General features: G+C 38.9%; 1 long non-coding RNA gene across 2 annotated transcripts; it reads right to left on the bottom strand.

The window, feature by feature from the left end:
• Positions 1 to 42,453: 42,453 nt before the first annotated feature.
• On the bottom strand, positions 42,454 to 52,335 carry LOC122992491. 2 transcript variants are annotated; one of them, XR_006406058.1, is made up of 3 exons: positions 52,262 to 52,335; positions 51,805 to 51,862; positions 42,454 to 43,101 (listed from the first exon to the last, which is right to left on the bottom strand). It is a non-coding gene; the product is annotated as an uncharacterized LOC122992491 (long non-coding RNA). The 2 variants fall into 2 exon arrangements; XR_006406059.1 differs by having other exon boundaries at positions 52,117 to 52,301.
• Positions 52,336 to 72,089: the final 19,754 nt, after the last annotated feature.

Below are 72,089 nucleotides of genomic sequence, written 5' to 3'. Positions count from 1 at the left end.
AAGAGAATTTTAGAGAGACTTTTATTGATGTTCCAGTTGAATAAACTCATTAAAATGTCACTGAGGAACTGTGTGGGAACGAACAATGAGCTAAGTGGGGAGGGGGTGCCGGGGGTGGGGGGGGGATCACATGTGATGGCTTTAAAAACAGTATTTCTTTATCGTACAGTGTGTCCCTGGCATGTGTGTCATGCTTTCAATGCTCTGTCCTTGCATTTGATTTTAACCAAGCGTAGGGGAAAGTCACCATTAATGACACACTTTTGGCCAGACAGCCTTAAGTGCACCGAGTCTTTCCGTCTGTCACAGTCTACCACAGTGTTTTTTGAAATTTGTAGCATCACAGGTCGGTGTACTTGCCTCCTAGTTAAATACATGATTTAGCAGACACCTTCTTTGATTTCATCTCTCTTCCTTTCAATGGATGTGAAAACACTGTGTTCTGTTATTTTTTTTCTTTTTCTTCTAATTAATGTGAAGGGAGACAGGACATGCTTCAAGCCGATGAAGACAAGACGAGGCTGAGATGAATATTTCGACGTGTTATGTATTCACCTGTGTGACCAAATTAGCTCAGAGGGTTTGAAATGAACTCAGTATTCTACAAGAAAAAATCTGGATATTCATAAAAATTAGCAGGAAAGTGTGATTTCCAAAAATGGCTCTTGGACTAGAGTAGTGTTCTTTTACCACATGTTTCAAATTGTTCTGTTTTTCTAATTTGCTCCTATTTTTGAACTCAACAATCCACAAAACTAAACAATAGGGTTGTAAATATGACTTTACAAAGGCCAAATTCTGCACAAAATTTGAAAAACATCGATACTAATCATCGCAAAGTCCCTTCTCTATGTCTCTCTTTGCACTGTGCCCATCACCTCTGTGTGTGTTGTTCCTTATACATTTCACAGTCAGACACCTGCTTCAAACCATCACCACCACATCCCCACACTGAAATAAATGCATGTAGTTACCTGTGCATTTGCACTCTTCAAAACGTGCATTAGTATCACACATGTTGCAGAATTTATGAAGCTGATGTGTGCGCTGACAGAAAAGTTACCGCAAGGAGCTTCAACACAAGGCGGGTGACACTAGCGTTAGCAGCTAATGCTACTTCCAACTGACCCCTAGCTCCTCCCGGCTGAAGAATTTACAGAGTGTTATTCAGAGGGATGACACTGACCCAGAAACCGAGGAATAGCACTGTAATACACAGTCAGAAGCATTTTAGTAAAAAACAAACTACCCTTTTTATCCAAAGTATCTGTCCATGCTTACTACTGTTAGTGTGGCAGAAGAGTATTTATGATTTAGTATTTGAAATAAGAAATAATTTATAGTTTATTTTAGTAAAAATCAAATCAAATCGTATTGAACCAGCTTTGTATTGCAGTGTATCATATCATTACAACTGTATCTGTATTGTTTTTGTATCGAATCGTTGACAAAATATATCTAGATATGTACCAAATCATCAGAGAAGGAGAGATATGCACCATTACAAAACGACAATACACACTCACCAAGTGTTTTATTAGGAACAGCTTTGCAATCTAAGACAATTCAACACAACAGCTCTGCCATAAATTCTACTTTTCAGAAGTTTATACATTTTCAGTTTTTGTTGACGTTGTCAGAAAGGTGATAATTCCACTTTATGATTGAGGTTGCAGTGAGTGGTGTTGATGTATGTTAATGGAGTGGACAAAACCACCAACACCAACTACGACCTTGGGAGGAAGAAGCACAATCTGACTACTATTGATTGTTTACGTAGCCTCCAGAGCTGGCAGAAGTCTGCCACAGGGCAGCTTCCTGAAGCTGACCAATCAGAACAGAGTGGGCTCATCGGGAGGCGGGTCTTAAAGGGACAGGAGCTAAAACGGCCTGTTTCAGACAGAGGCTGAACTGAGGGGCTGCATAAAGGGCCAGTATGAGATAAATAAGGAGTCTTTTGAACTATAAATCATACAAAGATATTCCAGTAGAGCCCCAGAATACAAATATGGATCTAGAAATGTGTGTTAAATCCTCTAAAGTTAAGAAACAATAGTGGTGGTTAATACAAGAAGTACTTGGTTGATGGTAAGGAAAGATCACGGTCATCAGTCAGAAACCATCCACCCACTCCAAGACATCGCTCTAGTTCCACTTTAGTCCTTGACATACAGGAATCCTGATTCACAAGACCACTAGAGGACCTTGTCAGAGAAACTTAAACACTGATTTCTTCAGGCATCTGAGCAAATGACAAATGTTGTTGTTTTAATTGCGTCTTTTCTTAGGGTACGAATCATAGTGTACATACTTTTTGATGAACGCACCATGGAGCTATTGTAAAACAGGTTTCACACAGGAAAGCTATCAAAACCACCATACGTTGTTTTGTCTTTTGCTGTCGGATAAAGAACAGCGATGACACATGTACAGATGTACAATAAAGTAAAAAGATCATGTTTAATGCCAGTCAAGAAGAAGTATTCACAAGGACACGCTGTGACACCTGCACAGTCATATGCAGAAGTACAGTAAAAGTACAGAAACGAAGCGGATATAATGACACAGAGTAAATACACAGCTTTGTACATAACATCTCATTGATGTGTGACTCCTCCGTCTGCATCTCCTGGGGGTGTGAAGGCAAACAGATATTTATCCCTGAGGTGGTAAATGTTGGCATCATGTCAAGCGGAAGTAAAGAGAAGAAAAGACTGCCTGCTGAATTATTGAAAGCACGGGGGACATTTCAAGAACAAAAGAGTCCCCTTAGATAAATGCCACCTCGACCTGCTTTCCTTGAGAGGATGTTTATCAGTCAGCCTTTCCCACAATGCACCTGGATGCACACATACAGATACACAGGGACTATTGAACACTTCAGTGTTCATACCCACTACTGGGCAAACATATCTGTGTTTCCATGTTCAGCAAATTTACTCTCCACTGTCCCTGTTCCACGTACAAATTGCTGTCTGTTTGTCTGTTTCTCAAATGTGGAAAAGCTGTGAAAAAGCATTTTGAATTGGCTGTAAAGACCAAGTAAATGTCAAAAATCCTGTTTTGCTGAATTCCTGTAGTTATTTTTGCCTCATAACCACGACTAAGAGTCAACAAGTAACGCTCACTGTAAAGAAAAACTAATAGATGGAGTAAGATGGATGAAAATTCAAGGTCAAAAGTTGTTTTGTGTCATTAGCAGTCGAGGTGAAGAAAATGGGTAAAGGTCTTTGGTAACCTGTATTATCATTGTTAGCATTATGATTGCATTGTTAGCATAAAATTTAAAATTAAAAATGTGTCTTGCAGTACTGTATAGTTGTTTTGTGTGAGGATGATGCAGGCAGACAGTACATTCATGTCAATATTTATGATGTAAGGATGTAAAATAAAATGTCTATATTTTAAAATTTAAAGTTATTTTACATTTCTTTTAAAAAAGTGACATGTTCACATTAAAATTTGAATGCTACATTATACAGTTGTGGTATAGTAAAAGTGTACATCAGTACATCACACTGCTACACTGCATACATACATTTCAATGGGACACAGCCACTGAAAAAAAGTAAAGAAAGCCATTTAAGCATTAATTATGCACAAAAAGGGAAAAGTCAAGGGATTACCAAAGTCATTAGAATCATATGAAATTTCATGGTTGACTGACTTACGACTGACAGAGCTTCTCTGTTAGCATAGCGAAAAAATACACCAGTTTGTCAAAAGAAAGAAGGAAATGGGAAATGCAAGAGGTGGAACGTATAATATGTCTAATATTTTCCTGTAAATCAATGCAGCCCCCTTATTATAGCCATGTAAAATGTACATTGACCATGCATTTGTGCTCCATACCATGTGATCATGGTCTTGAGTTTTAGTTTTAGAAAGTTTGCCTATAAACTGATTTGGACAAATTAATGTCCGCGATGAAGCAAGTTCATGATTCACAAGGATTTTCAAATTTAAAGCATTGCTCCTCTCACATTTCATGATTCAGATGTAGAGTTTTGCTGTTTGTCTCGTGCATAGTTTTAAATAAATTAAGAAACATGTGTGATTGAAGCCCATTGTCTTCCTTTTGAACAATTCTAATAGGATGCGGGTCAGTTTTCTCGTTCCTGCTGTGCAAAGAAAATAAATTGAAATGCTGTTTGCGTTTCAAGACAAGACGTGGTCAGTTCAGATTTCACACGCTTTCACGAGAAAACAAAACTTTCAAAGATGACAGCTTGAGAAAGAGAAACAAAGACATTTTATTCCGCCCGGAAATATGATGGTTTGGGTCCCTGAAACGCTCAAGTGCTGTGCACAGTAGGAGGGGATGACAGAGGGTAAACAGAGAGAAGGGGCAGAGTTGATTCTCATTTTCTCCCCTTCTTTCATCCCTCTTTCTCTAAATCCCCCCACCCGCCTCCATGTCTTGTTTTGGCTAATCTTCACAGGCCATGGTGGTGGCGAGGAACCAGTAGGGGTTCAATGAAGAGACCCCAGAAGGGCCCCGTGGCCTGAGTGCACCCCCCGTAGTCTAGTGCTTTGCCTTCCTTGAAGGATGGATCCGCCACTAACTTCCTGGCTGCTCCCAAAATACGTCCCCCAGCGAGCTTCCTGTGCATAATTGTCCCCAGCTGTAACACCGGGGATAAATAGGGCCGTGGGGACAACAGATTTGTAATTTCGGGGTGAGAGTGAAACGGATGAAAATTGGTAGCAGACCACAGAAATTAGCATTCTTTTGGCTTTAGAGGGCATTAAACATTAAATAGCTGCAAAGTCCCCTAAGTATTAGGTTCTTGGAGAGAGGGTGCAGGGGTGGAGAGATGAGAGAGGGTGCTGCTGGTGGTGGTGGTGGTGGTGGTAATGGTGGTGGTGTGGGGGGACGGAGATCAGAGCATCAGAGGGGTTTTTGTTTGGGCCCCAGATGCTTGGTTCCACTAGACTATGTACCTCCTGCAGTGTTTATCCCAGAAGATAGTGCAACTATGTATTATTGATGCTTGTTTAGGTGGTTTTTGCTCTGCTTCATTGGCTTTCACTTATCAGCTTTCATGTGTCTGTTTACACTGCAACTTGGTGAAAGGCTTCCACACAATGGTGAGCACAAAGGAAAAAGCACTTGTATAAAAATATAAACACACAAGATTCACTAAAAGCCTCCTTTCATTCAGGGAATATGTAGCTGTAATTTTACCATTGTCTATATATGTCAAACTGAAATGTGAGAAAACTACAACACATCATCATAGTTTCTACTTTGTGGTTCTGAATGCCGTTTAACAGCAATGTTACATTCATAAATAACTGAAGTCTTACCCAAATGTAGGAGTATTTTTAGTCCTATAGGTCGACTTTCAGGACAATTCTTAGGAGTGATTCTGAGATATTTGATGAATATGGGCCCAGAGCTTTTATTGTGTCCCCATAAATCATCACTGCCTTATATTAAAGTCCATTCTGCAGAAAATTGTGTTTTAATTGCAGGTTTAACATTTTTTTTTTACTGTATATGTGCTGCAGTGTGTGACATTAAAGCTAAATGTAGTCGCTCCTGAGTTCTAGCAGATGTTTAGAAGAGATTACATTTTATTTGAGCTGAAAGTTGAAGAATTGCAGGGATGTCAAAGCTGCAATGAAAAGGGTTCAATAATCAAGAGTGGATATAAATGTTTTTATGGCTGATGCATAGAACATTAACAAGAACACAAAGACATTGGCTAAAAATGACCAGACCCTGCTTTAAAATGTTTATACAGTTCTGTGGATTGGAAATAAGAAAGATTCAAACCTGCCAAGTTATTAGGAAAGAACGAGCATATTGCTGTCGGTGTCATGTGATATGATGAATGGATTCCTATATTTGCAGATTGAAATTTGCCTGTGACAGATTCTAATAAATTACAAGTTCCTCCCTGCAAAAAAAGTGAAATAATATTTTTACAGTCAGTGTGGTTAGGTTTGCTTGTTCTCTGCAGGTCGCTCGTGGTAAAAAAAAAAAAAAAAAAGTGAAAAATTAAACCTGGCTCCTGTTTCTGCAACCTGCTCAGCATGGTCCCACCTTTCATCTGCCTTTCGTAACCATCGTGCAAGGCTGCAAATGAAAGCAAGACGTGATACACTGCCTGTCATTTCTCTGCTCACTTGATGTGATTTAGTTAATTATGCTCTGCAAAGAGAAGTCAGAGAAAAGAACCCCCGAGAAACAAACTTTTTCTTGGTTGCTTGCTGGCTCTTGTCATATTGTCTCTCCTTTGAAGTGGCAACTGATTTGAAAGCAAGTGACCTCAGGTTTTCCTCCCACTTTCTGTTTTTTTTTTTTCGCCTTGCCCCCATCTGAGTGCTGACTTGCTCATCAAGGAGGGCTAAAATCAAATTAGCAGCCTCTTAGTCAATCACATGTGGATCTTTCGCTCATTACGTTTCTCCCACAGCTCACCTTCAGCAAACTCCTCGCACAGATCATATTGCATCTTGCTTTCATTTCACACTGTCAGCAAATGAGCACTGAGTGCATCCTAACTTGATTTTCCACTCTGTATTTACACCTCCCATCGCAAAGTGCTCCGACCTAGAAGGCCCTTGATTTCTCTCAAGCATTTCTAATGCAATAAGTCCTTTGTTTAGAACAAAAGAAATAAAAAAACTCAGTGGTTTCTATAAAAATATCTCAAAGAAGGTGTTCTAATATGTTGCCTAATGACCCAGTAAAAAGGGGAGCTTGCTGTACTGAATTGCTATTGGATGGTTTTGAAGTAGTTGTTGAAGAAATTCAGGTTTAAAAAGTGTTCATTTTTGTGGAATTGTGGAAGGTTAAATCTGGGACAATGCGGTGAGATGGTATGAAAAAGCTGAATAGAATTTTCTATCATCAGTTACAGGGTTCTTTCAAAGAAACATAGAAACGTTTGCATTATTGAAACTATTCTCACAACAATAAAAAAGCAGTATTAATTCTTCCTCCAGTGACCAGTGTTATTAATAACTCTTCTCTGTCAGGGGAAGGAGAGAAAGTAGAGCAACATTGATGTAGCGCTGCAAAACCATACCAGCTGTCGTTAAGTTCTTCTGACTATGACCATGACCTTTGTCTTACTTTAAAGTTGCACTTATTATTTCCTTTTATGAACAATGGGTTCAATGGCTATGTAGTGACAAACCAACAGAGAGTTATCACCTAACTCTGTTCTCCAGAGTTCTCCAGAGGGTTTTTAATGTTTCTCAGCTCATTGTTTTGGTTTTACTGCCTTCAAGTTTACTACTTTGGTTCAGCAATCATTTGTTCAATACACTGTTGGACTGTAATCACTTGAAAACAAAGCTAAGTATTAGTTTCCACACAAACAGACCGCCACTTATGTCAGTGGCAGACAATTTTCAGCAAACCTTTGGCAGTAGTTCAGAGTCACACAGAGGAAAGCTCTGTGTTATGGCTGCTAATGAGGTGTTAGTCCAGACTACCTTGTTTAAAACCTTGTTGGTGCCCTTTGAGTGAAATGAGTAAGCAAAGCAGCTTTTGTGGTGGCCCTTCTAGTCATGTAATGCATTTCATTAGACTCTTTATTACAAGGGTTTATTCCTTTTCTTCTTTCAGTGAGGGTTGCTTGATGTTTCAGCTGAGTTGTGACAAGCAATATGTTTTTGAACCTTTCCTTTCCCAGAATGCATCATGTAGAATAAATTGATCAGGTCTTACGGGGAAGACCCAGCCTGGGAACCAGACGAATCTGCCAAGCTCATGTTTTATTTGGTCTGGCAGATAAGTCTGGCCTCCTTCCCATTCAGACAGATTTCCACCATTGCCCCGTGATGGGCCAATCACAACCATTTATTGACATGTGCGAGGACGTACCGGAGTTGCCCACGTGGGGATACCGTGCTGTGATTGGTCAACATCGCTAAACACCAGTCTCACGAAACTCAAATCAAACTGCCAAACTAGGCAGCGCTGATAAATATGAATCAAGATTACAGTATTGCATTGCTTATTTTCCTGCCTCAAATGTTTTCAGAAACATATTTTAGTGTACTGTTATGAGAACCACCCAACTTGCATGTGCTCTGATTGGTTGTAGATCTATCCAATTGTGTCCAGAGGCATTTTAGTCTGCGCCCATTGATAACGCCCCTTGGAAATCGAAAATGAATGGAGAGGTTCCAGCCTAATACGCATTTGTGATGCTAATACGATGTGCGATGCTAGGCTAACAAATCACAAACCATTACCAAGCTACATTTTTTTGTCCCTGAACTTGTAATCTGGTAGGTAGGGGTTGTATAAAAGTGGAATTCCTGACACAACAATTATTTTCACCTCCATGGACATCTTTTGTTAGCTTCCTAGTCCACCACCAAGCTACTTCGTTCATTTCACTGCATCACTTCCTGGCGAATTTAGCCCATAATTAGCCAGAGTATGTAATAGAGCCAAGTGTCACCAGTAGCTTCTTCAGGAAGGATTTTTACCAGGAGGGTGTAACATGCATGCATTGAGGATCATGCTATCACCTCCAAATCCTAGCACTCCCAGGCCGACGAGTAGAAGTCAGGACAGCAGCAACAAGGACATGATGACACCCAGAAACACTGCCAGGTGGTCTGATTATGACAAGCCAGAGGTACCTCTGCTGGAAACCAAACTAGCTGTCTGAGGTGGTGATGGGCAATTGTTTTGCCCCTGCACCACTTTATGTGACTCACAATGCTGTTTGTCATTAGTAATACTTTGTACACACCTTAATGCTCAGTGCACACAGTGCAGTGCATCATGGCACCAATTAAAGCCTTGTGTTGTGAGTCACAACATATCACAAGAGCTGCTCAGGCACCTCACAGCCAGGGCTCAGTAGGCTTGGTGATTAATTGTCCGCTTATATTCTGATGTCTGTCTTTTTCTGAGTTATTTGTTTTTGGTCCAAAAATACAAACTAATGAGAAAACAAGTACTGTCCCTGATAAATTGCCTGTTAGAGGAAGGTCAGACGAACCATCTGGAAGAGCTGACAGATCCTGTTCCAGTGGGGGTGCTGTGTGTGTGTGAGTGTGTCCATGTATATGTGTGTGTGGATTCACTGGTATACTACTAATGATAATAAGGCTCCCCAATGTCCTGTTCAGCACCCTGGAAACTTTTTGCCCATAAGGCCTCACTGATGGCCTCATGTGCAATACAGTGCATTAAAGCCATAGAGTACAGAAAAGAGTAAGCAAGTAATTAGTATAACTGGGTGAATGAGAGTACAACAAACGCTGAGAGTGAGCTATTATGTCTGTATGAGTGTTCAGTGACAAGTAAAAGCAGAATATGTGATGTTGTATCCATGATAATGGCCACTATAACAAAAGTATGTAGTAATTGCAAATGATGATGTTGCTATTGTCCATAATAATGGTCTGATACTCTGGTATAATTAGGATTAAAAATGTATACAGGTAATTGCTGTTTGTAGAATAGCTGCACTAAATGTGTATAATAGAGTTGTACAATTTGATGGGCACTGTGACAAAAGAGGTCCAGCGGCATTCAGTGGTGTTATTCTGCAGAAGGTGTTATGATGCCTGGTCAATATGTGATGAAGGCAGGAGAGACATTGTCCATGATGCTCGGTAATTTGCGCAGGATCTGTAGCATTCTCCTCTGAGACATCTTCACCATAGAGTACATCTCTCAGCACCAAACCAGCCTTCCTGATCTGCTTGTTGATTCTGTTGGCGTCAGCTGCTTTCAACCTGCAGCCCCACCCCCATTTTACATTGTAAACAACAAATATAATGGCATGAGAGAGCTGTAAGTGCTTTCCTCCTTTGTTGCTCTTCCTTCCTTGCATCTTAGCTCTACAAAACAGCGATGCAAGATGAAGATGCAGGAGTTGGTAGAGAGCAAAAACAGAGAATATTGGACTTTCGTTCACCAGGTAGTAAACAACATGATTCCAAATGAATGATAATGTTGCTCCGTAACTGCTGGATGTCGACATACACAACTGCTTGCTAACAAGTTCAACAAATCAACGTATATGTCATGTTCACAACTTGTTTGCATGGCCAAAAAATCCGTTATTGCAGGTTTTCGTATTGCTGGGGGGGCATTAGAGACAGTAGAGGTGACAGGAAATGGGGAGAAAGAAAGGATTCCCAGATGGACCAGGTGCATCCACTATAAATAGTCAGCATTTTTAACCACTAGGCTACAAGGACACCCTGACTGTTTATTTCACCACAGTATGATGAGAATGTGAAATAACTACGTTTAGAAAAAACAAAAACGTGATGCTCATTCTATATGTCTGCTGCTCTTGTACCTATGAACCTATTAAAAGTGACACAGAGTCAACAAGAATGACACCAATTGCACATTAGAAATGATTACAGAAAGAACATAAAAGACACCAGATCATGTTCAATTAAATCAACTATAACACCTCGGAATGAAATGCATAAATGGTTTGCGGTTAGCTCTCGGTACAGTAGGTCTGTCTGATTCAGATAACATTTGGATCAGATGAAGAAAAGGACAGTTGGACATGGTTGAAAATGTGCATTTTCATTCAGATTATAATAATGTTTATTTTGCCAGGGTCCTGTTGTGTTGCTGTGGGTTTCAGATGTGTGTGTCAGTATGTCTAATACCAGAGTGGACTCGGTATTCACTGTGATTATGAGGAAAATGTCAAGTATTGCTGCTCTTTTTGACTGCACTGCTCATTAATTGGTGATGAATCATGTTGCTGCCAGCGTTGCTGCTCTTTCGTTATGCGGGTCTGTTCAGGTCGACAGCACTTTGGTATCAAGCTAATTATCCTCAGGTCTATTCTGAAATGGTCTGAATATCCTAAGGTTTTGCATTGGTTTTATTTTCATTTCATTTATTCATATTGGGGTTTGGGATTGGGATACATCTCCTTGCTCCAAATTCCTCTCACTCAAGACACATTTAATAATAATAATAATAATAATAATAATAAACAACTTTATTTATATAGCACCTTTCATAACATAAAATGCAGCTCAAAAATGTTTTACAGAAAAATGTACAAACAAACAAAAAATATTAAAAGAAAGGAGTAAAAAGAAATACAATAAACAATAAAAAAATACAGTAATTAAAAGAGGTAAGAAGATAAAAGAGACAAAATCATGAGATACGAAAGATATAACACGTAGTAAAAAAAACAGCAGATAACAGTAAAAGGCAAATAAAAGCTTGAGTTAATTAAAAGCAAGACCATAAAAATAAGTTTTGAGCTGCTTTTTGAAAATATCAACAGAGGATGCTTGTCTAATATGTGGTGGGATTTTGTTCCAGATCTTTGGTGCATAGCTGCAAAAAGCTGCCTCACCATAACTTTCTGCATTTTGTTTGTGGCACATTTAACAAGCCGGCGCTAAGCGACCTAAGCGAATGGTTTGGTACATATTCTGACAAGCAATCTGAGAGATATGAAGTTGCTAGACCTTTTTGGGCTTTAAAAACAAGTAAAAGAACTTTAAAAATCTATCCTCAATGTAAAGGGATTGAAACGTCCTTGATGATCACTGACCTCAGTTATTTCTGGTATAGGGCTTGAGGACAGAGGAGGGAGGACAGGACATTTACCTGAATATAAGGTGACCAGATGAGAATGGGATAAATTCAGGACAGGGGAGTTGGGGGTGGAGGTAGGCATGTTCCTTTGCTATTTGCACATATATAAATTAGATAATATGTGTACATTTGGCGCAAAATTGGCCCCTTTCTATGCAGAGCCTCACTTCAAAAACAGTTCAGTTCACAAAGACTAGGTCCAGCACTAGTAGCCACATGCAGTTAGAGTGAAATTGTTAACATTTTCACAGAGTTGGTGGTCTAATTTTCGGGACAAACAGGACAGGATTCAGCACAACTGCTCATAATTTGGGACGGTCCTGAATTTTTCAGGACGTCTGGTCACCCTACCTGAATGGCAGGTACCCTTTACAAGGCATAATATAAAGAGATACTGCAGAAAGTGCTGATGCTGCACAGACTATTATTTACTGTGAGAGCCACAGTTGCACCATCTGTTGTCAACAAAAATAGCAGCTTCTGTCCAAATGCACTGATGTGGAGCCATGTAGAGTCTCATCAGAATGCAGAACATACTTTCAGGGTTTCCAATATCATGGAAGTAAGATGCTGCTCTTCATCATCTTCTTCAGCAAATGGATCGGGCTCAGGTATCATCATTTGAACCAAGTGGGGAACTTTGGTAATGTGATCATGCACAGTAAGTCACATATCAGAATAAGACTGTGAGAAGCGATTGAAGGCAAAAAAAAGTTACTAAATTTACCATTTGAGTTTAGACCCAAAGGTTAAAGATTAAATTTCATGCTTAAAGTTACTATTGTCTTTAGTTTGATGTGTGAGATGTGTATATTAATGTGCAAACAAGTGAATGGCTTATACAACATCATCTATTTTATTTTTAATACTGAGATTAGATTAGATTAAATTACATTACATTTGATTATTTTGATTAGATTCCACTTCATTGTCATTGCACAAAGTGCTGAAACAATGGGATGCAGTTGGACATGTACAGAATACTGGGTGGTATAAACATATAAATGCAGGGAAGTAAAGTATCTAACTAAAAAAGTGTATCTGAATAGCTGTACGTATACAAAAGTATGCACATGGCAAAGTAATACAAATAAATAACAAATATTATGGGTTAGGATGGATATGTTGAATAGAATATATGCAGTGGGCTGATATGTACAGATTGAAGGTTTTATGTATAAGAATTATGAAGCAATTTACATTTATTAATTGTTTTTTTATTGCCAACAGGTTCTAATGGAACTTATGGAGGGCCAAGGGCTGACTGGGAGTGAGAAATACTTTGCAGAAACACGATGCAAAACACAACGCTAGAATTATTATGTATATATGAGAAATGTAAACAAGGAAAAAGACATCACCTGCAATAGTATTCACTGCTGCTGCTTGCACTATGAGCTAGCATGTGCAGCAGGTTGCTGACTGCAGCTCACTTAACAGCCACCGGTGTCACTAATGAGAGGGAATTTCTGATTCCTACATATAGAAGCTTTAAATAAGGGAACAAACAGGGATAGATTAGTGGTGATACATTTCTTAAGATTCACAGTCCATGGTTGGAGGTCAGCAGGGGAACAGCTGCTGTCCATTTTTATTTACACTGTAAAACCCATTCAGTCTTCCACTGATGGCTTCTCCACTGGAGCAGTTGGAGTTCAGCCTATAATGGCAGATTTAGCAGCATAATTGCATCTGATTGTTTTCCCGAGTTGCTTATTTGTATGACTTTGACCAAATGTCATTGTCTGTTGCGCTCTAAATTCACCGAAGGCATACTCAACAAGAACAAAATCTATCTGTGCAGAAACAATTATCTTCTTTCCTCAGGAGATTAGGTAATAACAACTGTCAAGCCCCAACAATTTAATCTTACTGGTGATCAACAGGGCCATGCCTCAGTGTCCTCTACCTTTATTAACACAAATGAGACTTTAGTGGAAGGTATAAACATACAGGAAAAATTCACTCCAAAACATTTCTAGCATGCATTTCTGGGTCTTGCTGGTGATGTATTTTCCCATTAACTGGACAAATGCAAAAAATATATTAAAACCATACTGCCATATTTCCACTGCAGCTCAATGGGAGTTAAAAACATTTCAGCTTGTCAAACACCTGACAAGTTTCGGTGTCAGCACCTAAAAAATAATGAAGCAAATGGCTTATTTCTTGACTCATATGGGACAAATTGGGAGAAATACATCTTATAAGAGTCAAAGGCAGCAATTTCTCCACCATCAGTGACTCCAACAGACAAGGATATGTCCATGAGACATGCTGCATTCAGGGACTTGTGCTGTAATGAAATATCTTTCTGCGATGTACACTTTATTTTTATCCATAATCCATTTACCCAACATAATTGTTAACATGAATGTTTGCAGATGTGTACAGAGACCTCATGTTCACATGCACTTTATAACTGTCTCTTTGCACTACTCTCTTTACTTTAAGCATTTCTGCATACATGCATACAGTACCAGTCAAATGTTTGGACACTTTCTCTCATTCAAGTGAATGGGAAGGAGTATCCAAACTTTTGACTGGTAATGTACATAACCATTTATGTACCTTCATACATATAGTTTTCTTATTTAGATTTATTATATTGTGTTTAGTGTTAGCTCTACCTAATTCCCCCCTTGGTGTTCAATAAAGTGTTATATTATGTTAGATAAACCCTTGTAAGTCCTTCATAAACTCCAAACTTTATAATTTAACATTTATTTTTTGTTCTCAGGTGATCCTGGGTGAAGAAACTGGTCTCTATTGTTTTTGGTGTTCTGCAGTGTTTAAAGTTGCCTTGAAAAGGACAGTCAAGTATAAGATATTAAAGTATTATAAGTATTTTTCTTGGTAGGTACTGGAGTTTAAAACTTTTGTCTGTGAGATGGTTTTGTTTCACTGTGTCTTATGTTGTCAGGGTAGACAGTAGCTGGCTTAGCTGTTAGGTAGAAATGTGTCTTTGTTTGACACCAGAGTTCACATGTTAGTTGTTTTGTGTATAAACTAGATTTTCCTTTTTGTTGTATGTGTCCTTGGGTGATATTGAGGCTAGTAAGCTGCTCTTGTGGAAACCTACTTGTGTGCTACTAGCGCTATTTGTTGTAAAGTACGTTTTTAGTTTTGGTAGCTGAGGTTTTGTAGAGAAATTCTGCTGCTTTATGTGTAGAGAAATGCTGAAAGTGAAATTGGAGGGACACTTTTGTGGTGTGTATTGGCACAGGTTAGATGTGTGTGTGTCTGTTTTTAAAGGAACTTGAGGTCTTTCAGGGTCTTCACTGAGACCATTGGAATTTTTTTTGTATCCTTCACAATGAAGTAGGCATGGCAGCATGCATGAACAACATTTTTGGTACATTTTTCAGGGGAGTTGCCTGAAATTATAAAATTCTGACATCTGCTTCTAGTTATGAAATTGATGTACATTAAGGAAGGAGTGATATTCTTTCTCAGGCATCAGCACTCCAGTTAGAGATTATGTAGATCGTTTTAAGGTGTCTTTACTTTACGTTTTCATTGGTGGCAGAGTACTGCTCACTAAAATTGTTTTGGCACTGTGTTTTATTGTGGCCTTTATCTCTCTCTCTTATCCAATCAGTGCCGGCTGATCAACCTATAAAAGGCTCCTCCTCCACCTCTTCACTCTCTCTCAGCCAGCAGACTCTACAGGGGACACTATGTTTGCTGTGTTTTCTTTTAATTTACTTAATTAATTTTAACTTGATGTATCAAACTTAGTTTCATCCATCATATTGCTTCCCCCGAGCCGGAGTTGTAACAAACAGACTCAATGTTCATGCAACATAAATTTAAGGATCATGTTTACTAAAACAGTCAAAACCGAATGCTCTTTGCTCTGATGGTGTACTGGCTGCTTCCGACGTTGTTCCAGCCTGTGATTGGCTGCTTGGTTCATGAAGCTGGCCATTTTCAAATTTCAGTAGGGCAACAGCATTTGTTTAGCTATGGCTATGCTCATGTGGTCACTCCAAACCTTGAACCACATTTGATTATTATGCCATTGTGTAAACAGTAGGGATGTACAGAGAGCCCAGTATTTGTATTTGTTGAGGCAGCAAAATTATTTGTATTTGTATTTGAATAAAAGTGGGAAGAGGCTTAAAAATCCTGTTTTTAATATGCTTTTAATTTTAGAAAATTAAAGTGTTACAATAAGTGTTCATGAATAAACTATCTTATGAAGGAGGTCCCCATATTGAGTCTCAAACTGGAGTCTCCCAGATCATAGACGACTGCGCTGACTACTGAGCTAAAACTCATTGAAGACAGACCTCTACTTATTTATACACCCATAACACAGAGACAGCACACTGTATAACGTTTGGGGAAGAACTTCAAAGGCGATTATTGCTTTGCACTTTTCATTTATTGCCTATTTTTTACAACCAAACTTTGGCGAAAGGAGAAGGGGAACAACAGATTATGGAGAGTCACTTGAGAGCACTTTGCGTGTGTCAGTAGCTCAGCTTTATCTGTGGGGAACACCCCCAACTCCAGGAGTGATGTCCAAATTAGGAAATGTGCGTCATGTAGCAGGTGGATGAGACTCCCCTCGTTGAGACCTGCTGATAGACATAACAACGGAGTAGAGGAAAGAGACTGAGATAGCGATGTATGTTTGTGTATTTGACATGTTTTTTTTCTTCTTCCCGAAAACAAACAACTTTTAAAAATATTTGTATGAAACAAATATTTGTAAAAAAAAACCCACTATTTGTGCTTTGCCGAATAACGTATTTGTATTCGGGGACACTCCTAGTATACAGTATACATTTGTATCAGTTAAGATGACAGATGGTGTTTGAAACACTACTACTACTATGCTACTCCAGAAATTTGGCATTACACTTCCATAACGTTGGTGGACTCACAAGAGACAGAGTAAAATATGACTAGTACAAAATCGAAGCATCAGAGATTCAAGATATCCTTGTATGAGTCAAAGAGCTTCTAAAACGCTGGATCCTACATTATACCTGCAAGACTCTCCATGTCTGGTACATTCTCATGTCTTTTTTTCACGTCTCCACCCACAGTGTTTGAACTCAGAGAAAGCACAGGATGAGAAAAACCCTGATGACTTCATCAGGGTTATTTTCTGAAACTCCCTCAAAGCTCCTCCAGAGCCAAAGAAGACATTATTCTGTTTGTTTGGTTTTTTTTTCACAAGCTGAGTAGTAATCCTTGTGACAAGCAAACTGAGAAATTACAACACGACATTAACTTCAAAAGTACTTTCTGGAATGCACTGAACACCCCCAGAATGAAGATGTATAACTGTGTAGGAGCATCTAAGTGTGGAATTTTCCTTTAAGGGAGACAGAAATATAGTTGTCACATCTGGACTTCTACAGGCTTCCTCCACATTCTTTGCACAGCCCCAGAGGAAAAGCCCTCACAGGCCTGTGGAGGCTGCACTGACTTGTTAACTCAGCCAGGGATAAGAGAAGAAGATTCCCTGCAACAGGACTTTGTGTGACTCACCATCTCACAGCCACAATATATAATGCCTCACCCCTAAATAAACAATCCATCAAGTCAGCCCTCATCCTGTGGTAGAATGTGTACATTTGTGGCTATGATAACACTTGTTTTTTTATATTTTTTTGTTGCTGTTATTGTTGAGGGGTACTTTCCAGGCTGAAGCAAAGTTTATGGAAAATGATTTTTTTGCACCAACAGCTATCACGAGGCTGCTGTTTGATGGGCTTGGGGGCTTTCCCAACATAGAAACCTGTAGCGTGAGAGTCAGGGGTAGGGTGGAGGTAGGGTGAAAATCCTCCAAATCAGCAGGAATAGCTGAGCTGGAGATAGTGTGCGACACTAAAAAGCAAGAAAAGACACACTGGCAATAACAAAAAATACTGAAAAATTGCAATCGCAGATGAGGATCCTGTTTTAACCCAAGTTTTAGCTCAAGTTCCTTGGTCAGAGTGTTGTGTCACAGTTGTTCCCAGGTCATACTTCCTAAGCAATCAGCAACAATAAACAGTGGAATGAAATATAAATGCTCTATCTTTGTTGGATGAAATAACCCTAAATCAACAAACGGAAATCTGAATATTAACATATGGAATCATTTTTATGTTAACATTGTGGCTTTGAATAAAATGTCTAAACAACTTTCAGATGGATTGCAAAGAAGTTTGGTCACACAGACACTCATGTTCCCCTCAGGATAGTTTGTAGTAACTTCAGTGATCTAGTGTCATCATCAGGTCAAATTTTTTTGGTTTTTGGATTCTTTGGTTTATGACCTGCAAAATTAATGACATTCTCATCAGTCTCAGTTTTATTCCATGTTAAGTGCTAATTAAGAAATGTTAGCATGCTAACACATAAAACTAAGACAGTGATATCAACAGTTTTTCACGGCATCACCTGCACTAGTATAAATAGGCACTTTTGGGCATTTGTGCTTGTACTTGCTCATATTTAAGCAAATATTAAATGTATTCTCTTCATTATTATAAAATGACTGTGTGTGTATGAGGAAACATTAGCCTTGCTTAGCATCACTGTGAGTGTGGAAGACAGATACAGAACATGTTTTAATTATATCGAAGATCTGCAAATGTTTTTAAAGACTGATACGGGAGCTGAACATGAAATAACAAACCAGTATTTTGTTTTGCTATGGACACATGAGAACCTACAGAAAAATGTACTGTATAGTCCAATGCAAAGATGCAAACACATGTCAGTTTTCGGTGCTAATTGCAAAAAGCATTTAGTGACAAATCACATGACATCGTCGGCAAATAGTGATTTAATTGAAGTTAGTACACACTGTTTAATAGGAAGTTAGCCCCAGTTAAAAGGGCAGTTCAAGTTTTAGCTAACATGTAGACCTTCCACTATTATGCATCAAGATCAATAAATTAAAATTCTTGTATACTTTTCAGTCATAGTTTTCTTTTACAGCATGCTAGAGACTGCTCTATAATCCAGTAATGTAGGTGTTTTATATCTAATAAATGTTTCATATGAACACATTTCTCTCCATTATTGGAAATATGTGTGTATTTACTCCACTGTGCTTGCTCTACCATATCTCTTATTTCACACACAATAGCGGCTCAATTGCTTTTCTTTGGGTGAGATGTGACAGGGAAGGCTCATTTGGCATGATGTGCTGTTACAAGGCTCATCTTTATCGTGTGAAGGTGGTTGGGATTGCCACGCAGATGCCTCATAATGGAGCTCCAGACTGCTGTAGCATTCATCTCTGTCAGGGCCAACAGGGGATCACACACTCATTCACAATAAACAGTCACAGAGATCATCTTGCTGTCAGGAATGGGGGATTATTTGTCTAAATATGCATATATTTTTCCCTTTGTGTCTGTAATTGGGTTGAAGATGAAGATGTGTAGCGGAGCGATTGTGCTGTTTATCTAAGGCAGGTTTTTCCTTTTATATGTGGCAGTATGTGGTGCAATATAACATCACAACGACAATGTTTTGAATGACTGATACTAATACTAATATACTGTAAAGCACTTTGTAACTTGGTTTCAGTAGAACTATTATGTCCATTTGAGCCAGGATCACTAAGTGACCTGTGCAGGTTACAGCTTGAGTTCACACTGCATTCAGACTTTTGCTACTGACATGCATTATTGTTATCATTATTATGATTATGATGGATCAACTACCATGGCTTGAGGCTGAAGCCAAAGCCAAAGTTACTAAAAGTGCAATGCCACCGACGGCTACTAGATGCTCCAACTCGCTCCCACTCAAAAAGCCTCAACTTCTGTCTAAAAATGTATTCTTGTATGTATGTATTTTTTTCAGTGACTCATTATGGTCACAATCAATCAATCACGTCAATAAGATTTGAAGACTTATTGTAGCTTTCATGTCTGCTGTATGGGCGTTGACTGACAGCTGTGATTGACAGCTGGCTCACCTGCTGCTCGCCGCGGCTCCAGAACTCACACTGAGTCAATATTTGTCAAAATCTGTTCTTCTTACTACTTCACACCACTTTTAGACAGACTCACAATTAGATGTCCAATCAAGACAAATTCTGATGACCAGGATCAAAATTTAGAAAAAAAAAAACATTTGACATACTGAAATGAGTCAAATATGTCCAAAAATGTTTTTAGAACCCTATGTAGATATCTTTAGACATCTGTAAAATATATAGAAGGCACTAAAAAAACAAACAAAACTTTCATTTAGAACCCAGTGAAGACAACTCTGTACCCTAGAAAGTATGTTTATATCACTTAATTGTCTTGCTAATCTGTTTTGTGTAAAATGTAATTGCTGCCATTATTTACAGGCCATTTTATCACCTGTCTCTTTAGGTCTCCTCCCAGAGCCAACTCTGTTCTGATTGGCCAGCGTCCAGAAGCCGCCCCTTAGCAGACTTAAGCTATGTAAACAAACAGCAGTAGTTGAATTTTGCTTCTTTTTTTCTCATTCTTTGCTCGAAATGGAAACTTCTAAAATACGTTTGTACGTGTTTGAGCCCGAATCCAAACCGAAATATGTGAGTGGACATAATGAATAACCCATAGCAACCACCTTAGCAACACAGTCTGAACAAACAATCTGTCGTCATCACAAGGAGGAAGTGTAGGTAACTTCTCAAATGGAGCGTCGGTGTAGACTGAAACCCTGGCTTTTGACTTTCAGGGAGCATTTTTACAGACGTTCACCCAAGATTTGGACCTTTGACAATGCTTAACATACACAATCATAACAGTATAAAAAAACCCCAGAAAATCACAAAAAGCATCCTCTTTAAATTTCAAGGATGTTTCTCCAGACGGGATTTACATTATGAGCGAGTTTACTGAAAAACAATTGCAGCTGTGACTTTAAAATCACCCCACCAACCCTCAAGAAACAAATCTCTCATGCAGTGGTGAGTTATGATGGATTTATATAAATAAATCTGTTGTAATTAAGGAAGATAAATGGGCAGGGACTGAGTAAGAGGCAAATATTTATGTGTATGCATCAATACATGTGATGATATGTTTGCATGTACTGTGTAAGCATCTATTTTCACTTATTTCCACCATGTTGGATGCTTCAATTTGTAGCTTTCTCAAGGAATCTGCATAGCCTGGACTTGATTTCTGGTGATTAAAGTGAAATATGTCTAGAATAAAAGCTCCTCATACCCCTCTACCCCCTCAAACACATGGACAGATTGCTCTCTGCAGCCCACAGTAAATGGATACAACATATCTCCGTAAAAATTTAGAGAATACATATCCTGCCTTCAACCCCTGAGCATTGCAGAGAGAAAAGTGAAGATTCAAATTAATGTCCATGCTATAAAAGGATGTATTTGTTTTTTGTCTCAGAGCCTTCTGTACTCATACGATTCCAACAAGACAAATCTCCGGACAAAACATTGAAAAGCTCAAAGCACATATCTCATTACAGGCTTTTGTTTATAGCTTTGACTCAGCATGATACCGCAAATGGATTCTCTCTTTTTTTTTTTCTCTTCTTTACAATGCTTCATCGTCATTTTTATATTGTCTCTGAATCCTTTTGTGCTTAACACGTTCTGTGAATTACTTGGATTTCATGGGAATTACTTAAAAAGCTACTTAAATGGAAAATCTTGAATTGGAAATACTGTGCCACCTGAGGAGCCAGGACAAGGCCAATACCAGCTTCTTAAATACTCACGAATAAGTGCTACTCTAAGGATGCAAGACAGAGTAGCACGATGTGAGTTTTACATTAAATTAGACAGAACTAATACATTACATTTAATTCATAAAATAAATACTGTTGCTTTCCATTAGAAAATCCTACCTGGCATTAAACTGCAACCTTGACCGGTTCTTTAATCTGTTTTAAAGTATTTTTTCTCACAATGTTGTTTTGATATCAGACTATTCAATAAACTTGGCAAGTAACGACGCCAATCCCTAATGTGTTCATAACTCAATCATATGGCAGTTTGAGGAAACTGCTAGTCCTTTATCACTCTGTTGTGTTTGGATAAAAAACCAGGAAATTGAATTGGTCTGTAATTGTGTTTCATGTGCTTGCAGTTTGCTGTAAATAGCAGATTAGCGAGTGCATATGAACGCTGCCGGGACTCAATTATTTTACAGTACAAACTCTCACTTTGGAATGAAGGTAATGGACCGATGTCGGTCATGTTTGTCATTTCATTACACAATTCTTCATTCATTTATTTGATTTGATTTACTGATTGGGAATGTGCAGTTTTTAAACATTAAAGATGCACTGCACCGGAGTTAGCTCAAAGCTAATTTGCATCCGCAGTCCTTCGCAATCAAAACATACAACAACAAACAGTACAAAGCAAAAAACCCACAGAACACACCATGCAAAATACAAAATACAAAGCACATCACATACACCCACAATGTCAATTAGAAAATTATGAACTATCAATGGCTGCTTTGCTTATTAAATGTTTGGTGGACCAACTTGTGAGTACACTGATAGATGCCAATTATTCCTCAACCTCTGAAGTGGAATCTAAGGCAAAGCATGGCAAAAGACAGATGCTTTAGTGTTCAAGAATGGGGCTTCTGCTCCACTAAAGTATAATATTGTGTAACTAATTTCATGTGAACAAAATATGTTTCAATCTAACAGTCTCGTGTGTACAAGGTCCAAAAGGAGAGGACATATTGCAGCTGTTTTAAAGTCCTTACATTGGTTGCCTGACAGTTGTTTTTTTTTTTAACGAACAGTACTTTAATTTTTATTGGTTTTTCAGATGTGAAACACAACAGCTGTCGAGGGTGACTCACATGTATACACGTTGTCTTTTCCAATTATTCCACATCCTAACAGTTAAGTTACTTGTTCAGCATCATGTTTCATGTAAATGATTCACTTTTCCCCAGTTCTTGTCAAAAATGTTTCCTTTAACTCTCAGCGGATCGGTCAACTTTTCCATCAAATTAATATCCTGGAAAATCTCAAACCATTCTTTCCCTGGAGGATAAGCTTTACACTATTTTCTTGCTGACTAGAAGCAACATTTTTATTCAGATACCTATCTATCTCTCCTTTGTACTGCCACCTCAGTGCTCCCTAGATACATCACAGCACAGTTGTTCAGGATGGTATATAATAATATCTTTAATAGTTGCATTTACATTATCCCAGAAAGGCTTTAGTTTAGTGCAGTTCTTGTTTTTTTAAAGCACTTCATGGTCTTGCAGCAGCCTACATGTCTGACATGCTTGCAGTAAATGGAATAGTGTGACCCGTCAGGTCCTCTGGAGTCCTTCAGTTGTTTCTAAGTGCAGGATAAAAACCTTTTGGTGAGACAGTTTTTAGTTTTTATTGAGCCTGACGTGGATCTGAGAGCAGCTCAAAGTGTTGATATCTTTAATTTCAAAACCTCCTCAGTCTGGCTTTTGATTAGAATGTTTAATGAACATTATTTATTTTATTTAATAACTTATTTTATTGTATTCACATGTTTTATTCCCTCTTATCAATTTTATTTCTCATTGCCTTGTATATGTTTTATGTAGTTCTTATTTTATTGGTTTTATTATATTTTAATATAATATATATAAAATATTTTTATTTCTTTTGTGCAAATTGTTTTAATGTTATATTATTAGTGCTTGCCGATCATCTGTAAAACACTTAAAATTGCAGTAACCTGTATGAAAGGTGCTACACAAACTGAAACACTTATACTGATATTGGACACTTCAGCGAAACCAACAATATGTTCCAAGGAAAATATTTTTCAAGTTCAATTCAGCAATTTATTATTTCACAGTCATATACTTAGGGGGTTTCACACAAGGCCGATGTTAAAAACAAAAAATCATTGGATCCTACACAAAATGCAAGTGATCGCATTTTTATTAGCCCCTCCATGCCCGGTTAATTTTCACGTCTTTCAAAGCCAAAACTTTATAATAATACATTGTAGTCTCAAGCTGAGTTATGACATTTCCAGGGTTCTTTACTCACACTTGACAAGACTTTATAAGATATTTTATAACTGCTTTTACAAGCTGAATAGTGCCGTCCATTATTAGTAAACTGATCTTCATGTGTAAAATCAATGGAGTGCCAAGAGCAAGATCTTTGTAGTTAATATAAGCAAATATTTATTGCTCGTCTGAGACAAAATGAAAGTTCTGGTGGGATGCAGTTCACGCTCGTCCACCACTTCAACAGAAGTGAAACAAAACAGTTTGAAATGAAACTTGAGATGAAAATAATTATGTTGAAACAACAGGACATGGCCAAAGAAAATCAGATTTGTTTTCCACAGCAGATGAGAGCATCATCAAACACGCAGGTGTTCTTGGTTATTAGTCCAGAGGGGCACAGCAGGATTAATATTGTTTCCCAGCACCTGAACATGCCGACCAGTCATTCAGCGTAAATGAAGACATCTTGTCATGTGGGTCTATTCCACCATTGCTTTATTTTTACATCCACACTAAAGAATTAAATTTTGAAATGGTTAATTTTGGAAACAATGTGCAACACTAGTGTTCCCTGCTCGTTTTCAGGTTTCCAGGTCATTTAAAGGTCTCTCAACACTGAAATGCCTAAAGCGGTTCCCATCCCAACTGTGCCGCAGACCAGTTAAGTATTTGCTACTGGGCCAGAGGAAACAATATGATTCGCCAAAAAAAAGCTGGATAAGTACATAACTTTATAGACTATTACAGACCATTTTTGCAGTTATGACCTTGAACTTGGACAGCCACCTGACCCCCGGTCCCTCATGAGATAGACATACCAGGAACAGTTGGGCCTGAACAACAGGGGAAAGTTTGGGACGACATCAAGTTGTCCTCTTCACGCTTTGAGATTTAACCACTGTGGAGACCATTTTAGAAAAGCTCTGTTTTTCTGAGTGAGGAAAAACCCACGCTCAGCACGGAAATGGAGACAAAAAATGTGTTTTTATAAATGTTGCCGTCTTAACGTGGATGTAATCTTTGTGTAAATGCCAAACTGAAATGCCAAACACCCTGAACTAAAGAATCCAATGCTTCAGCCTGAATAAGCTGTTTCAAACAATTTTAAAGTGCATCGTTCATTCTTGACCTTGCAAAACAGAAGATTCAAGATTCAAGATGTTTTTTTGTCATTCAGCAAAAAAGCAAAAAAGCAGAATGAAATTACGAGCTTAGGTCCTGTTAAAAACACAGAAAAATAAAAAGAAAACAGTATATAAAAAGATCTATATAAAAACAAAACAAAACTGAATGATAAATAATAAAAATTAAAAATAATTTCTGGACATTGCACGGGTGTGAGGTGTAAGGAATGTAAACATAAAAAGGAAGGGGGAGAGTTCTTGCACATATGATTGTGTTATATTGCACATAAATAAATAAATAATATTGCAAGTTGACATGATAATCTTTCCTTAAGGTCCATTTAAGGTAGTGGCTGATCTGGAGCTTTTGAACATATCACATGATCTTCATCAGCAGATGGACTTTGTTTAGTTATCATGGAACCATCCACCTATTATAATCTCATCATGCTGCTAAACAGAGCGGGTTGTGACTTAAAACAGAGAAATGTTTAGCAATATAACAGGATTAATACAGTTTTGCTCACTGTCATGAACATTATTTATTGCACCAGACAAGATCATCCAATTCTGAGTTGATCCAGCATCATTTTCTCTCTTCATTCATCTGTCTGTTTCTCTGCTGGTGAAGAGGTGTGTCATTTTGAAAAACTCAAACACCACTCAAATCAGCTCCTGTATTGTATCTCTCGCGGCGGTTTGTGTCGTCGCCATGGTCACAGAGAGCCACGGGGGCGAGTTGGAACAGTTGAACCATCTTAAACTCCGATGGCAGCGGTGGCTACAGTCGGGCACATTCATGAGAGCAGCAGCCCTCCAGACCTCAGCGGCACCGTCGTGTTTACTGCTTGCTGTTATGAAAGCACCTTAAAAAAAAATAGGGCTGAAAATTCTTGACCTCGGTAACAGCAGATGTCGAAACAACCATGCCTCAAATTTAAACCTGGATGTGAAGTCCAAATAAAATAGAATTAAATTTGACCTTCTACAACTCCATGACATCTGGGTTCTGAGGAAGAACATACATCAGAATATGATCAAGAGCAAAACAGCTGCTACTAAATGGACCTTGAGGTGAAACTGTTTTGTCAACAGCTCCAAGTAAACTTTTTGTCATGTCCTTAAATTACAGACCTGGTTCTCCAAAATGGTCACTAATCAAAAGTAATTGCCATTTTTATCATCCTTTGGCATCAGTAACAGCTAGGGATGTGCAGAGAGTCCAATATTTTGTATTTGTATCTGTATTTGTTAAGGCAGCAAAATTATTTGTATTTGTATTCGAATAAAAGTGGAAAGAGGCTTAAAAGTTAAATTAAATTTGACCTTCTACAACTCTATGACACCTGGGACAATTCCATCTGCTGAGGAAGAACATGTGAGTATGATCAAGAGCACCACAGCTGCTACTAAATGGACCTTGAGGTGAAATTGTTTTGTCAACGTCTCCAAGTAAACTTTTTGTCATGTCCTTAAATTACAGACCTGGTTCCAAAATGGTCACTAATCAAAAGTAATTGCCATTTTTATCATCCTTTGGCATCAGTAACAGGCAGCAAAATTATTTGTATTTCTATTTATATTCGAATAAAAGTGGAAAGAGGCTTAAAAATCCTGTTTTTGCTTTTATTATGCTTTTAATTTTAAAACAAACAAACAAAACAAACAGACTCAATGTTCATGCAACATAAATTTAAGGGTCATGTTTTGCTCTGATGGTGTACTGGCTGCTTCCGACATTGTTCCAGCCTGTGATTGGCTGCTTGGTTCATGAAGCTGCCCATTTTCAAATTTCAGTGGGACAACAGTAATTGGTTAGTTCATTTTTAAACTATGCTCATGTGGTCACTCCAGATCTTGAACCACACTTGATTATTATGCCATTGTGTAAACAGTAGGGATGTGCAGAGAGCCCAGTATTTGTATTTGTATCTGTATTTGTTGAGGCAGCAAAATTATTTGTATTTGTATTTGAATAAAAGTGGAAAGAGGCTTAAAAATCCTGTTTTTATCATGCTTTTAATTTTAGAAAATTAAAGTGTTACAATAAGTGTTCATTAATAAACCACCTTACGAAAGAGGTCCCCAAACTGGGTCTCGAACTGGAATCTCCCAGATCATAGACGACTGTGCCGACTACTGAGCGTGCAAAGTGTACAAAAGAGAAACGTTTTAATTCAGATTGAGGAATATGTTAATCACTGCTACTGTAAATGTGAAACAATAAGCCTCACAAGCAGCGACTTTTTCTGTGCTCACGTTCCTCACACTAGATCTACCCCTGTTGTGTGTGTCTCTCTCTCTCTGGAGCTTTCCTCCTCTTCTGTAATTGTAAATTCACTTTTTTGGAGGGGATCACTGAATTGTTTATAGAGACAAAAGAATCCATATAATCAATCTTTAACGATGTGGGAATAACTTTGGTTTTGTGTCTGGGACAGCAAATGTAAACTTGTTCCTTGAAAAAAGAAAAAAAAAGGAGCTGAAATGTTGGATATGGATAAAGGCGAGTAGCCAAAATGCAGCAGCACAGACGATCACATCGAGTCTGACAGGGAGTGGTAACTGATGAATGAATATCACAATGCTTCTGTCTTCATGGGATTGATCTCAGTTGACTTTTTCTTGATGAGTGGGCAGTTCAAAAGTGTATTATTCCGTTGTTCCCTACCCTAAACACAGGCCACCGCCGCTACATAAAACCTTGCAGTTTTCCTTACAAAGAAGGGAAAAAACAGGCCGAGGCAAAAGGAAAACAAACATCAGTTTCAGAGATGATTATTTTTATTGTTCTTCAAATGATAATGCACATGTGCTTTTCATTATTTACCTCAAAGAAATGAGTGGGTGGATACGGAGACAAAGAGTCAGCGAGGATAAAAAGGAATGGAAGGGGAAAAGGGTGCAAACAGACAAAAAAAAAAAAAAAAAAACGGGGTTAATGATATTCTCCAGCTTTGCTTTTTTAACCTACAGTATTTTTAAAGGTTTACAATGAAAGAAAAAAAATGACATTTAAATCCGGTGGCGATAAGGTGTCACTCCGCCACCCTGCGAGACTCATATGAATGCATATGAGTGTGCATGAAAACAACACACACACCCATCCCATCCCATGCGTACATCATAGGCACAGCAGAACATGGTCGCCGGGAGGGCTGACATAATTGTATTAATTGTTAACATAATGATGCATTTATGTTTAATGCCTACCTTCTGGTAATTACCAAGGAGGCACCTTAAGGCCTGGAACTTGGGCCTCCTTCTCTGTCTCTCTCTCTTTTTCTCCCCTTGACTCTTTCATGAATATCATTCCCTTTGTTATTACTCCGGCTGCTGCCTTTGCAGCTTCAAAGACTTTCATCATTTTTTTTTTTTCTCTCTTGTAGCCAGTTTCTCATCTCTCCCTCTCTCCTCTCTCTCTCTCTCAGGTGCACCACAGAAACGTATCATTAAGTCATCATAGCTTAATTTGTCTGGTCTAGCTCAATGGCATCCTGTGAAGTCCTTTTGACAAATGGAATAGTAAATGTACGCCTTGTATTAGACTTTGAAAAGACAAAAAAAAAAAAAAAAAGAAGAAGAAGAAGAAGGGACAGGAATCTTCCTCAAAGCCCATATTTGCTTTAAGTTGTATCCCGCTGTTTTAATAAAAGCTGAAAGCAATAGAGCATTTTGTGAAATATGCACATTTGGATGAAACAAAGTGACATCTCAAAGTGCATATCTTGTCACTCTTTCTTCAAAGAGTGAAATGATAAAATGATGAATTTTAGATGTGTGCTTTCAGTACGGAGGTGGAATCAGGACATGACTCGCCTCACTTAGCATAAAGACTAGAAGCAGAGCAGCTAGCTAACAGCTCGATGGAGCTTAGCGTAAATTCAGGCAGGAAGACTATCTTTAACCATTCATTCATTTCCCTCTCGTCTCTCTCTCCCCTGTCCCTCCTGCTTTCGCATCAGCTGTTTAGGGGCGTCACTCCTATTTATCAAATCAGATTCCTCCACGATTTCTAACCGCCAATCACGGCTCAGCTGTCAAACTTTAAAATTTGTCGCTGTCAGCTGTCATTCTAGAGCTCGCTCTTCATCCCAGATCACCATCTCGCCATCTCCACTCCGTTGCTTTGGCACCAGGCCTGAGTTCACCAGAAGCTGCTACCTACACCACCAAGATCTACACCTCTTCTTCATCACCACCAGTGTCTAGACTCCATCGGGGGGGGGTTATCCTATTCTACTCTTGCATTCACCTCCCCCTTTCATATCCGGTGACATCACGATGGGGTCTAATCGCCAAAGACTTTTTCATCTATCATGCTTGTTCAATAAATATAATTTGCTTCATAAAGAAACTGAGTCTCTGCTGATTGAAATGGCTTTCTTCAAAGTTTAAAAATACACCTAACAACAGTGTGTCTCGATTCCTTGACCTATAGGAAGAGAAATGTAACAAGACTATGGTCCCATTTACACCTGGTATTCACATGTAATCTGTATTTGGATAATGACATTTGGTCCACAGTCCTTTGCATTTACACCTGGTATTAATAAGTGCTCCTGTTATCCTGATTTGACCACATTGTGATCGGATATCTATATGCAAATTAGCTAGGTGGGAAAGCCGTGGACAGGTGTCATTCATTTTTTATCGTTACTACTTGTAGCTTTTGCCAGACTTGCTTAAGATAACAGGAAAGGTGACCTTTCAAGTTGGTCTGCCATTTTCTTCATAAGAATCCAATTACAACGCCAGGTAGACCTTCAATCAGCCAGTGGTCTGGTTGATTAGACTGCATTCTTATCACAATGCATTCTGAGTGCATTTACACCTTCTGTTAACATGCATTTTTCTTTATCCAGAAAGGACATCCAGGTACAGACTGGATGTTAATGCAAGATGTAAATGGGGTCTAAGAGTCTACAAGTGGCTCTGTGAGGCTGCGATGCTTATTGTAAAGAAAACTAAACTGACAAGTTAAGGGATCACAAAGCTCACAAAGACCAAGAATGTCCATCAAATTGAATGGTAATCTACTCAACAGTTGTTTTGACATTTCACTCCGAACCACAAATGTCAACCTGCTGGTGGTGCCAGAGGAAAGAGCAATGAAACATCACCAAAATCCTGAAAATCCATCATTTTGGGACCATGGATGTCTGTACAAAATTGGCGCCAGTTCATCTAATGGATTCCGAGAAATGTTGCTTACTTGCTGGTGGTGCTACATGAAAACTCTGAGGACTGAGTGATTAAGATTCATCCTCTGGGCATCTGCACCAAATGTCAATCCATCCAATAGTTGCTGAGACATTTCCCTTAAAAAACATCAAACTAATCAGGAAGGACCAGGAGACCACCAAAGTCTGTAAGACTCACCATCTGAGGATCTAAGTGGTGGACTGACCAACCAACCCCAGAGCCACACAGTTGCTTTAGCAATGCTAAAACAACAATTGGTGACATGTTAGAACTGTTTCCTGATAAACAACAGTTTATTCATGAACCCAGTACTTCTGGGCATCTTCTCTGGCAGACCAGACCACCACAGGCAAGATACAGTTGATGGGCACAAGTTTTTGGTCTCTGTACAGGCACAGTGCTACCAAACCTGGCAGCCTCACTGTGACGAGAGGCGAAGACTGAGGGATGTTGCGCACAGTCGTTGCACCCAACTGGCATTTGCCAAGACACGGTTCCAGCACCTAACTCCCCCTAAAACCACTAATCCATATTTCTACATTTCTGTTTATGTACGGGTTACAGAATGAGATACAACAAATTAATTAGTCATCTTTAGAGTTTATAGTAGGTGTATTTATGAGCTTTGGACTGAGCAGGGCTAGCTGTGTCCCCCTGCTTCCTGGCTTTATAGCAAGCTAAAGGCCAATTCTTCATACTCAGCATACAGACATGAGATTCTTTAATCAGTCTTTTCATCTCATTCAGATACAGAAAGAATAAGCATTTTCCAATTTCCAATAATGAATTGATTTTCTTTTCTTCCTCTTTTAACAGAAAATTACAGCTGATATTGCTGGGAGTATAATTGTTTTAGTAGTTGTTGATCTGATTCTTTACGCATATCACCACAAGGTTCAGCATTACTGTTTAATTAGCCCGTTTTCATCCTCAAAGCATATTTATGGCAGATTTTTTTTTAGATTTATAGATCCCAACGTCGTGCCACATATTGACTCGATTCCCTTTTCGCTCGGGAGATGTCATGGAGTCAAGAAATAAAGGCTAGCCGCAGCATGTTAGACGTTATTACTGTTATTGATGACTCATCAATCTTGCACAGACCACAGAGTGTCCAGGGACTGCAAGGATCAAGGCCCTAAATCATGACTTCCCTGGCAGAGAAGCTGCTATAGGAGATAAGAGAGTATAGTGTACATGTATGTATGTGTGTTTGTTAGCATGTCTCTGCTTGTATGTATTTCTGTGTGTGTGGATATTGGTCCTGTGTGTCCATGTGTAGAGTTTTGTTGCTATGAGGATGTTGCTAAATTCATCAGTTTGTGATATATTTCACATTTCATCACTGGATTATCATTATCTTTTTTTTGCTTAAGCATGAAAAATCTATTCTTTCAAGGGTAAACAGAAATATTCATGTCAGCATCGGGTCTCTGCATCGGCATATCATGTGACGTGTGTTTGGGTGGCAGCATATTGCACATGATAGATTTTCAAACGATATTGATTTGTGATGGAGACTTCTCCACGGATGAATGCGCTATTGATGTACTGCTGCCAGCCGACGGTGGAACAATGCTTGAAAGATGAGAAGACGGGTCAAGTCCAGGACTTGCCCTTGTAGTGAATGCATGAATCTAGACAAGGGCAAGATAATTAGATTTCTCTCGGTGCCATCAGAAGTTTGTCACCTGGCAGTCACTGTTACTGTCCGTCTGCGGGTGTGTGTGTGTGTGACGAACAGAGAGCGAGCGAGAGCTGCTGTCCAGCCTCAGCTTGATTGATATGTCCGCTGATAACAGTCATTTCTTTGTGTGCAATCTATTGTCTCCATGAACCTGTGGTTGCACTACAAACACCCTTAGGCTTTTGGTCCTGGTTTTGACTGCAACTGTTGGTTTTGACATCTGAATTCAACCATTTACATAAAGGAATTTTGTGCAATACAATAGATTATTTGTCCTAGTAATTGAAAGAGTTTCACAACTGGACACAAGTATGTCTTCTGCCCCTCAAGGCTGTTGTCCACAAGATCATAACACAGAACAAAATATAACTTTATTGTCCAACCAGAGCTGGATGGAAGACAAATAGACACACAGACATGATTAGATTTGATTCACTTGATTTGTCATGGGGGTAAAAGACCATTTACAGAGGTCATTTTTGGTTACTGGTGCTCTTAGATGTCACTCAGTGGGAAGCAAATCTAATTCTAGGGTGGAGAAATGACTCATAACGCTGCAACATAAGGCACAAACATGAGACAACTGTACAAAAACTTAACAGTTTGGCTAAAAATGAGTGTAGCCCTTTGCTATTTAAAAGATTTATGTCTTCAGTACAATAGGTACACATGTGTATGGGCCTAAGAGAACATACATTATATTCTCCAGTCAAAGGCAGTGTCAGTCTCGTTAACATCAACGATTCTTCCTGCTTTGCATCATGCAGCCGCAACAGCTTACAATGCAACCACTACATTAACCTTCCTGCCAGCCAATCGATGCAGTGTCACTGTTAATCCTCATTGCACATATGTGACCTTTTACAAACTTCACTGCCCTTGCTCCCAGGTGATTAATCCTAGTCGGGGTAATTGGATGTTAATTGGAGAGACTATTGACCAAAGTCTTGGAAAAATAGTGAGCGAGCGATTTGATGATCCATCTTGTATTGATAAGCAGACATGTAGGAAGAAGGAGACAATCGCCATTAGAACGAATCCATTCATCATCATTATTATTGGTCATTTGTGAAAGGAGAAGGGTCCTGTCCTCCTGGGTAAACATCCCTCTATGATTCGCCTTGGGAATACGATCCATTTGTATGTTTTTCATCAGTTCGGAAGCATGCACGTAGTTATTTTTAGTTTGCATTTATGTGAAAGGCAGTAAGTAATATAACTGATCAAAAATGTTTTTTCAACATTGTATCATCTCCAGTAAGGATCAGCTAAATGTTTTTTTTTTAGTTTTGGTTTGTTTGTTTTCTAAAGAGGATTTCCAGGTACAGCACTTATATTATATTTGTAAGATTAAGCTGTTTTATCAGGGCTGCTGCACAGATTCTCTATTTATTGATGGCCCTTGAATAAAAACACAATTATCCTCATTCTAAAGCTGACCTTTAGGATTTTCTAAATATTTAGTTTGAAAAATTATCTATTCTGCGTTCTGTATCCAACACTGACATTAGTTTAACTTGAGCAGATGTAACAGAACAAATAATTAGAGGACACTGTTTTTCTGAATATAAGACTAAAAGCTTCCTGTTGTTGAATTGTACGTAGATCAGATCAGATAGAACATTGATTGTCATATGAATCTCTGTGATTCTTCTTGCAATCAAGCTGGAACAAATGTGAAACCGGTATCTGACCAATCAATAGAGTCTTGGCTCAATCCTAATAACTGTGAGCAGAATGTTTGTTTTGTATTTAAATAAGAAGACTGAGAGTCTACAACCACACTGGCAGCTCTATGAGGCTGTATGTAGACACAGAGATGCTTTGAGGTGAATGCTAACATGCTAATGATTAGAGGATATGTACTGTATATAAACCAAAGTATAGGCTAAAGGAAAAGTCCAGGTGTCACCATAATCATTAGGATTCATCTTCTAGGGCCTGCAGACATCTGTGCAAAATTTCATAGCAATCCATTCTGAGGTTGAAATATTTCAGTCTGGATCAAGCAGAGCAGACTGACCTACACAATGACACTGCCATCCCCAGAGCCATGCAGCTAGCATGGATAAAAATGCCCAGCAACAAGAGCTCTGGCTCCAATAACAGAGAGATAGTCTTGGCAGGCTAACCTGGGCAGGAGATCTGTGCCTTCCTTTGCTTTGTCTTAAATCAATCATCAGTTGATTGATGACTGGATAAAGGGAAAGTGTAAACAAATTTAATCTGATGCAAAAGAAACTGGCAAGTAAGATGCTCATGTCTAGCCTGACAGGAGGAGTTGAAGAGTAAAGAAAACTTAGGGAGAAAAAATACAAAATTTGATCTCTTTTATCAAATAACATCAGAGACAAGATCTTGCGTCAGTTGTATATGTGGCATTAAAGCCTTTAAGGCAGTAAAAAACAGTATATAATGAATGAATCTATTTTATTCATGTTTGTTTTTGTATAGCCTTGTCAAACCCTCTCTGTTACTGCAAGCTATTTGGATAATACTAATTAATTATTTAAAAAAACAGGGGTTGAAAGTAACTAACTACATTTTCTCAAGTACTTTACTTAAGTACAGTTTTGAGGTACTTGTACTTTACTTGAGTATTTCCATTTTACTACTATTACTGTTTACTTCCACTACATTTTGGAGGGACATACAGTATACAACACTACATCTGTTTAACAGCTTTAGTTACTTTTCAGATGAAGATTTGACACGGTGGATAATATAACAAGCTTTTAAAATACAACACATTGTTAAAGATGAAACCAGTGGTTTCCAACCTTTTTAGCTTTTGTTGTCGGGGTCACATTTCAGAGTTGTTGAACTGGAGAGTTGTTGTTCAGAGTTGTTAACAGCTCTACCAAATAGTGATTTTTCCCCCTGAACTTCTCACATGCTTTCATTTCAATAAATGTTCAAATGATCCAATATTTCACCAAAAGTCAAAAGTTAGAGAAAAAGTCCAAAAACTGAAAACAGATTTGTGAATCAGAACTTTTCGTTTTTTCTTCTTTCCTCTCCCATTAATCATCTCACGACCCCTCAGATTTATCTGCTGACCCTTTGGATGGTTGGGAACCAGTGGACTAAACTAGCTAACTGTATATAAAGTAGTGTAAACTAGCTCCACCTCCAGCAGCTACAACAGTAACATGCTGCTCTAACACTGATGCTTCACTATTAATAATCTAATGATGTCATATATAATAATATATCAGTCAGAGGGACCAAACCACTACTTTTACTGCAATACTTTAACTACATCAAGCTCATAATACTTATGTACTTTTACTGCAGTACTTTAACTACATCAAGCTCATAATACTTATGTACTTTTACTGTGGTAGGATTTTTCATGCAGGACCTTTACTTGTAATGACGTATTTTTAAATTGTTGTATTGGTACTTTTACTTAAGTAAAGGATCTGAGTACTTCTTCCACCACTGAAAATAACATTGCCAGCTCTCTCTGCAATAGAAAGCAAAAGTCATGATGTCACTTCCTGTCTAGCCTCTATTCCACCAGCTCCTGTAACACAGTACAATCTCTCTTTAAATATTTTGATCATCAGTCTTTCTGAAAGAGTGAGGCCTGTCGCTGTGGTTTACGTTCCATATTAGACACGAGACACACACAGGAGCTCGATCACCTCCAGTGGGGCCGCCTCAGATGAGGGTGTATAGTGTTTAAAGGCGTGAAACACCTGATGACACTGAGGTACATTACTGATAATGTGTTCTCAGACCAAAACGTAAAGGCAGACTAGCAACAATATCAACGCCAAGTCCCGGGAAGCCGTTTAAAACCAGTCACCTGTGGTTGGAAAGGAGGAAACCCAGTGGAGTATTGATAACAATTCCATAATAATGTGAGCTGATATTATGCTTATCAATATTAATGGACATATATGTGTATTGTGGGCTGTGGATCAAGGGACAAAGGAGAAAACCAAGTTTTTATGCAAATTTACTTTTATTTAATTTTTTTTAAATGGCACTCTATCGTCCTTCTGCTGTATTGAAGCTTTTACTTCTCCATAAGTCACTTTGTAATTTTGTTTTGAAAGGTTCCATACAAATTGCCAGTTTGTTATGTTTTTATAACCTCCAACAAACTCATTTACCGGCTCCCACATTTCTCTTTATTGAGCAGAACTGTTATAAATAATTGATTTCCAATTTTTTTCAGTCACCAATAAAACCTGTGATTAAGGACAATAACAAAGACAGGTGACATTTAAATGAATCTTCTTTAATCCTTTACGTCGGTTGTAAATCCTGCCCTTCGTTTCTCCGCAGCATTGTCATGTAAAAAAAAACAAAACAAAAAAAAAAAGCTTTAATCTGGGACATGAAAATGAGTTCCATCATGGAGGCATGAGGTTATTGCATCTCTATTTAATAGCTATCACTATGCCAAGGACCTTGTAATGTCCAACCTTGCCCTGAGCTGTTCACAGACGGCTCAGGAAAGAAAAAAACAAAAAAAAAAAACGCCTCACTCACATCATTTTCAAGATAAACAGAAATACAGTTGAGCACGTTTCAAATGTCTCCACTATAAACACCTGGTCACTGAATTCTCATTCATGCATGAAGAAAGTTCTTGGCAGGAATCAGTGCACGGAGCCAAAACCATGAGGTCACTGGTCACCTGCCGTACAAATCAGTCTTTGTCTTCCATTGACCTTTTTTTTATTGGGAAACAATATCGCTATAGAAGCAATAAAAAAAAATTAAAAAAAAGAAAGCCTCTGGTGTTTTTTGTGGAGAGAGGCCATGTTGTGATCGGAGAGACAGGAAACTGATGGTGACACGGCTCAAGTAGCACACCTGCGACGACGCTCGCACCACCTGCCACGCCGATGTGCCCCGTTTACGTCCTCCTCACACACACACACACACACACACAACAAAAGCAGTTTTTCTTGTTTTTTAATGCCACTCATTAAAAGTAAGCAGTAAGGCTAATTACACTGTGAAGCCACACGTTCCACTTCCTTAACTTACAACCACGTCATGTTTCTTACACAGTACACCTGGAGAGCTGCTGCTCGTTAGTCATGATTAGCTCAGGAAAATAAAGAAAAGGGCTGACTGGTAGGCAGTGATGAGGAAAGTTACCTAAAATCATTGTTTATTGAAAAAATAATTACGTACTCAGCAACAGTTACATTAGTCGTTACTTCCTGACACTCAGCTCTGCAAAAGTGACAAACCCACGTTAAATCATCTGTATTTATATTTTTCTTCAATAATGTTAGTCTCTCTCTCTCTCAATAATTTCTCACTTCTCTAATATTTATCATTTTCTGCCACTGGTGAGTATTTTTGCCAGCAGGAGGGTGAATGTGGAATCGACTCTGACTGGACCACAGTGTTCATAGTAATTAAGGAACACATCACCCAGTGTAATTATGTGGCTCATTGATATGTTTTTAATCATTTTTTTGGACAATTAAAGATCATTTTTACTACAGACGTGACATTAAAAATGGCTCTTTTAGCCAAAACAGTGTGACAGTGTGCGAGCAACGGGACCCTGAAACGGAAGCAGCTAATTGGAATTCAGTCACCATTAATTTTATTATTTACACCTGTGCTTTTCTTACTGTGACAAGACTGTTCAGGTCTTTAGCACAGAGGAATAAGTTATACCAGGCTTTGGCTACACAGACATGACAGTATAGAATATCAACAGACATCCTGTAACACACTGTTACGTCCCCAGTCCAGAGGAAACCTGGACATAACATGTTTAGAGCCTCCGCTCTTCCCAATCCCAAGAATGGTCAGCCCAACAACCATCAAAGTTGACTTCGGAGTTGAGCAATGCCCAAAACAACAAACAAAAGTAAACTAAACCCCCACCCAAAACTTCCCACAGTATAACCTAACTCCTAATCAAGAAAAACTAACTCCTACTAACTATGACCGCTACCCAAATTGGTGCAACTATTTACAATGTACAAGGAACTACCATCTAGTGGAAAAGAACATGCCTAGCAGACCTTACTGACATCTTAAATCTGCACCACACACACACTAAGGTTAGCGGGATGGGCCTCCATTGTTGGAAATAGGTGAGAGAGAGAGAGAGGCGGGAGCCGCCATCAGCTGGTGTTTAAATCCTCAGCCCTAGCCAATCAGCCATCAGCTGACCCGGCACCCGGGCCAATCAGGGAGCACCACGTGCAAGCAAAAACAGAATGCACACACTGGAGGAGGGGGGAAGCAGAATCCGAGATGACCAGCAGGAACAAATACACATAAATAATGACCAAGCATCATAACACTGAGGGTCATAACACACACATAGAAATAGAAAGTAAATGAAAACATGTTGTAGTTTACTGACCATCAGCAGCTAGTTTAGCTGTGTATCAGAACTTTGGCAGCTAAGATGACACATTATGTAAATAAGACACGGCTGCTGGAAGGCATATTCCCACTGTTTTGGCATCCCCTACCTCCAGGCCTTAAGACAAGTTAACACAGGTCTCAGACAAAACTAATAACCCTCTTTCTCACTTCCTGGTAGGAGCAGTGAAAGCCTCCTTTTAACCGAAGGTTCAGGTACTTTGGAACCAGAAGAACTAATCTCAGGAGCTAAACTTGGAGCTTTAAGTCCCTGCTGTGCAGTCCTGTTTACGTTTCCACTGCATCTGAAGAACCAGGTAGATCATGCAAATTAGACCCATGAGGAATAATAAAAAAAAAAAAAAAAAAATGATGGCGGCACTTGAAACATAGCGTTCACACATGAGGAAAAAAACACAGATTTGTCCTGCTGTTCTTTGTACTTACTGCTGCATGAGTTGGATGTAATGAATGTGTGCAGAGCAGAATAAGGCAAATATCTACTCATGATTAACATTCAAAAGAGAGCACTCAAATTTTTTAATCATCTTAAATCCAGCTCCCCCCGGACACCCTTTTTTATTCCAAAACCCTCCAAACTCAAGAGCTGAAGCCCAGAAAAAAAAGAATCAGTTGGTGATGAGACTAACTTCCCCTTCTCAGACACAGTCTGACCAGTCTCACACCTACACTGCTTCACAAACACCGATCAGAGTAAACCAAATTATAAAGCAAAGAAACCTATTTGGAACACTGGAAAGATGAAACTAAAAGCCAAAGTAGATTAGAGTGTTTGAATTGGTGGAATATTTCTCTACTGTCAGAGATAGAAAGCAGAGACAGATCCTAACCAAGCACAGGCTCAGTGACCGCAAACTGGCAATCGCAAGAGGACGACACAGAAAACCATAGCAACCAAAAGAAAACAGAAGGGCTGAGGTCGAGACAGACGCACTTCCTCCTACAATATAAAACATTCAAGGAAATTTCAGAGAGATTTCAAAGAGCTTAATGACCTCTAAAATTAAAAAAAATACTAGAGACAGGGCATATCCTGCTGCCCAATATGTATCAACATGCTACTATCTGAGGAACAGTGATGCATGCATTCACACACACACATATGACAAATATACAGTATGTATATCATCAGATCAGCAATTTATACAGCATTTTAATGAATGTGGGATCTTTTATTTTACAGTCCATATACCGTATGCAAGCATAATTGCCGTATTTTAGGATTAATGGAAAGTTTATGCTCATTACGCAATGATCAGCTTACTATGAATGTTCGTGACTATCAACTGGAACCAATTAGTCCTGTTGAATTGATAAGAAATACAGAATTTTGCATATATATACTCCTCCCATGACTAACATAATGCATAATATCAGGGAAAGCAGGCGCTGCGTACATGCATGTGATATACTGTATATATAACGAATATATGACAATCTTAATAATTAATATATATTAATGCTGTGTTAACGTTCATATTACTGTTATTTTGTTCTGTCCAAATGTTTGGACAAATTGCATTTTTATGCTTTGGAAAAATCCTTCTCAAAACTTTCATGCCAATAAAGAATGAACTGACTTGAATTAAATTTAACTGAATTGAAAAAATGGACTTGAATGAAAAGGCAGATGGAAGAAAATTTAACAGAAACTAAAAGCGTCTGTCTCCACAGTAAACCATCAGCTGAATGTTTGATAGTTTTTATTTCTGCTTTAACACGTAACTGCCGTGAAACAATCAGAAAATAACGTTTTATTTCTCTCATTCACCGGCTTTGTTTTTTCACCTCTCTCTCTCTCTCTCTATCTCATTTGTTCGTGTTCTCAGCTCGCTCTCTCTCTCTCTTTTATAAAATGAGTCAGGAAGCTGACTACAACTAATCTAACTTTACTTTTAATGTTAACAAACAAAGAGAAATGTTCTCCCCTCGTCCTAAACTCTTTGTTTCATGAATGAAACGGTACAAACTTTGAAGCAGCCGCACTGTCTGTGTTTGGTCATCCCTGCAAACCCCGCCCTTAAAGTTCCTGTATTTTTGGACAGTACTACCCCCCCGAGCAGGGACTTTTTTGGGGATAAAACAATCTCTCTGGAACTTAATTTAGTCCCTGATCCCTCCAGTCGACACCCCAAAATATTGAACAGTGTGACTGTGATTGATGACTGTAATGTGAAGACAGAATTTGAAATTGTTATCCTTTTTGCAAGGTTTATAACGTTTCTACAACCAAACACTGCTGGTAGGTTGCTTTTTCATTCACCCAGCCTAATTTTTCATTGCTAGTTATTTGTTATTAGCACTCCTATCCTCCTTTTCCACTATTGTATTGTAGACTTCTAACTGGCTTATTTGTATCTGGATTTTGGTAGGACAATAAAAACAACCTGATATTGTGTTTCTGATGGATGTAAACAAAGACAGCTATTATGTCCCAATTGCCAGGTGTTGAACGTGACGTGCCACAATAATTCAAAGTATCCAACAGTTCTAGATGCAACTCTCTCACCGGGGGGAGAATGACAGAGAACCTCTTTAGGGACTACGTGCTGACCGACAAGGACTCTGCTCTCCAAACATGCATGGAGCAAGAGGACAGATTGAGTTTTTGGCAGGGTTTCAGTACGGGGAAACAGGGAGATATGAAAGATGGAAGGAAAATAAGCAGCTTGGGGCAACCTGCTGCGTCAAGCCAGAGCCAGAAGATGATGAGGTGACAGGAAAAGAGGAAAGAGCGCATCTGAAGAGAGCGTCTGACATGTGGGGAGGGGAGGTGGAGGGGGTGGGTGGGGGGGGCGGGGGGGTGCAGTCATCATGCATCCACTGGCTAGCTCAAGGTTGTGCAATTAAAGGAAAAACTGTAATACGGAAACATAACAGATGATCATTTGTTAAAAGTCAGAATACATTTGCATTTACACGCACACACAGATACACACACAACAAACATACAGTATATCATCAGCAATTTACAGCTTAACTCATATTAAAATGCAAAAAAACAGGTTACACAACTGTTTAATGAATGTGGGATCTTTTATTTTGGAAACATAATTGTCATATTTTAGGAGTGATTGAAAGTTTGCGCTCATTATACAACGATCAGTTTACTATGAATGTTCATGACTATTAGCTGAAACCAATTAGTCCTGTTTGATTGATAAGTAGTACAGAATTTTCCAAATATATATTCCTCTCATGACTAACATGCATAATATCAGGGAAAACAGGCACTGTTGAACAATATCATGTTGAACGGATTGTTGTGCTACAAAATGCAACAACTGCAGCAATTTTGACCACAGCAACTAAAACTGTGGTCAAAATTGGGTTAAGAAACAGACATGTTGACATTACTGACAAAATTATCATGAGACAGAAATGTGTCATTTTCTTGAAACAGTAATTTAAATGTGCATTAATATCAAAACAGGTAAAATAAAAGGCAGAAACCATCACTCTGGCTGACATCTTCAATTGTAAATGTACGTTTTGATGAACAGACATTTTGGTAATTTAGTTTCTTATCCCACATATTATATAAAGCAGTGGATAAATCCAATCATGATAGAAAAAAACAAAACAAAACAGTTGCAGTAGTCCTGTAAAAGGTAAACTATCCTAGTTTAGCAGAGAAGCGCTAATTGCCCTTTTAGCTTCTTACTCAGGTGGAAGTCATGTGATTTGTGTGCTTAAGCTGTTTTTAAACCGTATATTTAAACTTATTAAATTGTAGATTAATTTATTATAATGAGTTATATTACAAATATCACAAATGTTTACCAGATGTGTTCATATAGCAAAACAGAAATGCAGTGAACTCTTTATAAGTTATCGATTATAGATGATAGATTTATAGATTATGAACACATGGCGAAATACTTTGACTGTTCGTTTATTAAGCCTCAAATTACCACAACTTAAGTACACATTCTAAGTTTTCTATTTTCGCTTTATTTTATCTTATTTTTATTATTATTAGTAAGTAGTGCTGAGGTCAGTGGTTGGTAGGTTTGAGAAAAAAGAGAAAAAGTGGTGTGTGTTTTTAATCCCCACAGCGCCACTAAAGGTGTTTTGGGTTTTTTGGGGTTTTTTCCCGGGACAGCTTCGGGTAGCACCCAACACAGATGAGGCCCAGTGTGAGGTTAAACCTGTGGGGATGTTTTGGGGTAAACTGAAAGGGGCTTATGTCAGTTAATCTAGACTGGTGGTGAGTCTTTGTCCGTTGGGAAACTGCTGTTATGCTCTTGGCTTCAGAGACCAAGGCGCAAATACTCTGAGTTTTTCACTTGTTAAGTCTCATATTACCACCACAGAAGTACGCATTCTGTGTATCGTATTTTTATTTTATGTTGATTAATATTATACATTAAAGATTTACATGTTTTTATGTCGATGTTTTCTCTTTTTTGATGTGAAGCACTTGTTGCATCTAATTTCTTTTGTTGTAAAGCACTTTGAGCTGCATTTTTCTGTATGAAAGGTGCTTTACAAATAAAGTTATTATAATCAAAATAAAGTTTTACTGTCTTTAAAAAATCGCATCAAATGGACAAAAAGAGCTGAAAAACACCTTCTGTTTGTAGGTAGTCATGTATGATCTATGGTAATATTCCTCACTCTCTCTAGTGATATCACAGTCTCTGATGTCCATAAAGGAAGACGAACATCCATAAATCTGCTCAGAATTCAAATACATCAGTATAGAAAAAAAATCTGGCTCATAATCATCAAATTCAAATTCAAGTTTTCTTCAGTATAAATATTATCCAGGTGATTGTTGTCTGTGCAAACAAGTGTTGCTAATAGCTAATGCAGCATAATTTGTTGTCTGAAAACATGGATTATGTGTAGCCTGCAGCTAACTGACTCCATGGCAACATTATATACACTGCCTGTTAATATCACCCAAAGAATGATGGGAAATGTCGTAGCAAAAAACTAAACCAAAAAAATAGGAGAGAAAAAATCCATTAAAATTAGCTTTTATTTGTTTTAGTACTCGACTTTATCCGCTTCACTGTCACTGCAAGAATATGAGATTAACACAATTTATTTAGAAAGTTTGAGTGCAGACCCAGACGGACTGCATGATACTGGTGCAGATGCTCTGCATGAGGGTGTTGAGGACCTCTGAACCCTCTGATGGTAGGTGGGGTCGGATGTCACTGGATGTCTCTGAAATGAGCAAGACAGATAATGAGGAATAGGGACATTTATGAATGAGAAGAAGTGTAATAGAGGGTCTGAACGTATGCAGTGATTGGATTGATGAGATGAAGCGGAAAGTAGAGGAGTGGAGAAGAGAGGCTGAACCAGAATGAATGGATGTGCAAATGAACTTGGCTCATCGTTGAACTACGGTACCTCAGACAGGCAGATTGTGTATAGTAACATTTACAGGAAAGACTGTTAGTTGTTCAAAAAGACCATTGACTTTTACAACCCAATACGTGTTTTCATCGACAGTCGTTGAAATTGTTTAACCTTTTTCCTGATTCAAATGCTACTTCATTTCTACAGAGATGACATTCAGCTAAGAAAAAAAAATGACTCTTTTGACCTCTTTCACACAAGCTTTTAATCTGTCAAGCTTAACTTGTCAATTGATGGCACCGTTTTGATGAAGAAACAACAAAGAAAAATATCCTGGCAGGAAGTCTAAAGGGGGAATATAATTGCTGCTGTAGTGTGCTGAATAGGCTATTCAAATGCCATTCTGCACACAGTGATTGGCTTTCCTCTCCTCCTCCCATTTGCCCTCTCTCAATGCTTTCCCTGTCATTCAAAACATGAGGAGGCCTTTTCAGAAGCTTGGAATAGTTTGCATGGCAGAATAACAAGCTAATTAGAGCTTCTCCAGTGATGGATGGCTGTGAGAGGGTACGAGATGTGGGCACGAGGGCAGCACGGCACCCCGATAGCGTCACAACCATCTGCCCCACTTTGACGGCTTAATTGGAAGAGCGATGGGGGATATTTGGGATTCAGCCTAATGGCTGAGCTGACCCTGTGTAGATGGGTAATGCCATTTTGTCCCTATTTGTAGCCATACGTTTGGCTCTCAGCCCCCCTTTGTTTTGTTTCCCAGGGTGTGATTGGATTGTTAAGGTCAATAGGGGTCAATAAGTTGCCTAAAGCAGCCATCTTAGTGTCAAATTCAGAATGAAGGATGAGGAGGGGTGAAAGTGTTAGCTTCTAAATTTACCACTTAAACCCAATCTGGAAAATCTCAAGTAGTTAGTGTTTTGGGGAGAATTTAGTCAAATGAGCAACTCTCCCCTTCATGCTTATTTAAGAAGACCTTTGGATCCAACATTTTCTTCTAGAATTTAAGTTTATATACACCACTAAATGTTTTCTCCTAACACAAATGAAGGGAATGTAAGTGCTGCATGGATAACTTTTCCTTTTTCAATATTAAACCAAGATGATAATATTCCCCAATCCATAAACCCGCATTCATTTATCTTTTTGGCCATATAGCAAATGTGTCATACATGGTTTTAAAGGGGTAGCTGCTACAATCTGATCGGCCACCCCAAAATTTCTGCCATGTCATCAGCTTCCACCTTGCCGTGGTGCATGTTTGACCAGCACATTTGTTCCTACTGAGACACTGTGCCTGTATGATTGACAGAGGCATGAGGGGGCCCCCATTAACTGTGGTACCATTGCAGCAACAACCGGTACAAGGAAACCCCCCCTAATGGGCCCCGTCTAATTGGTGTCTCTGTGACCAGCGTTACATCCAGGTAACTATTTGTATTGACTAATGTTACGCAAAATAGAGAGGAGTTATTCACCCGAGAAGGAAAAAAGAAAGCAGGACAGTGGTAAGGGGAGCAGATGATGACAAATGATGATAAATGATGATTGATGATAGTAAACTGTAAGCATAAAGCGTTAGCAAAGATACATGATGTCATGTAACATGTAGCCTGGCTAACGTTTTAGGAGTTGGTATTTGTAAATTTTATTGTGAAATTCAATAAAGATCTTTAAAAATGGAAGAACTTGACTAATGCTATCTAGCAAGTTAACAATTTATCTTGCTAGATATTTACCTTGAGATTATATGAGACTGATTAAAATCTAATGTAAACTAAATAAATTATTTTAACTTTGGTAAAGAAAATATTCTGAATATACTTTGTGAATATGTTATAGCTGCTCAGTATTATAGAGGCTTATCTGTATCTTATCTCTCTGCAGGAACACTGGTGAAGTTCCTATCAACAAAAAATTGGAATCCTTTTTCTTTAATAAACAATAAGATAAATAACTGTTTTTATAGTTACTAAGGATTTTACTACATTTGTTTTTGCTGTTAATATAAATGTGTCAAAATAAAACTGTTTAGATTCTATAAATGCTCTTTGATTAATATCTAATCATTTAATTGGTATTCTGGGGAACGTGATGGCAATGAAAGTTGGTCAACGGGGTCCTGTGAGATTTTCTGCCTGAGGCTCCATCAGAATCTAGAATTACCTCTGAATGTTCTCCAAGTCCAGACCCCCTTCCTCTCACAGTCTGCAAAATCTGGATTATGATTATTACAGGTTCTTCTGATGTGAACATGTCACTTGTGTAATCCAGATAAGAGATAAATACAAATACTGTACAATATCTGCTCTTGTTAATCGATGCATATTATTTCCACACTAAGTGCTGTTTGTGATATCGTCGACATCGCACTGTTCTCTCATCTATGTTTCTGTAATCTCTGATTGCACATCAACAAGACATCAGTTTGGTACTGCATCAGTCAAAGGTCTTGATGTCATCTTCAAATAATAACATATATATATATCACAATAATCATAATTATTTTTGCTGCTCTTATTTAATCAATGAACAATAATATGTAGCACACGTGTCTTGCAAGCTTATTTCATTATAGCTTTCATGAAGTCAGTTTATTATTATTATTATTTCAAAGTAGCCCAGCCTTCAGTAAAAGGCCTCATCAGCTCTTTGAACGGCTTCTTATAGATTCATGACTACAAATACTTGCATAGGTTTAGTTACAGGTCAGAGCATTATTTATCATAATAAAGGAACCTGAAGATGGTATCCAGTCACTTCATGTTAGTCTCCTCAGATTAAAACAAGCCTGTAAACTGTTGTTGTGTTGGTGTATCATGGCAGGGATTACCTAACACCCTGCAGTTTGTCCTGCAGAACAAACTCTGTGACTTTAACAGCTTTAAATATGGTCAGAACCTGTTTTTTATTCTTCATCCAAAAACATCCAGGCTAATTGTCTTATATTAGTATATGCTATAATGTAAAATATATAATATAATTCAGATTTAGTCATTTTGAATTCATTTAGAGGAAGACAGAACCGGAGGTTTGCATAATTCATTTTTGTTTGGTGGTTTGCTTAAAGCATTTGACTACTTAATAGTCTTAACTTTTGTAAATGAGCTCAGAAAAAGGTTCTATTTATTTGTCATTGTATATGTTAACCTACTGAACTATAAAGGTTCTGCAAACTTACCATCAACAGTTATGTGTATGCATGTAGTCTATTCATTTATGTTTTAGCTGATTATTAGTAGAATATTAATGCATATAAAAACTTCTGTGCACTGTGGATGCACATTAGCAACACATTGTGGTCACCTCTAGACATCCCTAGAACATGTTAGCAAACAATCACTTAATACACATCAAGCAGACAAATGCTCCACTTTGTTCACCTGTTAGTTGCTAACAGTGTTTGTTACATACATTCATTGTTAATTTAAAAGTATTAATTAGAGCAGAAACCAAGCGCTTTGAGTTGATTAAACATAACAATAAAAATGTTTAACTTTAATTGTCATGAAACAAATGAAATATGTTGTCTGTGAACATTTTGCAGATCTGTTCTTTAAAACATTTCCTTGACTAAAGTGCATTTGAGGATGGCATAATGTTTCTTTTAATACATATTTGCTGTTTCCATTTAGAAGTATAATACTGCACAAACATTTTAAGCACTTCAGATGTTTTGATTCTTCTCCATAATACAAAACCATCAGGGAGGCATCTGATCAGTCCCAAATGTATTCTCCAGACACAAAGATCTTCAGCAACAAGAAGAACAAGGAGTCCTGCAACAGATGGCATGACCCCCCCAACATCATGGAGTCAGTCTTGGATTACATGAAGAGACAGAAAAGCAGCTGAGACGTCTAAATCCACTGAAGAACTGTTGCAACTTCTCCAAGATGCAGGAACAACCGACCTGCCGAGTACCTGAAACACTGAGGAGAACTGCTGCTGTTTTAAAGTTAAAGCTTCTCACGCCAAATATTGATTTCATTTAGGTTTCTTCTGTTTACTGAACTTTGTATGAAGTTAACTGATAAATAAAAACTTCACTTTTAGTGCCTGAAACTTTGGCACAGCACTGCATACGAGGAGTATTTTTAGGGAAGAAGGTTGCTGAATCCCTCAATGTATGTCGGATTGAAAGAAAAAAAAAAAAAGAAAGAAATGAAAATGGTGAAGAATAGTGATTCATGAGGCTGTTCCCTCCTCAACATTACTTCTGAACTAATGCAAGTTCTACACTTTTTGCCCAAGTTTTGCTTTTTTTTTCCATTTTTTCAAGATGGATCTAATTTTGCTGAGCCATAAGTCTTCCCCGCCATCATTCCTCACTAAGACCTCTTAAAAGCTATTTGTCTGGCCTCTCTTCCTTTGCCCATTTAGAGTACACAGGCTTGCCCTGAGAGGTGAGATGCTGATGAGGCGAATATATTATTAAAAACGCATTAGACATCACTGCAAGAGAGATAATTTGTCCTGCAGCAGGCTCTGCATCAGATATAGGGTTACAACTGCGGGATCCATCACTGTGCTCTAGGAACCAACAAGGCTTGGGTGCACTGAGTTTGTATAGACTCGCAGACACAGGTCTGACCCGGGTTATGTCCGTTATTACCCTCCCTGTCAGTTTCATCCATTCTAAAGCAATTTTCATACTGCTGTGGTTGAACGGCATGAGTTTGATGGGAAGCTGGATCATGAGATGAGACTCCAGGCCCGTGACTTTTGACTCTCGTTCTATAACTACCTCTCTGGCCCTTTATTCATGTCGACATTCGTGCTAGTGATGCTAGCAGTGCCAAAGCTCCAATATCATTGGTTGTGGAAACATTCCTAAACCTCCCAACCCATCCTTTCTCTCATTCCTGCACTTGAAAAAAAAAAAAAATCTCTGAAAAGAAGCAGATGTCAAATATCAGGTTTGGTTGATATTGTATAACACATAACAAATTACTATGGATCACCATACCATGATTTTCAAAAGCCGCTGGATCAGTGGTGCTGTAATGTTAGATGCTGCTAATTCTCGACATCACTTCCTGATTGCATCACCGCTCCTCGAAGCCGTGCTGCACAAACAATAGGGTCGACACACACACGTGGCATTGAATGATCCTGTCACCCCCTCGCGCTGCCCAACCTCAAATTATTCACCATGGAACCACGTTGACCATTGAATGGAAAAGTAAGAAAAAAAAAGAAAAAAGTGGCCCAGCCAGGTCAGGCTATTTCTGTCAGGTATTGTGAGCCTGATTTACAATGTCACATTTAAAGAGGAAAGGGAGACCAGCCTAGCCTGGTCCTCATTAGAGCGTGTTTGGCTTCAGGTTAGAGTCAGACCCAGACCTATTGTCACACTGGATCAGATGGCCAGTATAAACACCTTTAATCAAAGTAGGGTGTCTGCTCAGCGCTCCTCAGAAACGCAAAGTGGCAGCTCAGCTCGGTTTTACAGTAACCATAGACCCGATGTAACATTCCCTCCTAATGTGGCCGTCATACTCGCTCGCCTCGAGATCTGCCGGGCAACCCCACGCCGCAGGAGCAGCGTATGAAAGCATCTGCATATTTCCCCTTCAGTTTTTTCCCCCCCCTCTCCTCCTCTCCTCTCCTCTAATCCAGAGGGTTGTTAGTTTTCCTCATTAAGCTTGAGGTCAGTTTAAACATGGCAGACCACCCATGGAGATCAAATTGCCTGCGCCATCCTCCATCAGTCCCTCCTCCACCTACAGACTTCTGAATTCATCACCAGACATTCGCCACACATCTCAAAAATAACTAAGCTGCCCTATAGGAGATGAAACGGGGGAGTGAAACATTTGTTCCTTTGTCACACGGCTGCTATCATGGGAGGTTTCGTCAGACAACATACATGGAAACCAAAAAAAAAAAAAAAAAAGACGGAAAAGTACTTGATGCAGAGGATGAAAGGCATTGTGGGGGATTGGAACAGATTAGTGCAGGGAAGCAGTTATTTAGAGTGCACCGTGGTAGTTTTCGGGTGATAAGTGAACAGAGGGCTGTGGGGGCGTGGTGTGTCTGTATGTGGATTGATGAGTTGGCGAATTGGGCCTGCTAAAACAGTGAGGGGAGACAGAACCCTGCCATTATCTGGGAAATGAGTTACACATCCTCCCCTGCGACCCGGGCCCCCGTCACACACCCCTGACTGAGTGATAAGAGCTGTCCAGACGCAACACCGGGGGACGTTAACACACACAAGTGGACATAAATATAAGATATTTTTTGCGGGGGCGGGTTACGAGAGTGATTTATTGGATTTTCATCGACATTTGTTCTAAAACTTATTTCAGAGAAAAATGGCCCCGGCTCAGATACTTGTTCGATGTTCAGTCAAGACTATTATAACCAAAGTGATGAAAATTCTGATGATAATGGCTTTTTAACAGAAAGATTGTCCCGAATATTATGTCAGTTTCATTCATCATTAAATGCAACAAGGTGCTCCAAAAAGTTATGTATGTAGTCTATGTTAAAGGGGTCATATCATGCACATTTCCAGGTCGTTATTTTTCATCTGGGGCCCTACTGGAATATCTCAGCATGATTTACAGTTGGAAACACCCTTTATACAGCCCCTCAGTTCAGCCTCCGTCTGAAACAGGCTGTTATATCTCCTGTCTCTTTAAGCCCCCCCCCCCCCCCCCCCCCCCCCCCCCTTCCCGATGAGCCCACTCTGTTCTGATTGGTTAGCTTCCAGAAGCTGTGTCATGGCTGACTTCCAGTGGCTCAGGAGACTGTCAACAAACTATGAAACAAAATATAGTAGTAGGATTTTACTACTTTTTCTCATTCTGTACTCGAAATGTCAACCTCTCAAATACTTCTGTACACGTTCAAGACAAAATCCGATCCAAAGTGGACACATGGAAAAACTTAAGCAACCAAGGCTATGGAATGGACGGCCTTTTTTGGGCATGCAAGGTGACATCAGCTCGTCGGCAAGATAGAAAAAATGGTCACAAATGAAGCGTTCAGAGAAGGTTGAAGCCCTGGAGCATTTCTACATAAATTATCCTCAAGTTTGGGAACTTTGACCATGTTTGACATTAGATATCTGACATCATAACAGTACATAAATAACAGAAAAACAGAAAATAAAAGAATAATATGTCTAAATATCCAATTAAACGTATTTAACTTTTGCTTTATTCATCAAAGATATGTGTACATATGTTTCTTTTTCTTCTGACAGACATCCTCATCTCAGCAGTGCCGTGAAGTGGAGTCAGTGCATCAGTAATAGATAAACTTTAAACTGCTCTCATGATCAATAAGAAGCACTCCAGAGTTGTATTCCTGTAAATTGCAATTTCCACCTCAATTATTAACATAATGATAAATAATGAATCGTAAACAGTCCCAGAATTACTTTTGGTAATGTAGGGTGGAATTATTTATTTTGTATCTGCAATTTCTTTATCTAAATGGGAGAAGATTTAACATGCTACTTTAATCCTAACCCTAAGAAACACCAGCTGGGAGATATGATTGTTTTTTTTTTAGGATCTTCAGGGTGGCAGCCGTCGGTCGTTCACTGGGGAAGTGTTCAGAGAGCCACCCTGGAGGCGACTATTGTAATGTAGCTCCTATCTGAGGCCCTGTATCCTGGCTGTTGCTCCAGTCGTAGGCATGCCATTCTCTATTTCTAGTTCCACAACAAACAGCACTGTTTGCTTTACCAATGTATATATATAGAGAGAGAGGCAGGAAGTTTTTTTTCGCCTGCTTTTTATCAATAGAAAGTGGAATGACAAAATGAGTTGCCTACGTCTGAACTTGCCCCTAAAGGTTTAGTTTAAAAGCCGAGAGCAGACTATTTTAGAGTTTTTAGCTTATTTATCCATGAGGTCCTAGTATGAGATGTGGTTTCACCGTTTAGTTGCTATAAAATATTTCAGTTATTTACTCAGCTGCTCCATAACCACTTCTTGCTGAAACCTTCCCAGAGGTTAAAGTCTAGGTAGAAGGTTGAAGTCTCCATCTTACCCAGAAATCAGCACATTCTTTGCTGTAGGTTTAACCTCGAGCCTGGTATTCAGGCGCTGGTCAGCTCTGCATCTGGCCCGCTGGATCGTCTAAATAGAGCTGCCAATGTGTTGGTACAGATATGAAACTACTCCCTATTTGTCTGATAGATTTGGGACTGTATTCAAGAGAACACCTACCGCTGATAAGACTGCTGGACAATAAGAGGAATTGTTTTTTGTTTTCTTTAACAAAACCTTGGTGTTAAAGAGGCGGTTTGATAGATCGGTATTTGGGCAGGTTTGGGTTTCTCACAAAGAAAAAACATAGCCATCAGTGTAAGACATGTGCCTTATCTCTGCAACAGCGCTGAAGAAAATATGCCTGACTCAAACACATTTAACCTCTCATGGTTTGTGACTCATCGGACCATCCATCCCATACTCCATCTGCGCTCGCACAGACGGCAACAAAAGGACATTTTGTTTTATCAGCAAGTGTTTCTTTCTAATTGCCTCTCAAACCCTGTGGAGCAAATTAAAAAGTTTGGCGCATTTTGCTTACTTGCTTTTCACTTTGTCTCACAGCAGCACACGCTCCAAATTGCTGTTCACCTTGAGCCCTTGTTGTGGATAAAGAAGTATTACAGTCAGAGGAAATGTGTCTCTACTGCCCCACTATACTGTGTATGAACCTGTGCCCATATGCTTGTGTGTGTGTTTCTGTGATTAAATAAGAGCAACTGTGCCACCTATATTCTGTCCTAATGCTTTTTTGGACACTTGGGAGCAGTGGCACAATCTGAACAATCTGTGTTAGCTAACACATTACATTTACATCACAACATTAGCATTTATTGGAGTTTTTTCTACCCACCTGATGGATTGAAGCCAAATATTCAATCCTCTTTTAGCTCAGTTTAACTTTCCACCAATTTTTGAGAAGATCTCTGACTCTTTAGCTGCTAAATGCTCTAATATGTTGACCAGCTAGTCGCTAACTAGCTAACTGGCTAACTCACCTGGTGATGAGTACGTGGTGTCTTTGTTTTTGTCAGCTACCTGCTGCAGCTGGAAATGAGGTCAATGAAAGTGAAGTTTGAGAGCCAGAAAACAAAAGTAATGAGGTAAAAAAAAAAAAAAAAGAACTGAGGGGAACTGCAGAGCTGATAATTAAGTGATAATTTCCTGTGGGTTCTTCGCCATGAGGAACACATTACACATCAATCAATTAATAATTAAAATAAAAATGTTGATAAGTGCAGCTGAAAATATCCAACAACAAATACCGGGGGGAAATTCTTGTTCAAACATGCAAATAGATGAATATTCATGATCTTAGAAGGTCAGTAGGTTAGCTCACAGCTCTCATAGACAGGTTAAGCTTCAAACCATGTGGCAGCGGTGGGACGGTGGATCAAATACCTGTTTGCTAACCCTCACCTGCCAATCTTCCCTCCTCTGACTTTTTAAAGGAGCCCAGCGGAGTTTTCTTGTAAACAAATAAAAGTGTCACTCATCAAAACAAAATGTGTGTGTCCTTGAGGTCTAACAAAAGTGTTGACTGCCTTTCCTTCCTCATGAAAATGCACAGAGTCGATTGTAAATATTTCAAATCCTGCATTGTTTACATCCATGTTTACTAGCTTTCAGTCTGCAATGCTGAGTTTCTGGCACATTACAGCCACCTGTAGATCATTTGACTATAGTCCACATGCAGGAGAAAAACAAAACAAAACTCTAGCACTACTAGAGGTCAAAAAAACTCTACGAGGTACCTTTAAGTGCTCAGGTTTTGGTTATTACCATAGACTGTGTAAAAATATGGACGTAGTTACCGTGACGTCACCCGTTGGTTTCTGAAGACCGGTTTTGAAGCTCAAAGCGAGCCGCTCCGGCCGTCGCCATCTTGTCAAAGCAGCCATGTCCTTCATTATGCATAACTTTATGGCTTAATAAAATTTAAATTGGTGAGTTATAAAAATATTCACCCCCCGTACAGTTGTCATGAAAGGAAAAATTAGCTACAGAGACCAAAACCGTTGTTTGTTCCAGGCTGTAAACATGTTTATTTCTGCTGTAAAGTTGGGCATTTTAACATGGGGGTCTATGGGGATTGACTCGCCTTTGGGGCCTCAGGTGGTCATTCAAGGAACTGCAGTTTTTGGCACTTCTACATTGGCTTCATTTTACAGTCCCAGAGGTTGCCGCTTGGTTGTTACATGTTAAATCTCGCCAACATTTGCCAACCCTTTGTTTATAACGATTTTATGTTATGATCTGAAAAATTTTCGCAAAATGTAGGTAAAGCAAGATGATTTCTTTTCCTTTATTGAGCTATATTATATAAGTATATTCATTGGCATTTTGGATTAAAAAATGTAAGCTATGACGTTGATATCTTTAGTGATGCATCACATCAATCCAACTTTACTTATTTCCAATTATTCCTATATTTTTTAGCAAAAAAACAAACAAAACAAAAAAATACTCCTAACACTTTTCCTTTGCTGTGATGAAAAACAAGATAAAAGACCAACACAAAGTTCATAAGGAGGTAACAAGACAACAATGCTCTGAAAATCTGTAAATTCAGTAGTCAATACAGGTAAAAACATATCGAATCTGTTGGAAAGAAGACTAGAAATCAGATGAAAGTTGAGAAAAGTTCAATAGCTCTCAGAAATCTTAAAAAAAAAATTTCCAGCAAAAAAGCATTTTTAGGTAATGGTTTATTCATCAAAACATCAAGGACAAAGAAAATTCAAGATTCATCAAGATTACAAAAGATCAAGTTCAGAATTTTTTTTTCTCAGCATTGACTTATCATACAAGGATTCATGTGAATAGCAGAATAACACACACACACACACACACACACATACACACACACACACACACACACACACACACACACACACACACACAGAAAAAAACACTGGAGGGAAGAATGATTAATGTGTAAATTAAAGTATTGTGTCAGCTTTTGTCATTTGTCTTATGAAGGCAAATGACACAGGCACTTTATTTCTTTTCTACATTGCAAAACATCTCCCTCTCATCTATGCACTGCACACATAATTGATGTTAGCAATTCACATAATATGTCAGATTATCTGTAACGCTGTTTAATTCAGCTTTTATAAATACATAGCCAGCATTTGCATGTCTGGTCTTCATTTTATTTTGGAGATTATGTCTAAAGCTATAAACTCTACACAACATTTTAGTACTTAAACTTTGTGTATAAAACTATGAAAACATCTTTAAAAAATTAAAAGATTGCAAATGTTGTTTGTTATTCAGCACTAACTTTTGAATTAATTATAAAATCTATGTCAGCTTGTAATAAAAAAGATATTAGGTTATGTATTAAAGTTACTTTTGTTCTACAGTCATTTACACAAAAACACATTTTTGTTATCAAACCAAAATCATTTTCACTACAGCATGCTAGATGGAAGAAAATGATTCAGTCGAGAAAAAAAAACTCACTTTGAGAGATTGTGAGATGATAATATCTCGTTTACCTCCGGATGCTCCTGTAATGGACAGAAATCACTAAGGCACTTTTTTTTTTATCACTTTTTGAGATTTCAAGCAGCTGGAAATGGCTTCCACTTAGACGTTTCTAGGTCAATTCACTCACTAAAGAACCTCGCTAATTAAAAAATGATTTTCTAATGCACACCTCACCTTTCTCACTCGGCATTGAAATGTCAGTCTACTGTTACTTAGCCAGAGGGGAATAAAAAGGAATCACTGGCTCCATGGTTTTACTTCAGATTAACTTTGGATCAGAGAAATATCTGAGGAGTGATTTCTGCTGTCTAGCCTCTCCTGCTGTATTAATTAGTCAATATTGGGAGCTGCTTTGGATTTCCATGGATTGGGGAGGATGGAGAACGGGGTGTTTGAACACAGGAAGGAACCCGCTGTGAATGACAGGAAGGGGCTATGCACTGGAACAGAGATGCTGGGCTCCATACACTGGCAGAACAGACCCTGGGAAAACTCCCTACACCCAACATGGTCACACTTCGAAACAATACAGCTGGGAGCTATACAATGACGGAGCCCCTCCCAGAGAGGCTGAGCGACCACAAGGTACACACCGCCTGCATGAACAGAGAGAGAGAGAGAGAGAGAGAGAGCAGGAGGCGGGCAGCAGCTAAGGCACAGGTCCTATTTTCTCTCTCTCTCTCTTTTTTTCTGAGTGTGTGTGTGTGTGTGTGTGAATGTGTGTGTGTGAGTGCATTTATCATTTCTCTGTCTGTCTGAGAAAATTCCCTGCACTCCATTTTTCTCTGATCGTGACTCAACAGCGCCCCCATGGGAGGAATACGGATATTCCAGCACAAAGTCACAGATGTGAATTCATCCAACACCACATAAACACACAGACCAGAAAAAAAAAAAAAATGTATTTTGATCTCAGCACGATGTGCTCATTAATAATTAATTAATAATGTTCACTGATCCAAACAACGTTTTTAAAAGGCATAATTATCCCCTCTGTGCCTTGTATTTGTCACTTATTGTTTTAATACTCATTGGTGACTCATCACACTGCTTGTAAAGTATATTAAATTAAAACAACTTAAGGAACTTTTATCTAGAAGTACAAAAGGGCAAATTTGTAAAAACAAATCACTGCAGAGTAAAGGCATGTGCATGTTTTCTCACTAGTAATAAATCTACAGTTCAGTCAGAGACATTTATATCAAGGAAATGGCCAGAATTTTAGCAGCAACATGGATTCAGCTGGGATACTAAATCACAGTCAGAGATCAGAGAGAGAGTCAGAAAACATTAGATCATCAGATCAGCGGTACCGAGGCTCAAATCGCATATGAAGGAGGGTTGCGGCGGTGGAGGGAGTCGCGGCAGCAAAAAAGGCAACGGCATGAGGGAATCGGCTGAGTAATAGTGAGAGCTGACACTTTATAAAGGCCACCACTTCTGGAGAGTAAATGATGAATGAGGCAGCTGAGTAGGGCCAGATTAACCAACTTGGTGGGCCGGGGCTGAAAAATTGTTGTAGGCCCCTACTGACACCACCTTCATGTTTCTGTGTATTTCACATGTATCATACCACCTTCAAGTGAACAAATGAGACAGACTTATAGAGGAATATGCACCAATACAAAGACATCATAATGTGTTGACATCACTAAAAACAGGACCAGTAGTGCAACAAGCAGTCAGTCATACAGGCTGTAAACAAGATGACAGTTAAGTCAGATTAACTACAACTTTATTTGCTAAACCTGAGATAAAAGTGAGCATACCTGTAATGTAGCTAATAATCCCTCAGTGCACAGGAAGTGAGTGCTCACAATTATGGCGAGTACAGTAGGTCATCAATGCACATCAGTGATTTTGACATTGATGCTCATGTGTCAGCATTCACGTTTGTCAGCAGGATCTCTGTTGTTGCTATTTTTGGATTTTACTTGTTTTTTATGTGACTTTAAAGTTTATTTATATCCTGCTGTTAGTTTCTTTTAACCCTTTCATGCATGGTGTCCACTACAGTGGACGTCATGCAACAAAGGGTACATTCTGTCTATTGGGCCTAGGACATGTTTTTCATATATCCTCTATTGTTGTTGTTATTTAATGTTCCTATGTGTTTTCATACCGTTTGCTCTTAGTAATAAAATAATATATATAAAATAATATATATATATTTTGCCTATATTGATTTCCATGAATCACTTTTTACTCCGTTGATGCATGGTGTCTACTACAGTGGACACATGTCAAAATACAACATATTAAAAAAAAAGATTTTTCACTTGTTTAAGAGTAAAGATAAGCATTGAGTTAAAAGTTTTAAGCACTGAAATTATTTCAATGGTTTGAGGATCCAAACTCCTGATTTTTACTTTGACTACCACATCACCCTAAGACGACATGTAACCAGCTCTGTCTACAGGGAAATTACATCAAAAACTGATACCAGAGTCTCGCTCTCCTGATAAAGTAAACAAATTGTGATGGCACTTCTTTCCTCTCCACCTGGATGTACTAGCTGCACTCTGCTCAGCCAGACGGTCGTCTAACTGGAGGGGAGATTATCCCCGCCATACCAACTTAAGAAAGACGAAACTTCATGGACTCCCCAGCAGCAGCAGGTGCTAATGTGGCTGATCTGGAGACTATCAGTTCCTGGACAGGCTCTCTCCATCAATGCCGATGGGCCTGTCCTCCTTCACTGCTTCACAACAGACAACATATCACTAGAATAAACAGTCATCAGTCTACCGTTCTAGACTGCACTGTTTGGGTTCCTCAAGTTTCCTTTTTAGGACATCTGTTGTTCACTATCTATCTCAGTGATTAATCAATCATCTGTGCTGACATCCAGATACAAATGTACGCAGATGACACAGTCATATATGTTCGTTCTAAATCAAAGCAGCAAGCAGCTTTACAACTACAACTCTGGTTCAATCTCATTTAAAAAAGTCAGCACTCCTGACCCTGAGATCTTAGTGAAAGGACAAAAGGTAGAAGTTGTCAACCATTAATTATTTAGGCTTGATTATGGATTGTAACTTAAATTTTATATATGTATGTGTATATATATATAACATCTCAGGTATCACATCACATGTATTCACTCTGATGTACATGCACATCTGTCTTAACTGTTTAAATGAGTTCTCAAAACACTGGACAAAACAAACCAAACTCATACCACTATTGCAATATTATCGAAAAATACAACATATTGAGTTTTGAAATTTTTTTGTGTATGACTGATGTTTGTTTACTTTATAAGATACTGCATGGTTTAGCTCCACCACCCCTTAAACAATTTATTCTAACAGTTCATGATGAAAAAAGACAAACAAGATCATCAACGAGGGGAGACTGTTATGTAAAACTCTGCTCGACAACATTTGCTCAAACTGCTTTTTCAATTGCAGCAACAAAGTGGAATGATATCCCTACAAATATTAGAGAATGTATTAGTTTTAATAATTGCTATATGTAGTGCAATACATTCATTGTACACTGTCCCTGTTTTAAATAAAACAATAAAAGAAAGGTGAACCAGGAAATTGGTCAGTTAAACGTGATGTGTAGTCCTGCATGGGTCTAAAACCGAGACCTGAACCTGGCCCATACGTTTCAGACCCGAACCCAAATCTGACCTGAGGCTATATTTTTGTTATCATCAATATGATTTCTTCTTCAAAGTTATATGATTGCCTTGACAAGACTTTCTCATGCATAAAAGAATAATTAATCTGACAATTATACAGAATATGTCACGACGGCCCACCAGCTCTGCCTCACCAGTTAGTAGATTCAGTTTGCCTTTTGTGAATACTGGCCAGATTAACAAGGCTGGTGCTGTAAACGTCTTTTCCAGCTGAACTTTGTACAGGCACCATCACGATGCTCTTTAAGAGTTGTAGAGGAAGGTCGGAGGTTTTTATCTGTAATCACAACAAGGTCACGTTTCCACAATGCAACAGCCTTCCCTGAAGCATTTGAGATTACATGAAGCTCCCCTTTTTTTTTTTGCAATTTTTTGCTTTATTTCATCCATTACTGACAGCTATCTCACCAGGCTGCACTCTGTTTATCTTCCTGCTCATCAGTAGGTATTGTGTATCAAAATTGCAACACATGAGACGTATAAATGTAGATAATTGGCAGAGAATCAGTGACAGAAAGAAAGAGATCATTTTCTTATTAAATTACATTTGAAAATACTACAGCCTGAGCCCGACCCAGTCCCGAGGCTTTATGTGAAAAAACAACCCTGAGATGCTGAACTTTGCTGTTTTTCTCTTCAACATAAGCTTAGCTAACCTTGAGGTTTGGCGACTGGGGCTTTTAGGCCCTTTTAAGATCTTAACATTTAGTGGACAATCATAAATCTAACATCAGTCCTTATATTTTAAATCTGGAACTGCAATTAATTATTAATTTATAATGTTTAAAAGCTCTTCAAACTCAACTTGAAACCAATTAAGGCCTGTCACAATATGCTGACTTTGTGTAGCGGTGAGGGTGTAGCCGATCGAGCTCAATACTTCATTCACACACAGTAATTATTCCCTCAACTCTGACACCAATTTATTGAGATCACACATGAACCTAATTTGTTGTGGGAATAGTGAGGTAATGCTGCGATGGCTGCTATGCCCGCCTCTCACATATTAAACAGCCACATACACACAACAATCACAACAGTCATCCTACTGAGGACACACATGCACACCGACATGAAAACAAAATCTGTGGTACATGAGCCGCCGAGTCGCACGCATTCACACCCACCTCCAGACAAACATGTCTTCACAGTCATGCACATGAAGAATCTCCCACTTATGACATGCATAAAAAAAACCTCAACAATAAACTGGACAACTTGGGTTTCCTGTACAAAAAGGATCAAAGTCGTCTCCATATGCTGGGCAGACTGAGGTCCTTCAGAGTGAGCAATGAGTCTGTTAGGGAGGTGGAAGCATAGAGAGGGATAGAAAAAGACTCAAACTGGTTTTAAGAGGCTAGCTCTGTCCTGGACTGTCCTCTAGATCCCATAGAGGAGGTGGGTGAGAGGAGGATGTAAGCCAAGCTGTCGTCAATCTTTGACAACACTTCTCATCCTTAAGCTGCTCCTTCAGCAACAGACTGCTACACCCACAGCGTAAGAGGAAGCGGTACAACGGGTCCGTCGTCCTGACGGCAGTCAGACTTTTTAACGGTAGCATACTGTAACACCGATGTCACCATCACCCACCACGTATAACATCACAGCTACTTAGCACAATACATCTCAGGCAATATATCTTATTTATTCATTATCATTCTATCATTTATTTATCATCATATTTATCTTATGTTTCAACCTTGTGCAATAGGACTTCATACTGGTTTTTTTTGGGTTTTTTTGGTGCAATTATCCAATTTCCAGTGCAATATTTAATGCAATACTGCACACTGTGTGTGTCTTACCACTGCAGGTCATATCTGTATATGTGATAGGTGTGTGCAGTCTATAGTCTTTAGTTTTTATTCATCACTCACTCGATGTTTTTCTTTGAGTTTTGAGCTGCTGTAACAAGTGAATTTCCCTTGTGGGGATCAATAAAGTTTCATATATTCAGTCATTCATTCAAATGAAGACACGCCAACTCTACTTTACACATATGCAGGCAAACAGCAAATGCATATCATAAACACATGTAGCACAAATCCATCATACAGACACATGCTAACATTCAAACACCCACAGTCCCACCCCCTCACAGACTCTCACACTTCCCACATTGCACTCTCCACAGTCTCACACTACCCACACACACACACTAACAACATATCCCACACACACACACACCCTGAGAACAAACAGGAGGACAACATGACCAGTTCATTTAGCATTAACGTCAAAACATAACCCTCTTCAGCCTTAGTCAGCAGATGGAAAGGCTGCATATTTTCCTCATACAGCTCTCTCCAACACTGCTGTGTACTGTAAAGGGGGCTTTGTTGGCTTGTGTTTCCCTCTCACGACTGCTCCCTGGACAGTCTCAAGTGGAGACGGATCCCCCTCCTTCCCCACCCTCCAACCCAACCCCACCCTCCTTCCCAGTCCCACTCGGTGCTGCAACGATGTCGTCCAGACACAGAGCAGAGACTGTCGGCCCGACTGCCTGCCTATCATTCCCAGCAGGGTGTAAATCAGCCGAAACCGGCCCGGGTTCTACTGTGTGCCGCGGCGACGACAGATTTACGAGAGGGCAACCTCCCCGTGAACCTGGCCTGTGCTTCATGTCCAAGCACTGCTTAAAAGCCAAAACGAGAAACTGACATACTGTATTTAGTTTTCCATAAAAGGATAAAGAAATGAAAAAAAAAAAACGTTCTAGAAAGTTTTGAGCAAAATGGAGATGAATGAATTATCAGCACTTAATACTCTTACTAGTTTAAACATTTTGACTGGCCAATGAACACATTAAGAGTTCTGTTGTTTACTGCAGACAGACAGCTATTATAAGCTATTATAAGCTATTATACAACTAATTATCTGGCAGTTAGGTTGGTTATTTTAGCTGATTTCAGTTTAATTTGATATTTAATTTTTGCTGGGTCACTAAGTAGAAACACTTTGCTATAAAGATTTTAATTCTTGGTAACCACAGTTGGTCCCATCGGGCAATTCCTTTGGCAGACATTTGTTAGATTATTTGAGTAATTTATATAAAATTAAAAAAAAAAAAAAAAAGTTTGTTAAAGCAGCATCAAGTCCTCCAAATTAAACAGCCAGACACGTAGTTTGACCATGTGACTCCAGAACGACACATAGGAGCATTTTCTAATCTGGCAGCCCCTATCAGCAGTAATCAGCAGCATCATCATAATTAGCAATCAGTAATCAGCATTTGTTTGTGTTTTCCGAAACAGTTTCAAATCACTATTAAAAAATAATGATGTCTCATGATGTGACAACGCCGCTGCGGTTGATGTCTGGTTAGGTTTAGGGCACAAAAACCTTTGGTTAAGTTTAGGGAAAGATCACGGTTTTGGGTTAAAATGTTGTTAAGGTTACAGAAACATGTGGTGTGGGTTAGGTCACCTTCGTCATCATGGCTACAATAATAACCACGGGGGTTATAAGGTTTGGAACTGGCGGTTTTTGGAAACGGGAAACCAACAGAGGTCTTCTGTGGCAAAGTCCACTGTTGGGTTAATGCCTCCATCCGCACCTCACACCATTTGTCAGCCTTTGTATACATCATCTAAACTACTACACTACCGCTCCGGGTCATAATTACTACGACTGCTGGATGGCATCTGTCACTCAAACGTGACTATACGTCTGTTTTTAGCAACATTACACCCTGTTGAGTCATTTTTTCTTGGGAGGACAGTGTCAGAGAGTCAGATGATAGTTCTCTATGTGTGACTCCTTTCACATTTCATAGTCATTTGAGCCTTTGTTAACACAAAGGTATTGAATAAGGCAGCTTTAATATTAAATGATTAAATGCACTCTTTGATAAAAAGTAAGTAATACAGAGCATATAGTCATAATCAAGCAGTGCTTTTAGTGCTTCCTTTTTTACTTTTTTTGATTCACTGGTTACACATACATTCAAATGAGACCTCAGATATAAAGTGCAGAGTTTTAACGCTACGGCATTATGCAGATTACTGTGCCCTATTTACGACAGATTAACCGGGGATTGTGGGGGATTGATTTTATCATTGTGTCGCCTGACGCTGCGATGTGAGCTATTGAATCGCGCTCCATAAATCATCAATCGTTTCAACAATGCTCTTCACTCAATTTGCTATCCAAACATCATGTGCAATAATACTCCACCGCTGGATCCCCCCATCCATATCTCATTAATTAGACGCATCCTGCCTATAGCACATAGCAGTCTCTGTGTGTGTATGTATGTGTGTGTGTGTGTTGAAATGTTGACTGCTTTCAAGGTAAGGAGAATACTTAGTGAATTCTTCTCAAACGAGGTAATTTGTAGATAATGGGGATTATGGGGAGTGTTAGAGACAGAATAATAAAACAATAACAAAGTTTCCAGAGACTGCAAAGAAAATAATTAACCTAATCCCCCGTGCTTTCTGACGGTGCATCATTCGAGACTTGACAGCAATAGCGGCAAAGTACACACTAAGCCTTACTCGGTAGAAGCGTACAGTTCATTTTCCTGTTCTCTCATCTAGAAGTGCCCGGTCTAAGCATTACTGAGCATACTTACATGGAAAGAACCACACACAAATACTTGAGGTAAGAGGACACTTAGTTCTTTATACATGTGCTTGGCTGCGTTAGTATCCTAAAAGCGCTTTCGATTTGTTTCTGTCTCCTCTTCTCTGTCTGGCTCGTCGCCATTATCACCACCAGACTCATCAACCACAAACACAACACAAATCTACTAACTGACACAGGCTGACACTGTCTTGTTGGACAAAAAAAAAAAAAAAAGATCAGGTATGTAAGGTTTTGGTTACCTGGCTTGACCCTCAACGCTTGCACAGCTTGCACACTAGATAAGATAACCCCTGCAACTTTATCCAAATCCCAGCCTCTGTATGTGTGTGTGTGTGATGTAGTAGTAGGGGAAAGTGATATGTTAACTGGGAATGTGCGCTGCCAAGGGAAAATAGACAGCCACGTCATGACAGGGGAATTACATTAGTGATAAAATAGGCTGTAAAAACAAGTGACCCATAAATGGTGTTTTTGCACATGTAGGACGGAAATTTGCACAAAATCCTGTGTCTTTCTTTCCCTCGTTTTTTTTTTTTTTTGTCTCTTCCTTTTTTACATTTCTCAACATGCCCCTCTGACTTATTTTTCAGTTTTTCCCTTCCTGTTTTTATCTATCATTGAACCCTGGTTTAAAGGTCTTCATTGGTCCACTCTGTTCCGAGCAACCAAGACCTGACCTGGAATAACCAACTCAGACTAAGTCCAAATTCTACTCTGTCTAATGTCCAATGTCCAATATGTCCCTTACCCGAGTGGATCAGAATGGACCCAAGAGCACGTGGCATCAGCTCTGATCGTGTGGGAGAAAACTGTGTGTTTTGAGGAGAACGTAAACTGTGAGGTGAAAAGAAAAATGCAGAGTTTCTTTTTCGACGTGAGAAACAAGTTAAAGGAAAAAGAGAACAAGTCGGTAAGACCAGCTGATACATCAGCTCCTGCTTTTATGCAAACAGTCAACAAAGATGAGAAAAAAGTTCTGACAAGAAAACTGAAGCTGAGCTTATTTCAGGAAAGTCAGTTGTCTACAAGATATTTATGCTCTTAAATGAATTTTGGATTTTTGGATTGACTGATATAAAACAGGTTAGAAGATATGGTGCATCATGCTGCTACAGGTGTTCTCTCTCTGTTAGGGTCTGTTCCGGCTGACTGCATCTTGGATTGGGTCTATTATGCTCAAAAGGGGTCTCTCCTTTTTGAAAATGAATTTATGCATGTTGGGTTCAGGTTCACATTCAACATTTTGGTTCCCTGAAGATCTCTACTGTTGCCATCTTGCTGTTCCATTTGTTGTAAACACCAGAAAAGAAAGGAAAAAAAAGTCTCCCATCACACACCCTGCTGTTTGTATTCAACTAGAGGCCAGACTTGACCAGAACCACAGGTGAAAGGTCACAGAACATCCCCCCGTGGAGAATTAAGAGAGGAGACCTGCTGAGACAACAGCACAAGGGTTCAGTAAGTGGCAGGATATCACCTCCTGCTCTTCTGAGGAAACGTTAAAAATCATTGCATGAAACTGCAACAGCAACAAAAACAAACAAACGAAAAGTTAATTTTACAGTTTATACCAGACGGGCTCTAAATTAGGGCATGTTGTTTGTTGACTCATTTGTTGAGATTAAGGGGTTTCCCCCCTACAGAAAGAAGCATTTTCAAACAGAGTAATAACTTATTATACACGCTGCTTAAATTGATCCCAATCTCATTAAAAATGTCATCAACTTACAGGGTTCTACACAGTAGGTGGAAGGTTGTGCTCTCGTTGCTGGCGAGCTAAATTGCCCCCTTACATCACGGATAAAGTCAACAATATTGCTGTGCAATTATGTTGTCCAGAAGAGCATACGTGCAGAACTAATGTTATTCTATAATGGATGGTATTATATATTATATTATTAAAAACATTGTTCCCAAATGAAATGAGCCTCCATTCATAGAGCAGCCAGATGCTGTAATTGAAGCATGTTTCTCTTAAATAACATGACAAATGTTGTTTAATGAAGACATTTTCACTGTTTTTCTGATTAGTAGATAATATTCCTCTTGCAGGTATCATCTACAAATTTAAGACTGATCTTTTAGAGAAGTTTTATCACCTTAAATTTTGAACATCAAATTTAAGTATCTGCAGGAAGCCTTTTCTCTCACAGTAAGCATCACAGACTTCCCAGCAGTGCTCCGTGAGCTAGCTTGTCTTTGTATGTTTGCTTATGTCCAACTTGGGAGAGACTGAGCTTTAAATACTTCAGATCTTTACAAGGCTTTTTTCAGAGTAACAGGGGAGATTAAGAATAAGAATAAGTGGCCAGAGCTTAAAGACTGTAGTGGCTCCTGTCTTCTGTTCCCCTTGGTAAAAATGGTGCATTTTTAAATAAACATAGCTCTCCTGAAACAAGAGCTCTGAACTGAGGAGTTAATACATAAAAAAACAAAAAAAACACAGTAGCATTCAAGAGCGTTTGGATTCTGAGCTGACAGTTTTTTCCCTCTGTGAAACTCTGTGTCCTTGTTTGCACCACACTCTAGTCCAAAAAAACCACCGACAGCAATATTCACACTGAGCCTTTTCGTGCCTGTTCAGTACACATTTGTATCATTTTGGGTATCGCTAACTAGCAATGCTTTAACATTACCAAGGGCTATTTTATCACGGTCAACACTCATGACTTTAGTGCAGGCTTCAGAGATGTGTTCAGGGTTATGTTGAGTGTTTTAGAAGTTATCTTAATGAGTCTCCCGGTATTGTCATAACTTGATAGAGAACCAACTGGTGTGTGTGTGCACGTCACTCACAGCGGTTTGTGTGTAAAATCCTACTTTTTAGATTTTTAATTCTAGCAGGGTAGCTGCCTTGGGGTCATATGGGGGCAGTGAGATTTTCATCTGCAGCAGAGTTCCCCAGTATAACTGAGCACTTTTGGCCTTTAATTTTAATTGAACGGGAAATAATTTTATATTCTAGGATCATTCTTCTACCGAGGCATGCTGGTTTGAACCTCTTTTAAAGGGTGTGAGACAGACAGCTTATCCTCAATAATGCCTCTCAGCAATATTAGGTTCCTCTGCCCTTTATCCCAACTGTATTCTTGGTGCATTAAGACTGAAGTTTTAGTTTTATCTTGACCTCTCAATTGTTTTGCAGTCCATTTTTATTCATTGCAAAGAGTCCGTTGATGGATAATCGCTAATGTTTGCACCAGTGGGAACATATTCAGCTCACACGGACACATTTTTAACACATTTTCTAACCCTCTACCGGACTCATTCACTTCAATTAAAGTCTTTCCATTGATTTATGCAATCTCACCACTTCTACAATTCCCCCAATGAACACATTTTTAAGGCACAGCTCTATATTTTTCTTCTTGTCCCATGAAACGAATCAAACCAACATTGAATTGATCCAAATAACAAGCATTATTTGTATATCTGTGCCGTAGAGCTACAAAAACCATTAAAAACACGTCGCTGCACTGGGTGACGTGTTCTTTCGTTACCATGAACACACAAACAGCAGTTTATTTTGAGTCAATTCCACATTTACTGTCCTGCTCCAGTAAATACACACTTTTGATCCAATGACGTATTAATTTGCAGCTGAAAATAGTCCTGAAAATGTGCTCCTGTTGAAGTAATGTTTCCTAAAAACTGTAGTGCCCAGCTTAGGAAATGACTAAGCCTTTTTTTAAAAAAAAACAAAAACAGAACAAAACAAAAAACTATATATTTTGGAGCTGCTTTTAAAGATTTATTTCTTCAGTATGAACCAATGGGGTTGGAGTACCACAAGGTTGGAAACTCATTAAGTATTTAGAAAAGGACCAACGCATTGTTGTTTTTTGTCTTTTCATTGGGTTTGTTGACAGTAAAAAAACACCAAACCTTTATGAGTATATTATTTTTCTTGTGAAGTGTTTTGCAGATACTATTTAAGGTACTTTGGTCCAACCTGAGTATCGGAAAAACTCTGCAAAGACTAAATCAGCACAGTTACTGTAGGTGATGAAGGTATCAGCCATGTATGTAGTGTTCATAGCTAAAGTTAAAGTGTAGTCTTGTTTTATTTTAGTTGAGATTTCCACAGAGAATATGAGTTTTTTAAGCATAAAAGTTTATTCTTGACCCTTGGAAACCATATATACAGTATAATGCAAATAAGCTCCAAAAGCTAGTGTGTGGATTGAGGTGTGTTTTTCTGTTTTTTACCTGTTTAACATGTTCAGCTGTGTGTGTGTGTGTGTGCGTGCGTTTCTATTTCCCAAACCCACGGAGATTGTCTTGAGACCTGATCTGCTCAGATGTGTAAGGGTTGATCACACCCCTCACAGTCAGACAACAGACAAAGCAGGAGCCCTCATACTGTGATCTGTGCCAGTTTGTATCCTTGATGTTATTTGAGGAATACAGTAGCAAAAGGTGGAGGATGAATAATACATTGTGTTTTGAGTATCTCTCCTCGCTCAGTGTCAGTGCCCTCTACCCTACAGTCTTAATGTAGCGATTGAAATCTTTACAGCTGACATTCAATTTAAAGTTGCGTTCAAGGTTGTTTTGTTTTTTATTCCACTGTCTCTTTTCAACAGCTTAAATAATTAGTTTATTTAGTAGGGATGTGCAGAAGTATTTGTATTTGTACCTGTATTTGTTGAGGCAGCAAAATTATTTGTATTTGTATTCAAATAAAGGTGGAAAGAGGCTTAAAAATCCTGTTTTTGTTTTTATTAGGCTTTTAATTTTAGAAAATTAAAGTGTTCATGAAGCTTGTTCATGAAGCATGTGTCAGAAGGCACAGCTTTATCTCTGGGGAACACCCCCAACTCAGGGACTGATGTCCAAATTAGGAAATGTGCGTCATGTAGCAGGTGGATGTGACTCCCCTCGTTGAGACCTGCTGACAGATGCACCAGCGGAGCAGAGGAGAGACACTGAGATAGTGATGTAACCGATCTGCACTCTGGTATTTGACATGTTTTTTTGTTTTTTTCTCCCGAAAACAAATAATTTTAAAAATACTTGTATGAAACAAATATTCGTTAAATACCCCACTATTTGTGCTTTGCTGAATAACATATTTGTATTCAGGCACACCCCTATTATCTAGCATTACATGTGATTGTTTTATATCATTCCAGGGAACCAGGAAAATTTAAATATTTTTAATCTTTGAGAAACTGAGTGTCATAAACGAGTGTGTCAAGGTTTTTCCACCTGCACTTGGATTTTTTCCTGCTGACAGAAATATGTGACAATTCTACCCAGGGGTCTGTATAGAAGTCATGAGCACCGGTGTTTACTTTTCATCTTGGATTCACAGGCTGGCATTGGTTCAGACCACTGCCTGAAACCACACGAGAGGGACCAAAGCATGAAAATCAAGCTTGCAATGAACAGAGTGCACCATCCATTAAATTGGTCAGGCATGGTATCTCCCACTGAATTCCTTATTTAGACGCTCTGAATTATCAAGGACCTTCTTTGTTGCTACACAGAAAGAACAGCGACAAATAAAAAATTCAAAGTAAAGGTTGCTCCTTTAGTTTCTGCATGGACAGCCTAACAGCAGGGCTGTGATTAAAATAGACTAGTTTGTACCACGTCTGTATGAAAAAGTGTTTATTGATTTTCCGAATGGTCACACTCAAAGTCAAGGTGAAAAGCCAACTGGCACAGCGACAGGCCAGACTTTTAAATTGGGAACTTTCAGACAATTTCTCCACAATGTGTCCTTTGTGCATTAAAAGGGGAGAATAATTGCTTGAGAAAGAAGTCAAATCCTGCATATGTTCTCACCTTAAGTGAGTGTCAGAAAGATGTAGTGGACTTAAGAGTATCTTAAAGTCTCCCTCTGCTCAAAAATGTTTTACTTCCTACTTCCTGTTGTTCTCTTCTTTCTGCAGAATGATGTATTTAAAGAGTTTGTTTTCACATCTGATGAAGGAGGAAAGTTTCTCTGTATTCAACTGAAATCTGAGTTTAGGTAAGACGTGCATTTGTGACATCACAACCAGTTCAGAGTCAATCGTGGTCCAGTATACAACTTGCACAAGTGTCATGTGGAAACTTGACGCCTCCAGTGCACAAACACGGATAATTGACTTAACCCTAACCCTAACCCCGACCCTGACCCCTAACCCTAAGCCTGACCCTGACCCTAACCCTGACCCTAAACCTGACCCTAACCCATAACCCTAACCCCTAACCCTAACCCTGACCCTAACCCATAACCCTAACCCTGACCCTAACCCATAACCCTAACCCCTAACCCTAACCCTGACCCTAACCCATAACCCTAACCCCTAACCCTAACCCTGACCCTAACCCATAACCCTAACCCCTAACCCTAACCCTAACCCTGACCCTAACCCATAACCCATAACCCTAACCCTAACCCTGACCCTAAACCTGACCCTAACCCTAACCCTGACCCTAAACCTGACCCTAACCCTGACCCTAACCCATAACCCATAACCCTAACCCTAACTCTAACCCCTAACTCTTAACCCCTAACCCTAACCCTAAACCTGACCCTAGCCCTAACCCCTAACCCTTAACCCTAACCCTGACCCTAACTCTAACCCCTAACCCTAACCCTGACCCTAACCCTAACTTTTTTTGAAGTAGGAGACATCTCATGTACAGCGCTTAAACTTTTGAAACAAACATTACATATTCATTGATTCTGTATTTTTCAATGAAAGAGAAGGAGTAGATGTGCTTATAAGAACTTTTAAATAGTTGGTAAGAACTTTTGTTTTGACAAACCATATCAAATACAAATTATTATTTAAAGCAGAGTATTTTTACATCCAGAGCAGCCTAAAGCCCTGACATAGGTAAACATATGTCTACCTCAAGTTTTGGAACTCTGATGATATAACAATATATGAGTCCATGACAGAAAAACACAAAACACATGTCCTCTTTAAGACTTTTGAGGGTTTTTTGAGCAGAACTGGAACTGACAACCTCACCCATCCCCGTTTCAAAGCCTATCAATGTGCATTGTGTGTACTTCATGGTCACATAGTAAAAAAACTAAAGACCCTTATACTGACTGTTCTAATACATAATTAGAAGTGACACTGAAGATAAGAAACAGTACTAGAAGTCTTTTCTGTGCAGTTTAAATGAAAACATCAAAAACAGAAAGAAACAGACCAAAGATAATATTGAGTAATGATGATAAAAAATGAACAGGGGACTTAATAATTTGTATGCAGCTTGGGGCCACGGAGCCCCCGAGCAGTTGCTTAGGTGGCTTATGCCTCAGGCTCGCCAGGTCTTTCTGGCTCTGATTACGAACAAACCAGAAGATGCAGATAAATGAGAGTTGGTGTCATCCTGTATGTGGATATCAGGGAAGTGGTGAGCACTGAATTGGCCCTGCGAAGGTTAATACCAGCGTAATACCTTCCTCTTACACCGCTGATCCAACACAGGCGCCGTGGATTACACTTTTCTTGTCTTGTCTTCTATTTTCTCTGCCTCCTAACTCATCCACAAATGATTCCTCCACTCTCACCTGAGGATATACGTATAGCTTTCTCATATACCTTTCTCCCCGCTGCCGAATTGGAACCCTGAGGTGGCTTCCTTTCATCTAGAGAGCAATAGAAAGATTATTTATTGTAAATACTAGTACATTGTGTTTTTGCAAGCTATACACAGCAGATACTTGTCTCCGATTTTATTGATGTTTAATAATAATGCCATGAATCAATGGTGATGCATTTGTTTGACATTGAAAACACAGTCGAGGTTAACAACCGTCTCTCTGCCAAAATAAAAGACTGGTATTGCATTTAGTGAACAGGAGAAGAAGAAGGGAATCAAAGGGTACTGTGATGATAGGCATTACACTAATTACATTTTGAGAACTAACTGGAGGTTGGAGAGCTGCACTCCCATGTGCCCCCTAATTTTTCCAGCTTTTTAGTTCATGCTTATCTAGTTTATGCTGAATTATGTTTACTCCTCTTATAACCTGAGAGCCATTAAGACAAACAAATTACAACTCGGTCTTAGTTTTGCATCAACATAGTCATTATAGAAATCAAATCATTTCCATGGAACCGCTGCCATCGAAATCCACATGCAGCCCTTAACGTGGCGCAAATTCGCACCATTGACCAATTACAAACCATCTTGACAGTGCTGACCTTTCAGGGAATGAAGAGCCAGAGAGTTAAAAATGGAGAAAGCTATCACATTAGCTACTATATTAGCACCATACAATTCTACTATATAACTCTGTCCTGGGAAAGCAGGATTTTTTTGCTCCCCGAGAGAGGTACAGTTATACAGTTATACAGTTATAAATCTGGACTATAACGGAAAAACAACACTGATGTGGAGTTAAGTCAGCATTTTGTGTTTTTTAACTGATCATAACTGAGACTATCTGCCAATTCTACAACAAATACTTAATAGCTTAATAGCTGTGTGCTTTCCCTGAATTAAAAGATATGTCAGTGATTTTATCACAGGCTCCAATCTTGTCTTGTCTTGTAATTCATAATACAGTATCTGGATACAGCTGTTATAAGATAGACCTCACCATCCTTTAGCCTTTTCTTTTGATCTTTGGTCAATTGTAGTTTCTTTATTGTCCTTTCATTTCTATGGCATCCTGGTGTCTCCCTGACTTCTGACTCCTCTTTTGTCATCCCTCCATTCTGTAATTCCCTCGAAGTACAGGCAAACATAAGTGACTTTCTTGCAACTAGTTTATTTGTAGCTTTCTCTCCAAATCCACTGTGAAAACTACAGGCACATACACACAAGGTATGAAGACAAAGTTAGCGAAAATAAAAGCCTTTACAGCATGTGGAAAACAGCTCATCAAAGTTAAATAAAGACAAAAACATGAATTACCTCGTTGGCTGCGTTCTGCAAATGAGGGAATTACCCTTGTTCCTTGAAGGGTCCTTAAACATTTCACAATGCTACATATCAACCTTAAATAGGTTGATATGTAGCATGTATCTTAACTGGAGCACATGTGCATCTTTACCTGCTCATTTCTTCCTTCTCACGTAAGTCAGAACAGCACAACTGGTTTTCTAAATAAAAGTGGCTGT

This window comes from Thunnus albacares, chromosome 11 (assembly GCF_914725855.1).
Source record: "Thunnus albacares chromosome 11, fThuAlb1.1, whole genome shotgun sequence".
NCBI classification, from domain to species: Eukaryota; Metazoa; Chordata; class Actinopteri; order Scombriformes; family Scombridae; genus Thunnus; species Thunnus albacares.
Note: the sequence above shows the minus strand (reverse complement) of the source record. Positions and strands in the feature narration are given on the sequence as shown.